The sequence below is a fragment of the Condylostylus longicornis genome, unplaced genomic scaffold, assembly GCF_029603195.1.
Source record: "Condylostylus longicornis isolate FDR11 unplaced genomic scaffold, ASM2960319v2 ptg000215l, whole genome shotgun sequence".
Lineage (NCBI taxonomy): Eukaryota > Metazoa > Arthropoda > Insecta > Diptera > Dolichopodidae > Condylostylus > Condylostylus longicornis.
Genome location: NW_026578182.1, coordinates 150,792 through 216,874, shown reverse-complemented (window position 1 = coordinate 216,874; position 66,083 = coordinate 150,792). Strand labels below are relative to the sequence as shown.

Below are 66,083 nucleotides of genomic sequence, written 5' to 3'. Positions count from 1 at the left end.
AATAAATAATAAATAATAAATAATAAATAATAAATAATAAATAATAAATAATAAATAATAAATAATAAATAATAAATAATAAATAATAATTAATAAATAATAATTAATAAATAATAAATAATAAATAATAAATAATAAATAATAAATAATAAATAATAAATAATAAATAATAAATAATAATTAATAAATAATAAATAATAAATAAGAAATAATAAATAATAAATAAAAAATAATAAATAATAAATAATAAATAATAAATAATAAATAATAAATAATAAATAATAAATAATAAATAATAAATAATAAATAATAAATAATAAATAATAAATAATAAATAATAAATAATAAATAATAAATAATAAATAATGAATAATAAATAATAAATAATAAATAATAAAAAGTAAATAATAAATAATAATTAATAAATCATAAATAATAAATAATAAATAATAAATAATAAATAATAAATGATAAATAATAATTAATAATTAATAAATAATAAATAATAAATAATAAATAATAAATAATAAATAATAAATAATAAATAATAAATAATAAATGATAAATAATAAATAATAAATAATAAATAATAAATAATAAATAATAAATAATAAATAATAATTAATAAATAATAAATAATAAATAATAAATAATAAATAATAAATAATAAATAATAAATAATAAATAAAAAATAATAAATAATAAATAATAAATAATAAATAATAAATAATAAATAATAAATAATAAATAAGAAATAGTAAATAATAAATAATAAATAATAAATAATAAATAATAAATAATAAATAATAAATAATAAATAATGAATAATAAATAATAAATAATAAATAATAAATAATAAATAATAAATAATAAATAATAAATAATAAAAAATAAATAATGAATAATAAATAATAAATAATAAACAAAAAATCATAAATAATAAATAATAAATAATAAATAATAAATAATAAATAATAAATAATAAATAATAAATAATAAATAATAAATAATAAATAATAAATAATAATTAATAAATAATAAATAATAAATAATAAATAATAAATAATAAACAAAAAATCATAAATAATAAATAATAAATAATAAATAATAAATAATAAATAATAAATAATAAATAATAATTAATAAATAATAAATAATAAATAAGAAATAATAAATAATAAATAAAAAATAATAAATAATAAATAATAAATAATTAATAATAAATAATAAATAGTAAATAATAAATAATAAATAATAAATAATAAATAATAAATAATAAATAATAAATGATAAATAATAAATAATAAATAATAAATAATAAATAATAAATAATAAATAATAAATAATAAATAATAAATAATAAATAATAAATAATAAATAATAAATAATAAATAATAAATAATAAATAATAAATAATAAATAATAAATAATAAATAATAAATAATAAATAATAAATAATAAATAGTAAATAATAAATAATAAATAATAAATAATAAATAATAAATAATAAATAATAAATAATAAATAATAAATAATAAATAATAAATAATAAATAATAAACAATAAAAAATAAATAATAATTAATAAATAATAAATAATAAATAATAAATAATAAATAATAAATAATAAATAATAAATAATAAATAATAAATAATAAATAATAAATAATAAATAATAAATAATAAATAATAAATAATAAATAATGAATAATAAATAATAAATAATAAATAATAAATAATGAATAATAAATAATAAATAATAAATAATAAATAATAAATAATAAAAAATTAATAATGAATAATAAATAATAAATAATAAATAATAAACAAAAAATCATAAATAATAAATAATAAATAATAAATAATAAATAATAAATAATAAATAATAAATAATAAATAATAAATAATAAATAATAAATAATAAATAATAATTAATAAATAATAAATAATAAATAATAAATAATAAACAAAAAATCATAAATAATAAATAATAAATAATAAATAATAATTAATAAATAATAAATAATAAATAAGAAATAATAAATAGTAAATAAAAAATAATAAATAATAAATAATAAATAATAAATAATAAATAATAAATAATAAATAATAAATAATAAATAATAAATAATAAATAATAAATAATAAATAATAAATAATAAATAATAAATAATAAATAATAAATAATAAATAATAAATAATAATTAATAAATAATAAATAATAAATAATAAATAATAAATAATAAATAATAAATAATAAATAATAAATAATAAATAATAAATAATAAATAATAAATAATAAATAATAAATAGTAAATAATAAATAATATATAATAAATAATAAATAATAAATAATAAATAATAAATAATAAATAATAAATAATAAATAATAAATAATAAATAATAAATAATAAATAATGAATAATAAATAATAAATAATAAACAATAAAAAATAAATAATAATTAATAAATAATAAATAATAAATAATAAATAATAAATAATAAATAATAAATAATAAATAATAAATAATAAATAATAAATAATAAATAATAAATAATAAATAATAAATAATAAATAATAAATAATAAATAATAAATAATAAATAATAAATAATAAATAATAAATAATAAATAATAAATAATAAATAATAAATAATAAATAATAAATAATAAATAATAAATAATAAATAATAATTAATAAATAATAAATAATAAATAATAAATAATAAATAATAAATAATAAACAAAAAATCATAAATAATAAACAATAAAAAATAAATAATAAATAATAAATAATAAATAATAAATAATAAATAATAAATAATAAATAATAAATAATAAATAATAAATAATAAATAATAAATAATAAATAATAAATAATAAATAATAAATAATAAATAATAAATAATAAATAATAAATAATAAATAATAAATAATAAATAATAAATAATAAATAATAAATAATAAATAATAAATAATAAATAATAATTAATAAATAATAAATAATAAATAATAAATAATAAATAATAAATAATAAATAATAAACAAAAAATCATAAATAATAAATAATAAATAATAAATAATAAATAATAAATAATAATTAATAAATAATAAATAATAAATAATAAATAATAAATAATAAATAATAAATAATAAATAATGAATAATAAATAATAAATAATAAATAATAAATGATAAGTAATAAATAATAAATAATAAATAATAAATAATAAATTATAAATAATAAATAATAAAAAATAAATAATGAATAATAAATAATAAATAATAAATAATAAATAATAAATAATAAATAATAAATAATAAATAATAAATAATAAATAATAAATAATAAATAATAAATAATAAATAACAAATAATTAATAATAAATAATAAATAATAAATAATAAATAATAAATAATATATAATAAATAATAAGTAATAAATGATGAATAATAAATAATAAATAAAAAATAATAAATAATAAATAATAAATAATAAATAATAAATAATAAATAATAAATAACAAATAATAAATAATAATTAATAATTAATAAATAATAAATAATAAATAATAAATAATAAATAATAAATAATAAATATTAAATAATAAATAATAAATAATAAATAATAAATAATAAATAATAAATAATGAATAATAAATAATAAATAATAAATAATAAATAATAAATAATAAATAATAATTAATAAATAATAAATAATAAATAATAAATAATAAATAAGAAATAATAAATAATAAATAAAAAATAATAAATAATAAATAATAAATAATAAATAATAAATAATAAATAATAAATAATAAATAATAAATAATAAATAATAAATAATAAATAATAAACAATAAAAAATAAATAATAATTAATAAATAATAAATAATAAATAATAAATAATAAATAATAAATAATAAATAATAAATAATAAATAATAAATAATAAATAATAAATATAAATAATAAATAATAAATAATAAATAATAAATAATAAATAATAAATAATAAAAAATAAATAATAAATAATAAATAATAAATAATAAATAATAAATAATAAATAATAAATAATAAATAATAAATAATGAATAATAAATAATAAATAATAAATAATAAATAATAAATAATAAATAATAAATAATAAATAATAATTAATAAATAATAAATAATAAATAATAAATAATAAACAAAAAATCATAAATAATAAATAATAAATAATAAATAATAAATAATAAATAATAAATAATAAATAATAAATAATAAATAATAAATAATAAATAATAAATAATAAATAATAAATAATAAATAATAAATAATAAATAATAAATAATAAATAATAAATAATAATTAATAAATAATAAATAATAAATAATAAACAAAAAATCATAAATAATAAATAATAAATAATAAATAATAAATAATAAATAATAAATAATAAATAATAAATAATAAATAATAAATAATAATTAATAAATAATAAATAATAAATATTAAATAATAAATAATAAAAAATAAATAATGAATAATAAATAATAAATAATAAATAATAAATAATAAATAATAAATAATAAATAATAAATAATAAATAATAAATAATAAATAATAAATAATAAATAATAAATAATAAATAATATAAATAATAAATAATAAATAATAAATAATAAATAATAAATAATAAATAATAAATAATAAATAATAAATAATAAATAACAAATAATTAATAATGAATAATAAATAATAAATAATAAATAATAAATAATAAATAATAAATAATAAATAATAAATAATAAATAATAAATAACAAATAATTAATAATAAATAATAAATAATAAATAATAAATAATATATAATAAATAATAAATAATAAGTAATAAATGATGAATAATAAATAATAAATAACAAATAATAAATAATAAATAATAAATAATAAATAATAAACAAAAAATCATAAATAATAAATAATAAATAATAAATAATAAATAATAAATAATAATTAATAAATAATAAATAATAAATAATAAATAAGAAATAATAAATAATAAATAAAAATTAATAAATAATAAATAATAAATAATAAATAATAAATAATAAATAATAAATAATAAATAATAAATAATAAATAATAAATAATAAATAATAAATATAAATAATAAATAGTAAATAATAAATAATAAATAATAAATAATAAATAATAAATAATGAATAATAAATAATAAATAATAAATAATAAGTAATAAATAATAAATAATAAATAATAAATAATAAATTATAAATAATAAATAATAAAAAATAAATAATGAATAATAAATAATAAATAATAAATAACAAATAATAAATAATAATTAATAAATAATAAATAATAAATAATAAATAAGAAATAATAAATAATAAATAAAAAATAATAAATAATAAATAATAAATAATAAGTAATAAATAATGAATAATAAATAATAAATAATAAATAATAAATAATAAATAATAAATAATAAATAATAAATAATAAATAATAAATAATAAATAATAAATAATAAATAATAAATAATAAATAATAAATAATAAATAATAAATAATAAATAATAAATAATAAATAATAAATAATAAATAATAAATAATAAATAATAAATAATAAATAATAAATAATAAATAATAAATAATAAATAATAAATAACAAATAATAAATAAGAAATAATAAATAATAAATAATAAATAATAAACAAAAAATCATAAATAATAAATAATAAATAATAAATAATAAATAATAAATAATAATTAATAAATAATAAATAATAAATAAGAAATAATAAATAATAAATAAAAAATAATAAATAATAAATAATAAATAATAAATAATAAATAATAAATAATAAATAATAAATAATAAATAATAAATAATAAATAATAAATAATAAATAATAAATAATAAATAATAAATAATAAATAATAAATAGTAAATAATAAATAATAAATAATAAATAATAAATAATAAATAATAAATAATAAATAATAAATAATAAATAATGAATAATAAATAATAAATAATAAATAATAAGTAATAAATAATAAATTATAAATAATAAATAATAAATAATAAATAATAAATAATAAATAATAAATAATGAATAATAAATAATAAATAATAAGTAATAAATAATAAATAATAAATAGTAAATAATAAATAATAAATAATAAATAATAAATAATAAATAATAAATAATAAATAATGAATAATAAATAATAAGTAATAAATAATAAGTAATAAATAATAAATAATAAATAATAAATTATAAATAATAAATAATAAAAAATAAATAATGAATAATAAATAATAAATAATAAATAATAAATAATAAATAATAAATAATAAATAATAAATAATAAATAATAAATAATAAATAACAAATAATTAATAATAAATAATAAATAATAAATAATAAATAATAAATAATAAATAATAAATAGTAAATAATAAATAATAAATAATAAATAATAAATAATAAATAATGAATAATAAATAATAAATAATAAATAATAAATAATAAATAATAAATAATAAGTAATAAATAATAAATAATAAATAATAAATAATAAATAATAAATAATAAATAATAAATAATAAATAACAAATAATTAATAATAAATAATAAATAATAAATAATAAATAATAAATATTAAATAATAAATAATAAATAATAAATAATAAATAATAAATAATAAATAATAAATAATAAATAATAAATAACAAATAATTAATAATAAATAATAAATAATAAATAATAAATAATAAATAATAAATAATAAATAATAAATAATAAATAATAAATAATAAATAATAAATAATAAATAATAAATAATAAATAATAAATAGTAAATAATAAATAATAAATAATAAATAATAAATAATAAATAATAAATAATAAATAATGAATAATAAATAATAAATAATAAGTAATAAATAATAAATAATAAATAATAAATAATAAATTATAAATAATAAATAATAAATAATGAATAATAAATAATAAATAATAAATAATAAAAAATAAATAATGAATAATAAATAATAAATAATAATTAATAAATAATAAATAATAAATAATAAATAATAAATACTAAATAATAAATAATAAACAAAAAATCATAAATAATAAATAATAAATAATAAATAATAAATAATAATTAATAAATAATAAATAATAAATAATAAATAATAAATAAGAAATAATAAATAAAAAATAATAAATAATAAATAATAAATAATAAATAATAAATAATAAATAATGAATAATAAATAATAAATAATAAATAATAATTAATAAATAATAAATAATAAATAATAAATAATAAATAATAAACAAAAAATCATAAATAATAAATAATAAATAATAAATAATAATTAATAAATAATAAATAATAAATAATAAATAATAAATAATAAACAAAAAATCATAAATAATAAATAATAAATAATAAATAATAAATAATAAATAATAAATAATAAATAATAAATAATAATTAATAAATAATAAATAATAAATAATAAATAATAAATAATAAATAATAAATAGTAAATAATAAATAACAAATAATTAATAATAAATAATAAATAATAAATAATAAATAATATATAATAAATAATAAATAATAAGTAATAAATGATGAATAATAAATAATAAATAACAAATAATAAGTAATAAATAATAAATAATAAATAATAAATAATAAATAATAAATAATAAATAATAAATAATAAATAATAATTAATAAATAATAAATAATAAATAATAAATAAGAAATAATAAATAATAAATAAAAAATAATAAATAATAAATAATAGATAATAAATAATAAATAATAAATAATAAATAATAAATAATAAATAATAAATAATAAATAATAAATAATAAATAATAATTAATAAATAATAAATAATAAATAAGAAATAATAAATAATAAATAAAAAATAATAAATAATAAATAATAAATAATAAATAATAAATAATAAATAATAAATAATAAATAATAAATAATAAATAATAAATAATAAATATAAATAATAAATAATAAATAGTAAATAATAAATAATAAATAATAAATAATAAATAATAAATAATAAATAATGAATAATAAATAATAAATAATAAATAATAAGTAATGAATAATAAATAATAAATAATAAATAATAAATTATAAATAATAAATAATAAAAAATAAATAATGAATAATAAATAATAAATAATAAATAACAAATAATAAATAATAATTAATAAATAATAAATAATAAATAATAAATAAGAAATAATAAATAATAAATAAAAAATAATAAATAATAAATAATAAATAATAAGTAATAAATAATGAATAATAAATAATAAATAATAAATAATAAATAATAAATAATAAATAATAAATAATAAATAATAAATAACAAATAATAAATAATAAATAATAAATAATAAATAATAAATAATAAATAATAAATAATAAATAATAAACAAAAAATCATAAATAATAAATAATAAATAATAAATAATAAATAATAAATAATAAATAATAAATAATAAATAATAAATAATAAATAAGAAATAATAAATAATAAATAAAAAATAATAAATAATAAATAATAAATAATAAATAATTAATAATAAATCATAAATAATAAATAATAAATAATAAATAGTAAATAATAAATAATAAATAATAAATAATAAATAATAAATAATAAATAATGAATAATAAATAAAAAATAATAAATAATAAGTAATAAATAATAAATTATAAATAATAAATAATAAATTATAAATAATAAATAATAAATAATAAATAATAAATAATAAATAATAAATAATAAATAATAAATAATAAATAATAAATAATAAATAATGAATAATAAATAATAAATAATAAATAATAAGTAATAAATAATAAATAATAAATAATAAATAATAAATAGTAAATAATAAATAATAAATAATAAATAATAAATAATAAATAATAAATAATAAATAATAAATAATAAATAATAAATAATGAATAATAAATAATAAGTAATAAATAATAAGTAATAAATAATAAATAATAAATTATAAATAATAAATAATAAAAAATAAATAATGAATAATAAATAAGAAATAATAAATAATAAATAATAAATAATAAATAATAAATAATAAATAATAAATAATAAATAATAAATAATAAATAATAAATAATAAATAATAAATAATAAATAACAAATAATTAATAATAAATAATAAATAATAAATAATAAATAATAAATAATAAATAATAAATAATAAATAATAAATAATAAATAATAAATAGTAAATAATAAATAATAAATAATAAATAATAAATAATGAATAATAAATAATAAATAATAAATAATAAGTAATAAATAATAAATAATAAATAATAAATAATAAATAATAAATAATAAATAATAATTAATAAATAATAAATAATAAATAATAAATAATAAATAATAAATAACAAATAATAAATAATAAATAATAAATAATAAATAATAAATAATAAATAACAAATAATAAATAATAAATAATAAATAATAAATAATAAACAAAAAATCATAAATAATAAATAATAAATAATAAATAATAAATAATAAATAATAAATAATAATTAATAAATAATAAATAATAAATAATAAATAAGAAATAATAAATAATAAATAAAAAATAATAAATAATAAATAATAAATAATAAATAATAAATAATAAATAATAAATAATAAATAATAAATAATAAATAATAAATAATAAATAGTAAATAATAAATAATAAATAATAAATAATAAATAATAAATAATAAATAATGAATAATAAATAATAAATAATAAATAATAAGTAATAAATAATAAATAATAAATAATAAATTATAAATAATAAATAATAAATAATAAATAATAAATAATAGATAATGAATAATAAATAATAAATAATAAGTAATAAATAATAAATAATAAATAATAAATAGTAAATAATAAATAATAAATAATAAATAATAAATAATAAATAATAAATAATAAATAATAAATAATAAATAATAAATAATAAATAATAAATAATAAATAATAAATAATGAATAATAAATAATAAGTAATAAATAATAAGTAATAAATAATAAATAATAAATAATAAATTATAAATAATAAATAATAAAAAATAAATAATGAATAATAAATAATAAATAATAAATAATAAATAATAAATAATAAATAATAAATAATAAATAATAAATAATAAATAATAAATAATAAATAATAAATAATAAATAATAAATAACAAATAATTAATAATAAATAATAAATAATAAATAATAAATAATAAATAATAAATAGTAAATAATAAATAATAAATAATAAATAATAAATAATAAATAATAAATAATAAACAATGAATAATAAATAATAAATAATAAATAATAAGTAATAAATAATAAATAATAAATAATAAATAATAAATAATAAATAATAAATAATAAATAATAAATAATAAATAATAAATAATAAATAATAAATAATAAATAATAAATAACAAATAATTAATAATAAATAATAAATAATAAATAATAAATAATAAATAATAAATAATAAATAATAAATAATAAATAATAAATAACAAATAATTAATAATAAATAATAAATAATAAATAATAAATAATAAATAATAAATAGTAAATAATAAATAATAAATAATAAATAATAAATAATAAATAATAAATAATGAATAATAAATAATAAATAATAAATAATAAGTAATAAATAATAAATAATAAATAATAAATAATAAATTATAAATAATAAATAATAAAAAATAAATAATGAATAATAAATAATAAATAATAAATAATAAATAATAAAAAATAAATAATGAATAATAAATAATAAATAATAAATAATAAATAATAAATAATAAATAATAAATAATAAATAATAAATAATAAATAATAAATAATAAATAATAAATAATAAATAATAAATAATAAATAATAAATAATAAATAATAAATAATAAATAATAAATAATAAATAATAATTAATAAATAATAAATAATAAATAATAAATAATAAATAATAAACAAAAAATCATAAATAATAAATAATAAATAATAAATAATAAATAATAATTAATAAATAATAAATAATAAATAATAAATAAGAAATAATAAATAATAAATAATAAATAAAAAATAATAAATAATAAATAATAAATAATAAATAATAAATAATAAATAATAAATAACAAATAATGAATAATAAATAATAAATAATAAATAATAAATAATAATTAATAAATAATAAATAATAAATAATAAATAATAAATAATAAACAAAAAATCATAAATAATAAATAATAAATAATAAATAATAAATAATAAATAATAAATAATAAATAATAATTAATAAATAATAAATAATAAATAATAAACAAAAAATCATAAATAATAAATAATAAATAATAAATAATAAATAATAATTAATAAGTAATAAATAATAAATAATAAATAATAAATAAGAAATAATAAATAATAAATAAAAAATAATAGATAATAAATAATAGATAATAAATAATAAATAATAAATAATAAATAATAAATAATAAATAATAAATAATAAATAATAAATAATAAATAATAAATAATAAATAATAAATAATAAATAACAAATAATTAATAATGAATAATAAATAATAAATAATAAATAATAAATAATAAATAATAAATAATAAATAATAAATAATAAATAATAAATAATAAATAATAAATAATAAATAATAAATAATAAATAATAAATAATAAATAATAAATAATAAATAATAAATAATAAATAATAAATAATAAATAATAAATAATAAATAATAAATAATAAATAATAAATAACAAATAATTAATAATAAATAATAAATAATATATAATAAATAATAAGTAATAAATGATGAATAATAAATAATAAATAACAAATAATAAATAATAAATAATAAATAATAAATAATAAATAATAAATAATAAATAATAAACAAAAAATCATAAATAATAAATAATAAATAATAAATAATAATTAATAAATAATAAATAATAAATAATAAATAAGAAATAATAAATAATAAATAAAAAATAATAAATAATAAATAATAAATAATAAATAATAAATAATAAATAATAAATAATAAATAATAAATAATAAATAATAAATATAAATAATAAATAATAAATAGTAAATAATAAATAATAAATAATAAATAATAAATAATAAATAATAAATAATGAATAATAAATAATAAATAATAAATAATAAGTAATAAATAATAAATAATAAATAATAAATAATAAATTATAAATAATAAATAATAAAAAATAAATAATGAATAATAAATAATAAATAATAAATAACAAATAATAAATAATAATTAATAAATAATAAATAATAAATAATAAATAAGAAATAATAAATAATAAATAAAAAATAATAAATAATAAATAATAAATAATAAGTAATAAATAATGAATAATAAATAATAAATAATAAATAATAAATAATAAATAATAAATAATAAATAATAAATAATAAATAACAAATAATAAATAATAAATAATAAATAATAAACAAAAAATCATAAATAATAAATAATAAATAATAAATAATAAATAATAAATAATAAATAATAAATAATAATTAATAAATAATAAATAATAAATAAGAAATAATAAATAATAAGTAAAAAATAATAAATAATAAATAATAAATAATAAATAATAAATAATAAATAATAAATAATAAATAATAAATAATAAATAATAAATAATAAATAGTAAATAATAAATAATAAATAATAAATAATAAATAATGAATAATAAATAATAAATAATAAATAATAAATAATAAGTAATAAATAATAAATAATAAATAATAAATTATAAATAATAAATAATAAATAATAAATAATAAATAATAATTAATAAATAATGAATAATAAATAATAAATAATAAGTAATAAATAATAAATAATAAATAATAAATAGTAAATAATAAATAATAAATAATAAATAATAAATAATAAATAATAAATAATAAATAATAAATAATAAATAATAAATAATGAATAATAAATAATAAGTAATAAATAATAAGTAATAAATAATAAATAATAAATTATAAATAATAAATAATAAAAAATAAATAATGAATAATAAATAATAAATAATAAATAATAAGGAATAAATAATAAATAATAAATAATAAATAATAAATAATAAATAATAAATAACAAATAATTAATAATAAATAATAAATAATAAATAATAAATAATAAATAATAAATAATAAATAATAAATAATAAATAATAAATAATAAATAATAAATAATAAATAATAAATAATAAATAATAAATAATAAATAATAAATAATAAATAATAAATAATAAATAATAAATAACAAATAATTAATAATAAATAATAAATAATAAATAATAAATAATAAATAATAAATAATAAATAATAAATAATAAATAATAAATAATAAATAATAAATAGTAAATAATAAATAAATAATAAATAATAAATAATAAATAATAAATAATAAATAATAAATAATAAATAATAAATAATAAATAATAAATAATAAATAATAAATAATGAATAATAAATAATAAATAATAAATAATAAGTAATAAATAATAAATAATAAATTATAAATAATAAATAATAAAAAATAAATAATGAATAATAAATAATAAATAATAAATAATAAATAATAAAAAATAAATAATGAATAATAAATAATAAATAATAAATAATAAATAATAAATAATAAATAATAAATAATAAATAATAAATAATAAATAATAAATAATAAATAATAAATAATAAATAATAAATAATAAATAATAAATAATAAATAATAAATAATAAATAATAAATAATAAATAATAAATAATAAATAATAAATAATAAATAATAAATAATAAATAATAAATAATAAATAATAAATAATAAATAATAAATAATAATTAATAAATAATAAATAATAAATAATAAATAATAAATAATAAATAATAAATAATAAATAATAAATAATAAATAATAAACAAAAAATCATAAATAATAAATAATAAATAATAAATAATAATTAATAAATAATAAATAATAAATAATAAATAAGAAATAATAAATAATAAATAAAAAATAATAAATAATAAATAATAAATAATAAATAATAAATAATGAATAATAAATAATAAATAATAAATAATAATTAATAAATAATAAATAATAAATAATAAATAATAAACAAAAAATCATAAATAATAAATAATAAATAATAAATAATAAATAATAATTAATAAATAATAAATAATAAATAATAAACAAAAAATCATAAATAATAAATAATAAATAATAAATAATAATTAATAAATAATAAATAATAAATAAGAAATAATAAATAATAAATAAAAAATAATAAATAATAAATAATAGATAATAAATAATAAATAATAAATAATAAATAATAAATAATAAATAATAAATAATAAATAATAAATAGTAAATAATAAATAATAAATAATAAATAATAAATAATAAATAATGAATAATAAATAATAAATAATAAATAATAAGTAATAAATAATAAATAATAAATAATAAATAATAAATTATAAATAATAAATAATAAAAAATAAATAATGAATAATAAATAATAAATAATAAATAATAAATAATAAATAATAAATAATAAATAATAAATAATAAATAATAAATAATAAATAGTAAATAATAAATAATAAATAATAAATAATAAATAATAAATAATAAATAATAAATAATAAATAATAAATAATGAATAATAAATAATAAATAATAAATAATAAGTAATAAATAATAAATAATAAATAATAAATAATAAATTATAAATAATAAATAATAAAAAATAAATAATGAATAATAAATAATAAATAATAAATAATAAATAATAAATAATAAATAATAAATAATAAATAATAAATAATAAATAATAAATAATAAATAATAAATAATAAATAATAAATAATAAATAATAAATAATAAATAATAAATAACAAATAATTAATAATAAATAATAAATAATAAATAAAAAATAATAAATAATAATTAATAAATAACAAATAATTAATAATAAATAATAAATAATAAATAATAAATAATAAATAATAAATAATAATTAATAAATAATAAATAATAAATAATAAACAAAAAATCATAAATAATAAATAATAAATAATAAATAATAAATAATAATTAATAAATAATAAATAATAAATAATAAATAAGAAATAATAAATAATAAATAATAAATAAAAAATAATAAATAATAAATAATAAATAATAAATAATAAATAATAAATAATAAATAACAAATAATGAATAATAAATAATAAATAATAAATAATAAATAATAATTAATAAATAATAAATAATAAATAATAAATAATAAATAATAAACAAAAAATCATAAATAATAAATAATAAATAATAAATAATAAATAATAAATAATAAATAATAATTAATAAATAATAAATAATAAATAATAAACAAAAAATCATAAATAATAAATAATAAATAATAAATAATAAATAATAATTAATAAGTAATAAATAATAAATAATAAATAAGAAATAATAAATAATAAATAAAAAATAATAGATAATAAATAATAGATAATAAATAATAAATAATAAATAATAAATAATAAATAATAAATAATAAATAATAAATAATAAATAATAAATAATAAATAATAAATAATAAATAATAAATAACAAATAATTAATAATGAATAATAAATAATAAATAATAAATAATAAATAATAAATAATAAATAATAAATAATAAATAATAAATAATAAATAATAAATAATAAATAATAAATAATAAATAATAAATAATAAATAATAAATAATAAATAATAAATAATAAATAATAAATAATAAATAATAAATAACAAATAATTAATAATAAATAATAAATAATATATAATAAATAATAAGTAATAAATGATGAATAATAAATAATAAATAACAAATAATAAATAATAAATAATAAATAATAAATAATAAATAATAAATAATAAATAATAAATAATAAACAAAAAATCATAAATAATAAATAATAAATAATAAATAATAATTAATAAATAATAAATAATAAATAATAAATAAGAAATAATAAATAATAAATAAAAAATAATAAATAATAAATAATAAATAATAAATAATAAATAATAAATAATAAATAATAAATAATAAATAATAAATAATAAATAATAAATATAAATAATAAATAATAAATAGTAAATAATAAATAATAAATAATAAATAATAAATAATAAATAATAAATAATAAATAATGAATAATAAATAATAAATAATAAATAATAAGTAATAAATAATAAATAATAAATAATAAATAATAAATTATAAATAATAAATAATAAAAAATAAATAATGAATAATAAATAATAAATAATAAATAACAAATAATAAATAATAATTAATAAATAATAAATAATAAATAATAAATAAGAAATAATAAATAATAAATAAAAAATAATAAATAATAAATAATAAATAATAAGTAATAAATAATGAATAATAAATAATAAATAATAAATAATAAATAATAAATAATAAATAATAAATAATAAATAATAAATAACAAATAATAAATAATAAATAATAAATAATAAATAATAAACAAAAAATCATAAATAATAAATAATAAATAATAAATAATAAATAATAAATAATAAATAATAAATAATAAATAATAATTAATAAATAATAAATAATAAATAAGAAATAATAAATAATAAGTAAAAAATAATAAATAATAAATAATAAATAATAAATAATAAATAATAAATAATAAATAATAAATAATAAATAATAAATAATAAATAATAAATAGTAAATAATAAATAATAAATAATAAATAATAAATAATAAATAATAAATAATGAATAATAAATAATAAATAATAAATAATAAATAATAAGTAATAAATAATAAATAATAAATAATAAATTATAAATAATAAATAATAAATAATAAATAATAATTAATAAATAATGAATAATAAATAATAAATAATAAGTAATAAATAATAAATAATAAATAATAAATAGTAAATAATAAATAATAAATAATAAATAATAAATAATAAATAATAAATAATAAATAATAAATAATAAATAATGAATAATAAATAATAAGTAATAAATAATAAGTAATAAATAATAAATAATAAATTATAAATAATAAATAATAAAAAATAAATAATGAATAATAAATAATAAATAATAAATAATAAGGAATAAATAATAAATAATAAATAATAAATAATAAATAATAAATAATAAATAACAAATAATTAATAATAAATAATAAATAATAAATAATAAATAATAAATAATAAATAATAAATAATAAATAATAAATAATAAATAATAAATAATAAATAATAAATAATAAATAATAAATAATAAATAATAAATAACAAATAATTAATAATAAATAATAAATAATAAATAATAAATAATAAATAATAAATAATAAATAATAAATAATAAATAATAAATAGTAAATAATAAATAAATAATAAATAATAAATAATAAATAATAAATAATAAATAATAAATAATAAATAATAAATAATGAATAATAAATAATAAATAATAAATAATAAGTAATAAATAATAAATAATAAATTATAAATAATAAATAATAAAAAATAAATAATGAATAATAAATAATAAATAATAAATAATAAATAATAAAAAATAAATAATGAATAATAAATAATAAATAATAAATAATAAATAATAAATAATAAATAATAAATAATAAATAATAAATAATAAATAATAAATAATAAATAATAAATAATAAATAATAAATAATAAATAATAAATAATAAATAATAAATAATAAATAATAAATAATAAATAATAAATAATAAATAATAAATAATAAATAATAAATAATAAATAATAAATAATAAATAATAAATAATAAATAATAAATAATAAATAATAAATAATAAATAATAATTAATAAATAATAAATAATAAATAATAAATAATAAATAATAAATAATAAATAATAAATAATAAATAATAAACAAAAAATCATAAATAATAAATAATAAATAATAAATAATAATTAATAAATAATAAATAATAAATAATAAATAAGAAATAATAAATAATAAATAAAAAATAATAAATAATAAATAATAAATAATAAATAATAAATAATGAATAATAAATAATAAATAATAAATAATAATTAATAAATAATAAATAATAAATAATAAATAATAAATAATAAACAAAAAATCATAAATAATAAATAATAAATAATAAATAATAAATAATAATTAATAAATAATAAATAATAAATAATAAACAAAAAATCATAAATAATAAATAATAAATAATAAATAATAAATAATAATTAATAAATAATAAATAATAAATAAGAAATAATAAATAATAAATAAAAAATAATAAATAATAAATAATAGATAATAAATAATAAATAATAAATAATAAATAATAAATAATAAATAATAAATAATAAATAATAAATAGTAAATAATAAATAATAAATAATAAATAATAAATAATAAATAATGAATAATAAATAATAAATAATAAATAATAAGTAATAAATAATAAATAATAAATAATAAATAATAAATAATAAATTATAAATAATAAATAATAAAAAATAAATAATGAATAATAAATAATAAATAATAAATAATAAATAATAAATAATAAATAATAAATAATAAATAATAAATAATAAATAATAAATAGTAAATAATAAATAATAAATAATAAATAATAAATAATAAATAATAAATAATAAATAATAAATAATGAATAATAAATAATAAATAATAAGTAATAAATAATAAATAATAAATAATAAATAATAAATTATAAATAATAAATAATAAAAAATAAATAATGAATAATAAATAATAAATAATAAATAACAAATAATAAATAATAATTAATAAATAATAAATAATAAATAATAAATAAGAAATAATAAATAAGAAATTATAAATAATAAATAATAAAAAATAAATAATGAATAATAAATAATAAATAATAAATAACAAATAATAAATAATAATTAATAAATAATAAATAATAAATAATAAATAAGAAATAATAAATAATAAATAAAAAATAATAAATAATAAATAATAAATAATAAGTAATAAATAATGAATAATAAATAATAAATAATAAATAATAAATAATAAATAATAAATAATAAATAATAAATAATAAATAACAAATAATAAATAATAAATAATAAATAATAAATAATAAACAAAAAATCATAAATAATAAATAATAAATAATAAATAATAAATAATAAATAATAAATAATAAATAATAAATAATAATTAATAAATAATAAATAATAAATAAGAAATAATAAATAATAAGTAAAAAATAATAAATAATAAATAATAAATAATAAATAATAAATAATAAATAATAAATAATAAATAATAAATAATAAATAATAAATAATAAATAGTAAATAATAAATAATAAATAATAAATAATAAATAATAAATAATAAATAATGAATAATAAATAATAAATAATAAATAATAAATAATAAGTAATAAATAATAAATAATAAATAATAAATTATAAATAATAAATAATAAATAATAAATAATAATTAATAAATAATGAATAATAAATAATAAATAATAAGTAATAAATAATAAATAATAAATAATAAATAGTAAATAATAAATAATAAATAATAAATAATAAATAATAAATAATAAATAATAAATAATAAATAATGAATAATAAATAATAAGTAATAAATAATAAGTAATAAATAATAAATAATAAATTATAAATAATAAATAATAAAAAATAAATAATGAATAATAAATAATAAATAATAAATAATAAGGAATAAATAATAAATAATAAATAATAAATAATAAATAATAAATAATAAATAACAAATAATTAATAATAAATAATAAATAATAAATAATAAATAATAAATAATAAATAATAAATAATAAATAATAAATAATAAATAATAAATAATAAATAATAAATAATAAATAATAAATAATAAATAATAAATAACAAATAATTAATAATAAATAATAAATAATAAATAATAAATAATAAATAATAAATAATAAATAATAAATAATAAATAATAAATAATAAATAGTAAATAATAAATAAATAATAAATAATAAATAATAAATAATAAATAATAAATAATAAATAATAAATAATAAATAATAAATAATAAATAATGAATAATAAATAATAAATAATAAATAATAAGTAATAAATAATAAATAATAAATTATAAATAATAAATAATAAAAAATAAATAATGAATAATAAATAATAAATAATAAATAATAAATAATAAAAAATAAATAATGAATAATAAATAATAAATAATAAATAATAAATAATAAATAATAAATAATAAATAATAAATAATAAATAATAAATAATAAATAATAAATAATAAATAATAAATAATAAATAATAAATAATAAATAATAAATAATAAATAATAAATAATAAATAATAAATAATAAATAATAAATAATAAATAATAAATAATAAATAATAAATAATAAATAATAAATAATAAATAATAAATAATAATTAATAAATAATAAATAATAAATAATAAATAATAAATAATAAATAATAAATAATAAATAATAAACAAAAAATCATAAATAATAAATAATAAATAATAAATAATAATTAATAAATAATAAATAATAAATAATAAATAAGAAATAATAAATAATAAATAAAAAATAATAAATAATAAATAATAAATAATAAATAATAAATAATGAATAATAAATAATAAATAATAAATAATAATTAATAAATAATAAATAATAAATAATAAATAATAAATAATAAACAAAAAATCATAAATAATAAATAATAAATAATAAATAATAAATAATAATTAATAAATAATAAATAATAAATAATAAACAAAAAATCATAAATAATAAATAATAAATAATAAATAATAAATAATAATTAATAAATAATAAATAATAAATAAGAAATAATAAATAATAAATAAAAAATAATAAATAATAAATAATAGATAATAAATAATAAATAATAAATAATAAATAATAAATAATAAATAATAAATAATAAATAATAAATAGTAAATAATAAATAATAAATAATAAATAATAAATAATAAATAATGAATAATAAATAATAAATAATAAATAATAAGTAATAAATAATAAATAATAAATAATAAATAATAAATTATAAATAATAAATAATAAAAAATAAATAATGAATAATAAATAATAAATAATAAATAATAAATAATAAATAATAAATAATAAATAATAAATAATAAATAATAAATAATAAATAGTAAATAATAAATAATAAATAATAAATAATAAATAATAAATAATAAATAATAAATAATAAATAATAAATAATGAATAATAAATAATAAATAATAAATAATAAGTAATAAATAATAAATAATAAATAATAAATAATAAATTATAAATAATAAATAATAAAAAATAAATAATGAATAATAAATAATAAATAATAAATAATAAATAATAAATAATAAATAATAAATAATAAATAATAAATAATAAATAATAAATAATAAATAATAAATAACAAATAATTAATAATAAATAATAAATAATAAATAAAAAATAATAAATAATAATTAATAAATAACAAATAATTAATAATAAATAATAAATAATAAATAATAAATAATAAATAATAAATAATAAATAATAAATAATAAATAATAAATAATAAATAATAAATAATAAATAATAAATAATAAATAATAAATAACAAATAATTAATAACAAATAATAAATAATAAATAATAAATAATAAATAATAAATAATAAGTAATAAATAATAAAAAATAAATAATAAATAATAAATAATAAATAATAAATATTAAATAATACATAATAAATAATAAATAATAAATAATAAGTAATAAATAATAAATAATAAATAATAAATAATAAATAATAAATAATAAATAATAAATAATAAATAATAAATAATAAATAATAAATAATAAATAATAAATAATAAATAATAAATAAAAAATAATAAATAATAAATAATAAATAATAAATAATAAATAATAAATAATAAATAATAAATAATAAATAATAAATAATAAATAATAAATAGTAAATAATAAATAATAAATAATAAATAACAAGTAATAAATAATAATTAATAAATAATAAATAATAATAAATAATAAATAATAAATAATAATAAAAAACAAATAATAAATACTAAATAATAAATAATAAATAATAAATAATAAATAATAAATAATAAATAATAAATAATAAATAATAAATAATAAATAATAAATAATAAATAATAAATAATAAATAATAAATAATAAATAGTAAATAATAAATAATAAATAATAAATAATAAATAATAAATAATAAATAATAAATAATAAATAATAAATAATAAATAATAAATAATAAATAAGAAATAATAATTAATAAATAATAAATATTAAATATTAATAATAAATAAGAAATGATAAATAATAAAAAATAAATAACAAATAATAAAAGTTAAATAATAAATATTAATAATAAATAAGAAATGATAAATAATAAATAATTAATAATAAGTAATAAAAAATATATAATAAATAATAAATTATAAATAATAAATAATAAATAATAAATAGTAAATGATAAATAATGAATAATAAATAATAAATAATAAATTATAAATAATAAATAAATAATAATTAATAAATAATAAATAATTAATAAACAATGAATAATTAATAATAAATAATAAATAATAAATAATAAATAATAAATAATGGATAATAAATAATATATAATAAATAATATATATTAAATAATAAATAATAAATAATAAAAAATAAATAAAAAATAACAAATAAAAAATAATAAATTATAAACAATAAATATTGTTTACGCCAGCTAAAATGATTTTAGTTTTAAGAATAAAATATGAATTATGTTTAAAATTGACCGTCATAAAAATTAATAGTTTTTCTAAAAATATGTAGAATTTGAAAATAATATCACAATTTATGTCGCATTTTCGTCGTTGTTTATTTAGGATAATTTTTTACACTTGTTTTTAAGGAATTATTTTAACAATTAGTTGAAGAAACATAAATAAAATTACAAAGAAAAATACAAAAATAGCATAACACATGTTAATCGATCTAGTAAATACATATTTTGAACTACATGTGTTGATAATAAAATGTAACGAAATAACATTTAGGCAATAAATTTTAAATAGCGACAAAGGACGAAATGCAATTATAATTTTCATTTTAATAGTTTTAAAATTTAAAGATGTAAGAGTAGGGATGAGTTGTTTATTTTAATTTTAGTATATAAAAGTTAATTCTTGGTTAATAAAGTTAGAATTAGAAATATTCTCAAGAGACATATATCAAGTTATTTTTATTTTGACTGCTATACAAGTATCATTGAGCGAGCGTTACTCTCGATTACCCTGTTACTTGTATATTTTGTGACAAATAACAATATTGGACAAGTATAATCGAAGTGGAATCTAACTGTGTTTTCAGTTAGACCATTAGTTTATACATTTTTGGTGACCCCGACGTGATCGTTGGGACTTGACTGTACTGTTTGTTATTATACATTACTGTACTACAGACTATATATTACTAATATTAACAAGAGAAGATAATCGTCGTTGGGTGAACGTTTGTAGTAAAAAGAAGCCAAGAAGTGAAGGTGTCATCAATCAAAAAAGAATCAGTACAAAGTCAAACATCACTAAATAAATTTATACAACATTACAAACATGGATGATTTAGCATCAAAACAAGTGCAGTTGGGTAGGCAGTTAAAATCAATAAGTGCTGACTACGACCAGACTGCTGAAGAAAGAAAAAATGAAAAATTTGTGAAAAACAAACTTGAAAAAATTGAAGACATATGGGCAGAGTTTCAAGAAAATCATAAATCAATAGAAGATGGAACACAGGCTGACCATATGTATTTTACGGAAAAAGTGTATGATCAAACTAAAATGATATACACAGATATTATAAAAAAATTAAGAAATAAAATTGCACAATTAAAAATTAACAAAAATAATTCAAAAAAGGAAGAACTTCAATCAGAAAGTTCTGTAGAAAATGAAGAAATTAAAATTTTATTCAGAGAATATCAAAGAAACATAGTAAAGTTGATGAAGATAATGAACAATGTGAAAACAAAAGATCAATCAAGACAATACCATGAAATCAACATACAACATTTACAAACTAAATGGGATGAGATACAAAAAGATGAGCGTGTTATTTCAAGCAGAGCAGAATATCCTGAGAACTATGGTTATGATGTTGAAGAATTTGAAGACACGGAAACGGAGGTGCAAAACCTCATAATTACATTATCTGAAGAACTGGCCAAGCTGTCGGAAAAAAGTAACAAAATAAACAATGATTCAATAAAATTACCAACCATCAATATTCCAAAATTTGATGGTAATTATTTGAAATGGATTCAATTCAAAGATATGTTTCTGCAAATAATAGATAATCAATCGCTTAGAGATGTTGAGAAGATGTATTATTTGAATAGCAATCTTATGGGAGAACCACTGAAGTTAATAGGACATCTGGCAATTTCAGAAGCAAATTACAAAGTAGCATGGAAGATTCTTGAAGACAGATATGATAACGCTCGGTTATTAATTTCAACTGTTTTAGATAAATTCATTAATCAACCGAGTCTAGTTGCCGGCTCAGCAAGGTCATTAAAGTCCATGTTTGACACAACGAAAGAATGTATCCTTCTGCTAAAAAATGTAAAAGTTATAAAAAGTGATTCTTGGGATCCAATTCTTCTGCATATATTGTATAAAAAATTAGATAAAGATACACATACAATATACGAACAAACATTAAAATCTCCTAGACAAATTCAGTCTTTAGATGAATTCATGAAGTTTTTGGAGTTGAGATTCCAGTCATTTGAGGCCTTAGGAGCCAAGTCATACGCAACAAAACAAATTTCCAAAAAAGATAATAATTCCCACTCATTTACTGTCATAGATGGGGCAAAATGTGCAATTTGTGAAGGATACCATACAATATACAATTGCGATAAGCTTTTAAAGATGAATCAAAAAGAAAAAGAGGCAAAAATTAAAGAATTACGATTATGTTTTAATTGTTTAAAAAAAGGCCATAACACAAAAACATGTTATTCCCGAGGTTGCAGAAAATGTAACAAAAAACATAACACCTTATTACATGATGATTATAAGGTAGTTCAAAACAAACCACAAATCAATACAACAGTTAATATGGCAGAAGACAACAGCAACAATTACGTTTTTTTGGGAACAGTGCAAGGCATTGTGTTAGATAAACACAATAAAGAAATTGAATGCAGAATTTTATTAGATTCCGGTTCTCAAATCAATTTCATCAGTGACAGATTAAGAAAAAGATTGCAGCTGGAACCATCAAATCAAGGGCTTTCAATTTACGGTATTGGAAAAACCGAAGTAGAATCCAAAGGCAGAGTAAACTTGACAATAAATTCAAGAATAAATAACTTCTCAACAAATATCGAGGCAAGAGTGATTAAAGAAATAACCAGTTTGCAACCACAGAGATTTATAAATATTTCAACTTGGAATATACCGCAGAAAGTACAGCTACCTGATCCCAATTTTAATAATCCACAAAGGATTGATGTTCTATTAGGTGCGGAAATGTTTAGCGAATTATTAGGGGTAGGGCAGATAAAATTGAACAAACATTTGCCCATGTTTCAAAATACTGTATTTGGCTGGATAGTTATTGGAAAAGTGCACCAAGAAGTTCCATTTGCTGGAGTATCTAACAGTGAATTAGAAAACCAATTGCAAAGATTTTGGAAATTAGAAGATATAGACACAGATGTAAATATGAAGCCAGCTGATGTGAAATGTGAAGAATATTTTGTGAATACATCAGAGCGAGATCAAGAGAGTAGATTTGTAGTGAATCTGCCTATTTTGGGATCCCCAGGGGTGCTGGGGGAATCCAAAAATATTGCGTTTAGAAGATTTCCGAACCTTGAGAAGAAATTAGGAAGGGATGTAAGACTCAAACAACAATATATTGAGTTTTTAGAAGATTACTTGAAGCTAGGACACATGAAAGAAGTAAATGAAGTTGACATTCCGCAAATACACTACTTTATGCCTCATTATGGCGTGTGGAAACCGGATAGCAGTACTACAAAATTAAGGGTTGTATTTGATGCGTCATGTAAAACGACATCTAATCTATCATTAAACGATATCATGTTAAAAGGACCCAAAGTGCAAGATCACATATTTAACATTTTACTTAGATTCCGAACATATAAGTATGTGATTACATCAGATATAAAAAAAATGTATAGGCAAATAAATGTTTTTGAAGAAGATCAAAATTTACAAATGATAATGTGGCGTTCAGATCCTAGAGACAGAATTCACTATTTTAAGCTAACAACAGTAACCTATGGTACGAAGGCAGCACCATATCTGGCTACTAGATGTTTGAAACAGTTATCAGCAGATAAATTTAGTCAGTACCGATTAGCAGCAAAGGCTATCAAAGATTTTTATGTAGACGATGTTATTACGGGATGTAATAGTCTTACAGAAACTACTGAATTGAAAAAGCAGTTAATATTAATGTTAAAAACAGCAAAATTCCATTTGCATAAGTGGTCTTCAAATAATGACAAAATGATGGAAGATGTTGTTGAAGAAGATCGAGAAAAAGAAAAGGTTTTTGAAAAAGAAGAACCCGGTTACATTAAGACTTTAGGCTTGGCGTGGCAACCCACAAATGATCGATTCGCTTTCGAGACATCTGTTTTAGAAGATTCAAACGAATTGACAAAACGAAAGGTGGCATCAGAAGCAGCTCAGCTCTTTGATCCTTTAGGATTGGTGAATCCAGTAATAGTTATAGCCAAAATATTCATTCAAAGGTTGTGGATAATGAAAATCAATTGGGATGAAGAACTCAGTCAAGAAATGCAAAATGAATGGACGAATTTTAAACATGAATTAACTCATTTAAATCAACTGAAAATAAATAGATTTGTTTTTAGTAACAATGCAGTTGTGCGAACCGAGTTACATGGATTTGGAGATGCAAGCAAGAAAGCATATGGAGCGGCTCTGTATGTAAGGTCAATAGATATCCAAGGAAATATTAATATTAAGTTGCTGTGCTCAAAATCAAAGATAGCTCCAGTCAAATTACTAACGATTCCTAGACTGGAACTTTGTGCGGCAATTATGGTGGTAGAATTGGTGTCAAAAATAAAAAAGGCGTTGGAAGTAACTATTGATGAAACTTATTTATGGACAGACTCTCAAATCGTTCTTTCATGGATAAAAGGCGAACCCAGTTCATTTAAAACTTATGTGGCACATAGATTGGTTGTTATACATGAAAAATCAACAATTAATCAATGGAATTATGTGGCCACAAAAAATAATCCAGCAGATATTATTTCCAGAGGTATGTCAGCAAGCCGATTAATTGACTCTGAACTTTGGTTCAAGGACCAAAGTTCTTAACATTACAAGAAGATCAATGGCCATTAAGAAGTCTGTCTATAGTAAGGGTAGTAGAAGAAGAAAAAAATACTGTGTTATTGATAAACAAAATGTCCAGCAATGAGGTTAAACATTTAATAGAATTAATTGATCATCGTAATTCATTTATGTTTCTACAACGATCAATGGCGTATGTTTTACGAGCGATTAACAAAATGAAAAAGATTAAATCTGTACCTCATTCACAATCTTGGTTAACTTCAGATGAGTTAAACAATGCCTTAAGCGAAATCATCAAAGAGACGCAACAAATACATTTTTAGACGAAAAGGAAATAATTAGAGTTGGAGGAAGATTGGAGAATGCTTCAATAGGATATAATGCAAAACATCCCTGGTTGTTACCAGGTAATGATTTTGTATCAAAATTAATATTTGACCATTTACATAAGCAACATTATCATGCCGGACCATTAGCACTCTTGGCTAAAGCTAGACAACGGTTCTGGGTGATCAAAGGAAAATTACTTGCAAGATCAACGGTTAGTAAATGCGTCGCATGTTCTAAGGCAAAACCTCAGTTATTACAACAACAAATGGGTAATCTACCAGACAAACGAGTAATCCCTGCACGTCCATTCTTATATAGTGGAGTAGACTTTTGTGGCCCATTTTGGATACACTATCATCTTAGAGGCAAACGACCAACAAAATGTTATATCGCAGTATTTTGCTGTTTCGTTACCAAAGCAATCCATTTAGAGGTAGTATCTCACCTGACTACTCAAGCATTTATAGGTGCATTGAAAAGATTTATGGCTCGAAGAGGTTTATGTAAGGAAATTTATTGTGACAACGCTACAAATTTTATTGGAGCCAAAAATGAATTAAAAGAGCTGGGAGATCTAATTAACAAACAAAATGTAAAAGATGAAATAATCAACCAGAGTGCTCAGAAAGGTATCCAGTTCAACTTTATAACACCCAGATCTCCTCATTTTGGCGGTCTTTGGGAAGAGGCAGTAAAATCAACAAAGAAAATATTAAGACATGCACTAAAATCCGCTTCCTTGACATTCGAAGAGTTGAGTACAGTAACTGCAGAAGCTGAAGCGGTATTAAATTCTCGTCCTATAACACCTATGTCTTCTGACCCAAATGACTTTACAGCATTAACGCCAGGCCATTTTCTCATCGGTGAACCTTTGACAGCAGTTCCAGAAAATAGAGAATCAGAGCAAAAATTAACGTCATTATCAAGATGGAAATTAGTAACATCTATTAGACAACACTTTTGGAAATTATGGACTGACGAATACTTAAGCAATCTTCAAAAAAGAAATAAACAGAACGCTAAAATATTTATTACCCAAGGAACAAGATGAAAATCTGCAAAAGATGTTTTTAATGTTGTCACAATATGTTTCATTACTTAATAACGAGTTAGAAAAAATACAAGTTACGATTTTGAACATAATTCATGATATTCATCACGACAAATTCAGCACTCTGTTATTGGGGCCAAATCAAGTAGCAGCATATTTAGAAGATTTGGTTCAAATCATTCCGGAAGGATTACAAGCACCATCTCTAACACAGTTATATAAATTGACAACAATAAAGTCCAAAATTACAAAAACATCAGTTATATTCGTGTTATACATCCCATTAATAAAATCAACAGAATTCGAAGTATACAAAATGATTCCTTTTCCTCAACTAATTAACGGCACATTTTGTAGTATTGAAACTAGTAATGAACTATTTTGGACTAATTTGCATAGGGATACAGCATATACGTTATCAGATATAGAATGGAGGGACTGTATTTCTGTCAGTTCTGAGAATTTCTCATGTGAACAATTGCGACCATTATATACTAAAGAAACAAAAGAGGTAGAATGCGAATTTAATTTAATAGCTCAGCAAACAATAGCAGATAAATGCAACATAAAACTAACCAAAAGTAATAAATATTGGGTTCAACTAACAAGAAAGAATTCATGGCCTTATTCATTAGATAAGGAGTATCTTTTTAATACTGTGTGCGATGGTCTCGTTTATCAACAAAGGCTTAAAGGGACTGGATTATTGAATTTTCATGAAATTTGTCTACTGAAGGATAACGGAGTAGTCATACAAACTTTTCAAATATCAAGCAGTGAATACAGGAAAGTCTCACCTTCAATAAATATGCCACAATTACAAAAAGAATTGGAATCTTCATTATTTAGCAGTGTGCATATTAACAGTTTAAATTTAACAGATACATTTTCTGCCAAATATGGCAAAATTAAGCAGCAATTACAAGCCTTGAAGAAGCAGGAAAACAGTTTTCAAGCAATGTCATATCATGATAAACATCAGTATATAGTAAGTTACAGCGCAATTGTAGTCAGTGCTCTGATAATATCAATGTATATTAGTAAGAAATACATATTCAATAAAAATCACAAATTAGTCGAACAACCACAACATATACAACTAAGAACTCAAGACTTCCAGATTTGATGCCAGAGACATCAACGCGTGGAGAATGTTTACGCCAGCTAAAATGATTTTAGTTTTAAGAATAAAATATGAATTATGTTTAAAATTGACCGTCATAAAAATTAATAGTTTTTCTAAAAATATGTAAAATCTTAAATTTGAAAATAATATCACAATTTATGTCGCATTTTCGTCATTATTTATTTAGGATAATTTTTTACACTTGTTTTTAAGGAATTATTTTAACAATTAGTTGAAGAAACATAAATAAAATTACAAAGAAAAATACAAAAATAGCATAACACATGTTAATCAATCTAGTAAATACATATTTTGAACTACATGTGTTGATAATAAAATGTAACGAAATAACATTTAGGCAATAAATTTTAAATAGCGACAAAGGACGAAATGCAATTATAATTTCATTTTAATAGTTTTAAAATTTAAAGTTGTAAGAGTAGGGATGAGTTGTTTATTTTAATTTTAATATATAAGAGTTAATACTTGGTTAATAAAGTTAGAATTAAAAATATTCTCAAGAGACATATATCAAGTTATTTTTATTTTGACTGCTATACAAGTATCATAATATATATATAATAAATATATATATAATAAATATTATATATAATAATTAATATATAAATATTATATATAATAATTAATATATAATAAACATTAAATAATAGATAATAAATAATAAATAATAAGTAATAAATAATATATAACAAATAATAAATAATAAATAACAAAAAATAAATAATAAATAATAAAAAATAAATAATAAATAACAAATAATAAATATTAAAAATAAAAAAGAAATGATAAATAATAAAAAATAAATAACAAATAATAAAAGGTAAATAATAAATATTAATAATAAACAAGAAATGATAAAAAATAAATAATTAATAATAAGTAATAAAAAATAAATAATAAATGATAAATAATAAATTATAAATAATAAATAATAAATGATAAATAATGAATAATAAATAATAAATAATAAATTATAAATAATAAATAACTAATAATTAATAAATAATAAATAATTAATAAACAATGAATAATTAATAATAAATAATAAATAATAAATAATAAATAATGGATAATAAATAATATATAATAAATAATATATATTAAATAATAAATAATAAAAAATAAATAATAAATAACAAATAAAAAAAAATAAATAATAAACAATAAATATTAAATAATAAATAGTAAATAAAAAATAATAAATAGTAAATAATTAATAATAAATAATTAATAACAAATTATAAATAATAAATAATAATTAAGAAATAATAAATATAAAATAATAAATAATAAATAATAAATAACAAATAATAAATAATAAATAATTAATAATAAATATTAAACAATAAATAATAAATAATAAATAATTAATAATAAATAATAATTAAAAAAAATAAATAATAAATAATAAGTAATAAATAATAAGTAATAAATAATGAATAATAAATAATAAATAAAAAATAATAAATAATAAATAATATATAGTAAATAATTAATAATAAATAATTGATAACAAATTATAAATAATAAATAATAATTAAGAAATAATAAATAATAAATAATAAATAATAAATAACAAATAAGAAATAATAAATAATTAATAATAAATATTAAACAATATTTATTTATTTTAATTAATAATATTATATTAATAAATATATTATAACAATAATTATTATTTTAATTAATAATAAATAATAAATATTAAACAATAAATAACAAATAATTAATAATAAATAATAAATAATTAATAGTAAATAATAAATAATATTTAATAAATAATAAATAATAAGTAATAAATAATAAATAATAAATAATAAATAATAAAAAATAAATAATAAATAATAAATAATAAATAATAAATAATAAATATTAAATAATAAATAATAAATAATAAAGAATCAATAATAAATAATAAATAATAAATAATAAATATTAAAAATAAAAAAGAAATGATGAATAATAAAAAATAAATAACAAATAATAAAATGTAATTAATAAATATTAATAATAAATAAGAAATGATAAATAATAAATATTTAATAATAAGTAATAAAAAGTAAATAATAAATGATAAATAATAAATTATAAATAATAAATGATAAATAATGAATAATAAAAAATAAATAATAAATGATAAATAATAAATAAATAATAATTAATAAATAATAAATAATTAATAAACAATGAATAATTAATAATAAATACTAAATAATAAATAATAAATAATGGATAATAAATAAAATATAATAAATAATATATATTAAATAATAAATAATAAAAAATAATAATAAATAACAAATAAAAAAAAATAAATTATAAACAATAAATATTAAATAATAAATAGTAAATAAAAAATAATAAATAATAAATAGTAAATAATTAATAATAAATAATTAATAACAAATTATAAATAATAAATAATAATTAAGAAATAATAAATAATAAATAATAAACAACAAATAATAAATAATAAATAATTAATAATAAATATTAAACAATAAATAATAAATAATTAAAAATAAATAATAAATAATTAATAATAAATAATAAATGATATTGAAAAAAAAAAAAATAATAAATGATAAGTAAAAAATAATAAGTAATAAATAATGAATAATACAAAATAAATAAAAAATAATAAATAATAAATAATAAATAATATATAGTAAATAATTAATAATAAATAATTAATAACAAATTATAAATAATAAATAATAATTAAGAAATAATAAATAATAAATAATAAATAACAAATAATAAATAATAAATATTAATAATAAATATTAAACAATATTTATTTATTTTAATTAATAATATATTAATAAATATATTATAACAATAATTATTACTTTAATTAATAATAAATAATAAATATTAAACAATAAATAATAAATAATTAATAATAGATAATAAATAATTAATAGTAAATAATAAATAATATTTAATAAATAATAAATAAAAAAATAATAAGTAATAAATAATAAATAATAAGTAATAAATAATAAATAATAAATAATAAATAATAAATAATAAATAATAAATAATAAATAATAAATAATAAATAATAAATAATAAAAAATAAATAATAAATAATAAATAATAAATAATAAATAATAAATAATAAATAATAAATAATAAATAATACATAATAAATAATAAATAATAAATAATAAATAATAAATAATAAATAATAAATAATAAATAATAAATAATAAATAATAAATAATAAATAATAAATAATAAATAATTAATAATTAATAATTAATAATAAATAATAAATAATTAATAATAAATAATTATAATAATTAATAAATAATAAATAATAAATGCTAAACAATAAATAAAAAATAATAAATAATAAGTAATAAATAAAAAATAATAAATAATAAATAATAATAAAAAACAAATAATAAATACTAAATAATAAATAATAAATAATAAATAATAAATAATATATAATAAATAAAAAAATAATAAATAATAAATAATAAATAATAAATAATAAATAATAAATAATAAATAACAAATAATAAATAATAAATTATTAATAATAAATATTAAACAATATTTATTTATTTTAATTAATAATATATTAATAAATATATTATAACAATAATCGTTATTTTAATTAATAATAAAAAATAAATAATAAATAATAAATAACAAATAATAAATAATAAATAATAAATAATAAATAATAAATAATAAATAATAAATAATAAATAATAAATAATAAATAATAAATAATAAATAACAAATAATAAATAATGAATAATAAATAATAAATAATAAATAATAAATAATAAATAATAAATAATAAATAATAAATAATAAATAATAAATAATAAATAATAAATAATAAATAATAAATAATAAATAATAAATAATACATAATAAATAAAAAATAATAAATAATAAATAATAAATAATATATAGTAAATAATTAATAATAAATAATTAATAACAAATTATAAATAATAAATAATTATTAAGAAATAATAAATAATAAATAATAAATAACAAATAATAAATAATAAATAATTAATAATAAATATTAAACAATATTTATTTATTTTAATTAATAATATATTAATAAATATATTATAACAATAATTATTATTTTAATTAATAATAAATAAATAGCAACAACATTGACAGCGGTAAATTTGTGGCGTGTATATTTCTGGACTTTCAAAAGGCATTTGACTGTGTAGACCACGAAATCCTTCTGTTAAAAATTAATAATAAATAATAAATAATTAATAGTAAATAATAAATAATATTTAAAAAAATAATAAATAATAAATAATAAGTAATAAATAATAAATAATAAATAATAAATAATAAATAATAAATAATAAATAATAAATAATAAAAAATAAATAATAAATAATAAATAATAAATAATAAATAATAAATAATAAATAATAAATAATAAATAATAAATAATACATAATAAATAATAAATAATAAATAATAAATCATAAATAATAAATAACAAATAATAAATAATAAATAATAAATAATAAGTAATAAATAATAAATAATAAATAATAAATAATAAATAATAAATAATATATAATAAATAATAAATAACAAATAATAAATAATAAATAATAAATAATAAATATCAAATAAAAAATAATAAATAATAAATAATAAATAATTAATAATTAATAATAAATAATAAATAATTAATAATAAATAATTATAATAATTAATAAATAATAAATAATAAATGCTAAACAATAAATAAAAAATAATAAATAATAAGTAATAAATAAAAAATAATAAATAATAACTAAAAACAAATAATAAATACTAAATAATAAATAATAAATAATAAATAATAAATAATAAATAATAAATAATAAATAATAAATAATAAATAATAAATAATAAATAATATATAATATATAAAAAAATAATAAATAATAAATAATAAATAATAATAAATAAATAATAAAAAACAAATAATAAATAATTAATAATAAATATTAAACAATATTTATTTATTTTAATTAATAATATATTAATAAATATATTATAACAATAATTATTATTTTAATTAATAATAAATAATAAATATTAAACAATAAATAATAAATAATAAATAATAAATAATAAATAATAAATAATAAATAATAAATAATAAATAATAAATAATAAATAATAAATAATAAATAATAAATAATAAATAATATATAATAAATAATAAATAATAAATAATAAATAATAAATAATAAATAATAAATAATAAATAATAAATAATAAATAATAAATAATAAATAATAAATTATAAATAATAAATAATAAATAATAAATAATAAATAATAAATAATAAATAATAAATAATATATAATAAATAATAAATAATAAATAATAAATAATAAATAATAAATAATAAATAATAAATAATAAATAATAAATAATAAATAATAAATAATAAATAATAAATAATAAATAATAAATAATAAATAATAAATAATAAATAATAAATAATAAATAATAAATAATAAATAATAAATAATAAATAATAAATAATAAATAATAAATAATAAATAATAAATAATAAATAATAAATAATAAATAATAAATAATAAATAATAAATAATAAATAATACATAATAAATAATAAATAATAAATAATAAATAATAAATAATAAATAATAAATAATAAATAATAAATAATAAATAATAAATAATAAATAATAAATAATAAATAATAAATAATAAATAATAAATAATAAATAATAAATAATAAATAATAAATAATAAATAATAAATAATAAATAATAAATAATAAATAATAAATAATAAATAATAAATAATAAATAATAAATAATAAATAATAAATAATAAATAATAAATAATAAATAATAAATAATAAATAATAAATAATAAATAATAAATAATAAATAATAAATAATAAATAATAAATAATAAATAATAAATAATAAATAATAAATAATAAATAATTAATAATAAATAGTAAATAATAAATATTAATAATAAATAAGAAATGATAAATAATAAATAATAAATAATAAATAATAAATAATAAATAATAAATAATAAATAATAAATAATAAATAATAAATAATAAATAATAAATAATAAATAATAAATAATAAATACTAAATAATAAATAATAAATAATAAATAATAAATAATAAATAATAAATAATAAATAATAAATAATAAATAATAAATAATAAATAATAAATCTTCTTCTTCTTCTTCTTCTTCTGCCTATTCGATTTCGAATGTTGGCGATCTACTTGACTTATGCAATGTTGTTTATTATTCCTTTAAACGTTGTTCTGTCTTTTGCTGATGTCATCAATTCCGTTATATTTCTTAAGCCCGTCCAATTTCTAATATTTCTGAGCCACGATATTTGTTTTCTACCAATTCCTCTTTTTCCATGGATTTTGCCCTGTATTATCAGTTGTAGTTGGTGATACTTCTCATTTCTCATAATATGTCCCAAGTATGCTGTTTTTCGGCGCTTGATGGTTGTAAGTAATTCACGCTTTCTGTTGACTCTTCTCAGCACTTCAACATTGGGCACTTTATCTGTCCAAGGAATTTTCAGAATTCTTCGGTATAACCACATCTCGAAAGCTTCAATTCTATTCATATCATCCACTTTCAGAGTCCATACTTCCATTGCATACAACAACACTGACCATATGTAACATTTTATGAATCTGACTTTCAGTGTTAAATTGAGGTCATGGTTGCAAAGCACTTTTTTGTATTTAAAGAACATGGCTCTAGCAACTTCAATCCTGCATCTAATTTCATCTGAAGAGCCCCAATTTTCGTTAAGCCAGCATCCAAGATATTTGAACTTGGCCACTCTTTCTAATGTCTTGTTTTCTATAGTAAGATTTGTATTGTTGAATGTGTTTTTCCTACTCACTATCATATATTTTGTTTTGTCGATGTTGATGAGTAGACCGAATTGCTTACTGTGGTGGTTTACTTTATTTATCAACGTTTGCAAACCCTCTAAGCTTCCTGCTATCAAAGTTGTATCATCAGCGTATCTTATGTTGTTAATATTGATACCGTTTACTTTGATACCCTCATCTACATCGTTGAGTGCTTCCTTAAATATGTGCTCTGAATAGATATTAAAAAGTAGTGGTGATAGAATGCAGCCCTGTCTTACGCCTCTAAGAATTTCTACCTCTTTTGTTGTTTCAGTTTCAACTTTGACCTCAGCAGTTTGTTTCCAATATAAGTTTCGGATACAGTTAATTTCTTTTTGATCGATGTCAATGGTTTGCAAGATTTCGATCAATTTATCGTGCTGTACCCTGTCAAAGGCCTTTTCAAAGTCTATGAAGCAAATAAATACATCCTTTTGCACATCTTTACAATTTTCTACCAAAACTTTTGTACAAAATAAAGCTTCACGTGTGCCCATTCCTGCTCTGAAACCAAATTGAGACTCTCCCATGGCTGTTTCACATTTTTTATATATTCTGTTCTGGATGACTTTAAGAAATATTTTCAGGGTATGGCTCATTAGACTGATAAGCCTGTATTCTGCACACTTTTTCGCGTTGGTTTTCTTTGGCAAGGTGATGAAGGTCGATTTTAGCCAATCATTGGGGTATACTCCTGTGTCATATATTTTATTGAACAACTTTACTAATATTCCCAAGTTTTCTTCATTTATTAGTTTTATTATTTCAGCTGGGACTTCATCAGGGCCCGTAGATTTATTATCTTTGGCCAACTTGATGGCTTGTTCAATTTCCCTTTTCATGATTGGTTGACCTGTTAGATTTTCTGTTGTTATATCAGGTAAAATTGATCTGTTGCTGTCTGAAAATAGATTTTTGATGTATTCCTCCCAAACTTGCTTTTTTGCGTCCATTTCATGAACCATCTTGTTTTCGTTGTTCACTAGGAGAGATGGAGTTTTCTTCCTGTAGATACCAGATGCCTCTTTTAGTTTTTTATGAAGGTTGAAGTCGTCATGGGCTTGTTGCAGTCTTTCCATTTCATCACACTGCTGGTTGAGCCAGTCTTTCTTGGCATTCCTGATTTTTTTTTGGATGACTGCATTTAACTGTTTATATTTTTCTGGATTGATATTTCTATACTTTCGTCTCTCTTCCATCAATTCTATTATTTCGCCTGTCATCCAGTTGTTATTTGAGACGTGTTGTTTTACACCCAGCTTTGATTTTGCAACTTGATTCAAAACCATTTTGGTTTCTGTCCAGATGCTGTTTATATCATCTGTTTCCAAATCGATTTCACTGAGCCTTCGATTGATTTCAACGGATGTTATATTATTTGTCGAGTCATCTTTCAATCCAGCTACATTAAGTTTCTGTCTCTGTGGGGTTTTTCGAAAGACCGCTAGCTTTGTTTTAATATTAGCTAGTAAAAGGTTGTGATCTGCCGTCAAATCGGCACCCGGGTAAGTGCAGACCCTCGAAACGAAGGAACTAAATCTTTTGTTAACTATTATGAAATCTATTTGGTTTCGGACAATATATGGTTTACTATCTTGTGGCGACTTCCATGCATATAGCCTTCTTGGGGGTAATCTAAACCACGTGTTGGTGACTTTCATATTGTATTCTTGGCAGAATTGAACCAGTCTGTCTCCTCTTTCGTTTCTTTCACCCAAACCAAAAGGGCCAATGACTCCCTCTACTTTAGTAGAGCCAACCTTGGCGTTAAAGTCACCCAATACGACATTAAGTTCGTGTGGCTTAGTTATTTTCAGCAGTTCATCTATGTTGTTGTAGAATTCTTCAATATCTTCATCACTTTTGTCAGCTGTTGGTGCATATACCTGAATTAGATTGATGTTAACAGGTCTTGCATTGATTTTGAGTAGCATCGCTCTGTCAGACTTAGGAATAAATAGTGAAACACATTTCGCGGCGGGTACCTCTTACAATTATACCCACTCCATTCCTATGGTTTTTATTCTGATTACCAGAATAGTAAATTGTTGCATCACCCTTTCGGAACTCTCCAGCACCTGGCCACCACGTTTCACTAATACCGAGTACATCGATGTTCAGCCTCATCATTTCTAGCATTGCATTATCAATCTTACCAGCCTCATACAAGCTTTGAACATTCCATGTTCCGATGTTTAATTTTTTAGTTTTACCTCCGGGGATTCTTAGCACCCTCGATTCGCCGGAGACTGAGGGCCGTTGATTTTCTTGTATTGTCATTTAAGATTTTCTTGGGAAATTGATACTTCAGTGGTATCCCGTTGCCTTCTGAAGCCCATGCCGTTGACAAACTTTTTACAAAAATATGTTCATCCGCCTTTAGAATTAACTGCTTAATTCAAGGACAAGTGAGTGCCCCATAAGTCGTCACATTTATATAGCGAGCCGCTTGCTCCAAGACAGACACCCGCTCGTAGCCGCCAATTCTTGGTCAGACGCTACTAAGTTAAACATCTAGTTTTTAATTTCGATATTTAACCCGCCAATCTCGTTTGTTGTCGACCCCTACTACACCACTTGGGTTGGCTACCAAATCTTTCGTAAGGGTTGCTCGACCCAACAGGCTGGACCACGTGAAGGTGAGATTTGGCGTTGAGTAGTAGAGGCTGGATCGATGTAACTGGTTACCCATCGATTGTGTTCGCATACTACCCCATTTCCAACCCAAAATAATAAATAATAAATAATAAATAATAAATAATAAATAATAAATAATAAATAATAAATAATAAATAATAAATAATAAATATTAAATAATAAATAATAAATAATAAATAATAAATAATAAATAATAAATAATAAATAATAAATAATAAATAATAAATAATAAATAATAAATAATAAATAATAAATAATAAATAATAAATAATAAATAATAAATAATAAATAATAAATAATAAATAATAAATAATAAATAATAAATAATAAATAATAAATAATAAATAATAAATAATAAATAATAAATAATAAATAATAAATAATAAATAATAAATAATAAATAATAAATAATAAATAATAAATAATAAATAATAAATAATAAATAATAAATAATAAATAATAAATAATAAATAATAAATAATAAATAATGAATAATAAATAATAAATAATAAATAATAAATAATAAATAATAAATAATTAATAATAAATAGTAAATAATAAATATTAATAATAAATAAGAAATGATAAATAATAAATAATAAATAATAAATAATAAATAATAAATAATAAATAATAAATAATAAATAATAAATAATAAATAATAAATAATAAATAATAAATAATAAATAATAAATAATAAATAATAAATAATAAATACTAAATAATAAATAATAAATAATAAATAATAAATAATAAATAATAAATAATAAATAATAAATAATAAATAATAAATAATAAATAATAAATAATAAATAATAAATAACAAATAATAAATAATAAATAATAAATAATAAATAATAAATAATAAATAATAAATAATAAATAATATATAATAAATAATAAATAATAAATAATAAATATTAAATAATAAATAATAAATAATAAATAATAAATAATAAATAATAAATAATAAATAGTAAATAATAAATATTAATAATAAATAAGAAATGATAAATAATAAAAAATAAATAACAAATAATAAAAGGTAAATAATAAATATTATTAATAAATAAGAAATGATAAATAATAAATAATTAATAATAAGTAATAAAAAATAAATAATAAATGATAAATAATAAATTATAAATAATAAATAATAAATGATAAATAATGAATAATAAATAATAAATGATAAATAATAAATTATAAATAATAAATAAATAATAATTAATAAATAATAAATAATTAATAAACAATGAATAATTAATAATAAATAATAAATAATAAATAATAAATAATAAATAATAAATAATAAATAATAAATAATAAATAATAAATAATAAATAATAAATAATAAATAATATATAATAAATAATATATAATAAATAATAAGTAATAAATAATAAATAATAAATAATAAATAATAAATAATAAATAATAAATAATAAATAATATATAATATATAATAAATAATAAATAATAAATAATAAATAATAAATAATAAATAATAAATAATAAATAATAAATAATAAATAATAAATAATAAATAATAAATAATAAATAATAAATAATAAATAATAAATAATAAATAATAAATAATAAATAATAAATAATAAATAATAAATAATAAATAATAAATAATAAATAATAAATAATAAATAATAAATAATAAATAATAAATAATAAATAATAAATAATAAATAATAAATAATAAATAATAAATAATAAATAATAAATAATAAATAATAAATAATAAATAATAAATAATAAATAATAAATAATAAATAATAAATAATAAATAATAAATAATAAATAATAAATAATAAATAATAAATAATTAATAATAAATAGTAAATAATAAATAATAAATAATAAATAATAAATAATAAATAATAAATAATAAATAATAAATAATAAATAATAAATAATAAATAATAAATAATAAATAATAAATAATAAATAATAAATAATAAATAATAAATAATAAATAATAAATAATAAATAATAAATAATAAATAATAAATAATAAATAATAAATAATAAATAATAAATAATAAATAATAAATAATAAATAATAAATAATAAATAATAAATAATAAATAATAAATAATAAATAATAAATAATAAATAATAAATAATAAATAATAAATAATAAATATTAAATAATAAATAATAAATAATAAATAATAAATAATAAATAATAAATAATAAATAATAAATAATAAACAATAAATAATAAATAATAAATAATAAATAATAAATAATAAATAATAAATAATAAATAATAAATAATAAATAATAAATAATAAATAATAAATAATAAATAATAAATAATAAATAATAAATAATAAATAATAAATAATAAATAATAAATAATAAATAATAAATAATAAATAATAAATAATAAATAATAAATAATAAATAATAAATAATAAATAATAAATAATAAATAATAAATAATAAATAGTAAATAATAAATATTAATAATAAATAAGAAATGATAAATAATAAAAAATAAATAACAAATAATAAAAGGTAAATAATAAATATTATTAATAAATAAGAAATGATAAATAATAAATAATTAATAATAAGTAATAAAAAATAAATAATAAATGATAAATAATAAATTATAAATAATAAATAATAAATGATAAATAATGAATAATAAATAATAAATGATAAATAATAAATTATAAATAATAAATAAATAATAATTAATAAATAATAAATAATTAATAAACAATGAATAATTAATAATAAATAATAAATAATAAATAATGGATAATAAATAATATATAATAGATAATATATATTAAATAATAAATAATAAAAAATAAATAATAAATAACAAATAAAAAATAATAAATAATAAACAATAAATATTAAATAATAAATAGTAAACAAAATATAATAAATAATAATAAAAATGTAGTAAATTAAAAAAATAATAAATAATACACACTAAATAATAAATAATAAATAATAAATAATAAATAATAAATAGTAAATAATAAATATTAATAATAAATAAGAAATGATAAATAATAAAAAATAAATAACAAATAATAAAAGGTAAACAATAAATATTATTAATAAATAAGAAATGATAAATAATAAATAATTAATAATAAGTAATAAAAAATAAATAATAAATGATAAATAATAAATTATAAATAATAAATAATAAATGATAAATAATGAATAATAAATAATAAATGATAAATAATAAATTATAAATAATAAATAAATAATAATTAATAAATAATAAATAATTAATAAACAATGAATAATTAATAATAAATAATAAATAATAAATAATGGATAATAAATAATATATAATAGATAATATATATTAAATAATAAATAATAAAAAATAAATAATAAATAACAAATAAAAAATAATAAATAATAAACAATAAATATTAAATAATAAATAGTAAACAAAATATAATAAATAATAATAAAAATGTAGTAAATTAAAAAAATAATAAATAATACACACTAAATAATAAATAATACATAGTAAATAATATATAATAAATAATAAAATATAAATAATTGATAACAAATAATAAATAACAAATAATGAATTACAAATAATAACTAATAAATAACAAATAATACATAATAAATAATGAATAATAAATAATAAATAATGAATAATAAATGATAAATAATAAAATATAAATAATAAATAATAAATAATAAATAATAAATAATAAATAATAAATAATAAATAATAAAGAATAAATAATAAATAATAAATAATAATAAATAAATAATAAAAAACAAATAATAAATAATTAATAATATATATTAAACAATATTTATTTATTTTAATTAATAATATATTAATAAATATATTATAACAATAATTATTATTTTAATTAATAATAAATAATAAATATTAAACAATAAATAATAAATAATTAATAATAAATAATAAATAATTAATAGTAAATAATAAATAATATTTAATAAATAATAAATAATAAATAATAAATAATAAATAATAAATAATAAATAATAAATAATAAATAATAAATAATAAATAGTAAATAATAAATATTAATAATAAATAAGAAATGATAAATAATAAAAAATAAATAACAAATAATAAAAGGTAAATAATAAATATTATTAATAAATAAGAAATGATAAATAATAAATAATTAATAATAAGTAATAAAAAATAAATAATAAATGATAAATAATAAATTATAAATAATAAATAATAAATGATAAATAATGAATAATAAATAATAAATGATAAATAATAAATTATAAATAATAAATAAATAATAATTAATAAATAATAAATAATTAATAAACAATGAATAATTAATAATAAATAATAAATAATAAATAATGGATAATAAATAATATATAATAGATAATATATATTAAATAATAAATAATAAAAAATAAATAATAAATAACAAATAAAAAATAATAAATAATAAACAATAAATATTAAATAATAAATAGTAAACAAAATATAATAAATAATAATAAAAATGTAGTAAATTAAAAAAATAATAAATAATACACACTAAATAATAAATAATAAATAATAAATAATAAATAATAAATAGTAAATAATAAATATTAATAATAAATAAGAAATGATAAATAATAAAAAATAAATAACAAATAATAAAAGGTAAACAATAAATATTATTAATAAATAAGAAATGATAAATAATAAATAATTAATAATAAGTAATAAAAAATAAATAATAAATGATAAATAATAAATTATAAATAATAAATAATAAATGATAAATAATGAATAATAAATAATAAATGATAAATAATAAATTATAAATAATAAATAAATAATAATTAATAAATAATAAATAATTAATAAACAATGAATAATTAATAATAAATAATAAATAATAAATAATGGATAATAAATAATATATAATAGATAATATATATTGAATAATAAATAATAAAAAATAAATAATAAATAACAAATAAAAAATAATAAATAATAAACAATAAATATTAAATAATAAATAGTAAACAAAATATAATAAATAATAATAAAAATGTAGTAAATTAAAAAAATAATAAATAATACACACTAAATAATAAATAATACATAGTAAATAATATATAATAAATAATAAAATATAAATAATTGATAACAAATAATAAATAACAAATAATGAATTACAAATAATAACTAATAAATAACAAATAATACATAATAAATAATGAATAATAAATAATAAATAATGAATAATAAATGATAAATAATAAAATATAAATAATAAATAATAAATAATAAATAATAAATAATAAATAATAAATAATAAATAATAAATAATAAATAATAAAGAATAAATAATAAATAATAAATAATAATAAATAAATAATAAAAAACAAATAATAAATAATTAATAATATATATTAAACAATATTTATTTATTTTAATTAATAATATATTAATAAATATATTATAACAATAATTATTATTTTAAAAAATAATAAATAATAAATATTAAACAATAAATAATAAATAATTAATAATAAATAATAAATAATTAATAGTAAATAATAAATAATATTTAATAAATAATAAATAATAAGTAATAAATAATAAATAATAAATAATAAATAATAAATAAAAAATAATAAATAATAAATAATAAATAATAAATATTAAATAATAGATAATAAATAATAAATAATAAGTAATAAATAATAAATAACAAATAATAAATAATAAATAATAAATAATAAAAAATAAATAATAAATAACAAATAATAAATAATAAATAATAAATATTAAAAATAAAAAAGAAATGATAAATAATAAAAAATAAATAACAAATAATAGAAGGTAAATAATAAATATTAATAATAAATAAGAAATGATAAATAATAAATAATAAATAATAAATAATAAATAATAAATAATAAATAATAAATAATAAATAATAAATAATAAATAATAAATAATAAATAACAAATAATAAATAATAAATAATAAATAATAAATAATAAATAATAAATAATAAATAATAAATAATAAATAATAAATAATAAATAATAAATAACAAATAATAAATAATAAATAATAAATAATAAATATCAAATAAAAAGTAATAAATAATAAATAATATATTATAAATAATAAATAATTAATAATTAATAATAAATAATAAATAATTAATAATAAATAATGATAATAATTAATAAATAATAAATAATAAATGCTAAACAATAAATAAAAAATAATAAATAATAAGTAATAAATAATAAATAATAAATAATAAATAATAAATAATAAATAATAAATAATAAATAATAAATAATAAATAATAAATAATAAATAATAAATAATAAATAATAAATAATAAATAATAAATAATAAATAATAAATAATAAATAATAAATAATAAATAATAAAAAATAAATAATAAATAATAAATAACAAATAATAAATAATAAATAATAAATAATAAATAATAAATAATAAATAATAAATAATAAATAATAAATAATGAATAATAAATAATAAATAATTAATAATAAATAATAGATAATAAATAATAAATAATAAATAATAAATAATAAATAATAAATAATAAATAATAAATAATAAATAATAAATAATAAATAATAAATAATAAATAATAAATAATAAATAATAAATAATAAATAATAAATAATAAATAATAAATAATAAATAATAAATAATAAATAATAAATAATAAATAATAAATAATAAATAATAAATAATAAATAATAAATAATAAATAATAAATAATAAATAATAAATAATAAATAATAAATAATAAATAATAAATAATAAATAATACATAATAAATAATAAATAATAAATAATAAATAATAAATAATAAATAATAAATAATAAATAATAAATAATAAATAATAAATAATAAATAATAAATAATAAATAATAAATAATAAATAATAAATAATAAATAATAAATAATAAATAATAAATAATAAATAATAAATAATAAATAATAAATAATAAATAATAAATAATAAATAATAAATAATAAATAATAAATAATAAATAATAAATAATAAATAATAAATAATAAATAATACATAATAAATAATAAATAATAAATAATAAATAATAAATAATAAATAATAAATAATAAATAATAAATAATAAATAATAAATAATAAATAATAAATAATAAATAATAAATAATAAATAATAAATAATAAATAATAAATAATAAATAATAAATAATAAATCTTCTTCTTCTTCTTCTTCTTCTGCCTATTCGATTTCGAATGTTGGCGATCTACTTGACTTATGCAATGTTGTTTATTATTCCTTTAAACGTTGTTCTGTCTTTTGCTGATGTCATCAATTCCGTTATATTTCTTAAGCCCGTCCAATTTCTAATATTTCTGAGCCACGATATTTGTTTTCTACCAATTCCTCTTTTTCCATGGATTTTGCCCTGTATTATCAGTTGTAGTTGGTGATACTTCTCATTTCTCATAATATGTCCCAAGTATGCTGTTTTTCGGCGCTTGATGGTTGTAAGTAATTCACGCTTTCTGTTGACTCTTCTCAGCACTTCAACATTGGGCACTTTATCTGTCCAAGGAATTTTCAGAATTCTTCGGTATAACCACATCTCGAAAGCTTCAATTCTATTCATATCATCCACTTTCAGAGTCCATACTTCCATTGCATACAACAACACTGACCATATGTAACATTTTATGAATCTGACTTTCAGTGTTAAATTGAGGTCATGGTTGCAAAGCACTTTTTTGTATTTAAAGAACATGGCTCTAGCAACTTCAATCCTGCATCTAATTTCATCTGAAGAGCCCCAATTTTCGTTAAGCCAGCATCCAAGATATTTGAACTTGGCCACTCTTTCTAATGTCTTGTTTTCTATAGTAAGATTTGTATTGTTGAATGTGTTTTTCCTACTCACTATCATATATTTTGTTTTGTCGATGTTGATGAGTAGACCGAATTGCTTACTGTGGTGGTTTACTTTATTTATCAACGTTTGCAAACCCTCTAAGCTTCCTGCTATCAAAGTTGTATCATCAGCGTATCTTATGTTGTTAATATTGATACCGTTTACTTTGATACCCTCATCTACATCGTTGAGTGCTTCCTTAAATATGTGCTCTGAATAGATATTAAAAAGTAGTGGTGATAGAATGCAGCCCTGTCTTACGCCTCTAAGAATTTCTACCTCTTTTGTTGTTTCAGTTTCAACTTTGACCTCAGCAGTTTGTTTCCAATATAAGTTTCGGATACAGTTAATTTCTTTTTGATCGATGTCAATGGTTTGCAAGATTTCGATCAATTTATCGTGCTGTACCCTGTCAAAGGCCTTTTCAAAGTCTATGAAGCAAATAAATACATCCTTTTGCACATCTTTACAATTTTCTACCAAAACTTTTGTACAAAATAAAGCTTCACGTGTGCCCATTCCTGCTCTGAAACCAAATTGAGACTCTCCCATGGCTGTTTCACATTTTTTATATATTCTGTTCTGGATGACTTTAAGAAATATTTTCAGGGTATGGCTCATTAGACTGATAAGCCTGTATTCTGCACACTTTTTCGCGTTGGTTTTCTTTGGCAAGGTGATGAAGGTCGATTTTAGCCAATCATTGGGGTATACTCCTGTGTCATATATTTTATTGAACAACTTTACTAATATTCCCAAGTTTTCTTCATTTATTAGTTTTATTATTTCAGCTGGGACTTCATCAGGGCCCGTAGATTTATTATCTTTGGCCAACTTGATGGCTTGTTCAATTTCCCTTTTCATGATTGGTTGACCTGTTAGATTTTCTGTTGTTATATCAGGTAAAATTGATCTGTTGCTGTCTGAAAATAGATTTTTGATGTATTCCTCCCAAACTTGCTTTTTTGCGTCCATTTCATGAACCATCTTGTTTTCGTTGTTCACTAGGAGAGATGGAGTTTTCTTCCTGTAGATACCAGATGCCTCTTTTAGTTTTTTATGAAGGTTGAAGTCGTCATGGGCTTGTTGCAGTCTTTCCATTTCATCACACTGCTGGTTGAGCCAGTCTTTCTTGGCATTCCTGATTTTTTTTTGGATGACTGCATTTAACTGTTTATATTTTTCTGGATTGATATTTCTATACTTTCGTCTCTCTTCCATCAATTCTATTATTTCGCCTGTCATCCAGTTGTTATTTGAGACGTGTTGTTTTACACCCAGCTTTGATTTTGCAACTTGATTCAAAACCATTTTGGTTTCTGTCCAGATGCTGTTTATATCATCTGTTTCCAAATCGATTTCACTGAGCCTTCGATTGATTTCAACGGATGTTATATTATTTGTCGAGTCATCTTTCAATCCAGCTACATTAAGTTTCTGTCTCTGTGGGGTTTTTCGAAAGACCGCTAGCTTTGTTTTAATATTAGCTAGTAAAAGGTTGTGATCTGCCGTCAAATCGGCACCCGGGTAAGTGCAGACCCTCGAAACGAAGGAACTAAATCTTTTGTTAACTATTATGAAATCTATTTGGTTTCGGACAATATATGGTTTACTATCTTGTGGCGACTTCCATGTATATAGCCTTCTTGGGGGTAATCTAAACCACGTGTTGGTGACTTTCATATTGTATTCTTGGCAGAATTGAACCAGTCTGTCTCCTCTTTCGTTTCTTTCACCCAAACCAAAAGGGCCAATGACTCCCTCTACTTTAGTAGAGCCAACCTTGGCGTTAAAGTCACCCAATACGACATTAAGTTCGTGTGGCTTAGTTATTTTCAGCAGTTCATCTATGTTGTTGTAGAATTCTTCAATATCTTCATCACTTTTGTCAGCTGTTGGTGCATATACCTGAATTAGATTGATGTTAACAGGTCTTGCATTGATTTTGAGTAGCATCGCTCTGTCAGACTTAGGAATAAATAGTGAAACACATTTCGCGGCGGTACCTCTTACAATTATACCCACTCCATTCCTATGGTTTTTATTCTGATTACCAGAATAGTAAATTGTTGCATCACCCTTTCGGAACTCTCCAGCACCTGGCCACCACGTTTCACTAATACCGAGTACATCGATGTTCAGCCTCATCATTTCTAGCATTGCATTATCAATCTTACCAGCCTCATACAAGCTTTGAACATTCCATGTTCCGATGTTTAATTTTTTAGTTTTACCTCCGGGGATTCTTAGCACCCTCGATTCGCCGGAGACTGAGGGCCGTTGATTTTCTTGTATTGTCATTTAAGATTTTCTTGGGAAATTGATACTTCAGTGGTATCCCGTTGCCTTCTGAAGCCCATGCCGTTGACAAACTTTTTACAAAAATATGTTCATCCGCCTTTAGAATTAACTGCTTAATTCAAGGACAAGTGAGTGCCCCATAAGTCGTCACATTTATATAGCGAGCCGCTTGCTCCAAGACAGACACCCGCTCGTAGCCGCCAATTCTTGGTCAGACGCTACTAAGTTAAACATCTAGTTTTTAATTTCGATATTTAACCCGCCAATCTCGTTTGTTGTCGACCCCTACTACACCACTTGGGTTGGCTACCAAATCTTTCGTAAGGGTTGCTCGACCCAACAGGCTGGACCACGTGAAGGTGAGATTTGGCGTTGAGTAGTAGAGGCTGGATCGATGTAACTGGTTACCCATCGATTGTGTTCGCATACTACCCCATTTCCAACCCAAAATAATAAATAATAAATAATAAATAATAAATAATAAATAATAAATAATAAATAATAAATAATAAATAATAAATAATAAATAATAAATATTAAATAATAAATAATAAATAATAAATAATAAATAATAAATAATAAATAATAAATAATAAATAATAAATAATAAATAATAAATAATAAATAATAAATAATAAATAATAAATAATAAATAATAAATAATAAATAATAAATAATAAATAATAAATAATAAATAATAAATAATAAATAATAAATAATAAATAATAAATAATAAATAATAAATAATAAATAATAAATAATAAATAATAAATAATAAATAATAAATAATAAATAATAAATAATAAATAATAAATAATAAATAATAAATAATAAATAATAAATAATGAATAATAAATAATAAATAATAAATAATAAATAATAAATAATAAATAATTAATAATAAATAGTAAATAATAAATATTAATAATAAATAAGAAATGATAAATAATAAATAATAAATAATAAATAATAAATAATAAATAATAAATAATAAATAATAAATAATAAATAATAAATAATAAATAATAAATAATAAATAATAAATAATAAATAATAAATAATAAATACTAAATAATAAATAATAAATAATAAATAATAAATAATAAATAATAAATAATAAATAATAAATAATAAATAATAAATAATAAATAATAAATAATAAATAATAAATAACAAATAATAAATAATAAATAATAAATAATAAATAATAAATAATAAATAATAAATAATAAATAATATATAATAAATAATAAATAATAAATAATAAATATTAAATAATAAATAATAAATAATAAATAATAAATAATAAATAATAAATAATAAATAGTAAATAATAAATATTAATAATAAATAAGAAATGATAAATAATAAAAAATAAATAACAAATAATAAAAGGTAAATAATAAATATTATTAATAAATAAGAAATGATAAATAATAAATAATTAATAATAAGTAATAAAAAATAAATAATAAATGATAAATAATAAATTATAAATAATAAATAATAAATGATAAATAATGAATAATAAATAATAAATGATAAATAATAAATTATAAATAATAAATAAATAATAATTAATAAATAATAAATAATTAATAAACAATGAATAATTAATAATAAATAATAAATAATAAATAATAAATAATAAATAATAAATAATAAATAATAAATAATAAATAATAAATAATAAATAATAAATAATAAATAATATATAATAAATAATATATAATAAATAATAAGTAATAAATAATAAATAATAAATAATAAATAATAAATAATAAATAATAAATAATAAATAATATATAATATATAATAAATAATAAATAATAAATAATAAATAATAAATAATAAATAATAAATAATAAATAATAAATAATAAATAATAAATAATAAATAATAAATAATAAATAATAAATAATAAATAATAAATAATAAATAATAAATAATAAATAATAAATAATAAATAATAAATAATAAATAATAAATAATAAATAATAAATAATAAATAATAAATAATAAATAATAAATAATAAATAATAAATAATAAATAATAAATAATAAATAATAAATAATAAATAATAAATAATAAATAATAAATAATAAATAATAAATAATAAATAATAAATAATAAATAATAAATAATAAATAATAAATAATAAATAATAAATAATAAATAATTAATAATAAATAGTAAATAATAAATAATAAATAATAAATAATAAATAATAAATAATAAATAATAAATAATAAATAATAAATAATAAATAATAAATAATAAATAATAAATAATAAATAATAAATAATAAATAATAAATAATAAATAATAAATAATAAATAATAAATAATAAATAATAAATAATAAATAATAAATAATAAATAATAAATAATAAATAATAAATAATAAATAATAAATATTAAATAATAAATAATAAATAATAAATAATAAATAATAAATAATAAATAATAAATAATAAATAATAAACAATAAATAATAAATAATAAATAATAAATAATAAATAATAAATAATAAATAATAAATAATAAATAATAAATAATAAATAATAAATAATAAATAATAAATAATAAATAATAAATAATAAATAATAAATAATAAATAATAAATAATAAATAATAAATAATAAATAATAAATAATAAATAATAAATAATAAATAATAAATAATAAATAATAAATAATAAATAATAAATAATAAATAATAAATAATAAATAGTAAATAATAAATATTAATAATAAATAAGAAATGATAAATAATAAAAAATAAATAACAAATAATAAAAGGTAAATAATAAATATTATTAATAAATAAGAAATGATAAATAATAAATAATTAATAATAAGTAATAAAAAATAAATAATAAATGATAAATAATAAATTATAAATAATAAATAATAAATGATAAATAATGAATAATAAATAATAAATGATAAATAATAAATTATAAATAATAAATAAATAATAATTAATAAATAATAAATAATTAATAAACAATGAATAATTAATAATAAATAATAAATAATGGATAATAAATAATATATAATAGATAATATATATTAAATAATAAATAATAAAAAATAAATAATAAATAACAAATAAAAAATAATAAATAATAAACAATAAATATTAAATAATAAATAGTAAACAAAATATAATAAATAATAATAAAAATGTAGTAAATTAAAAAAATAATAAATAATACACACTAAATAATAAATAATAAATAATAAATAATAAATAGTAAATAATAAATATTAATAATAAATAAGAAATGATAAATAATAAAAAATAAATAACAAATAATAAAAGGTAAACAATAAATATTATTAATAAATAAGAAATGATAAATAATAAATAATTAATAATAAGTAATAAAAAATAAATAATAAATGATAAATAATAAATTATAAATAATAAATAATAAATGATAAATAATGAATAATAAATAATAAATGATAAATAATAAATTATAAATAATAAATAAATAATAATTAATAAATAATAAATAATTAATAAACAATGAATAATTAATAATAAATAATAAATAATAAATAATGGATAATAAATAATATATAATAGATAATATATATTAAATAATAAATAATAAAAAATAAATAATAAATAACAAATAAAAAATAATAAATAATAAACAATAAATATTAAATAATAAATAGTAAACAAAATATAATAAATAATAATAAAAATGTAGTAAATTAAAAAAATAATAAATAATACACACTAAATAATAAATAATACATAGTAAATAATATATAATAAATAATAAAATATAAATAATTGATAACAAATAATAAATAACAAATAATGAATTACAAATAATAACTAATAAATAACAAATAATACATAATAAATAATGAATAATAAATAATAAATAATGAATAATAAATGATAAATAATAAAATATAAATAATAAATAATAAATAATAAATAATAAATAATAAATAATAAATAATAAATAATAAATAATAAAGAATAAATAATAAATAATAAATAATAATAAATAAATAATAAAAAACAAATAATAAATAATTAATAATATATATTAAACAATATTTATTTATTTTAATTAATAATATATTAATAAATATATTATAACAATAATTATTATTTTAATTAATAATAAATAATAAATATTAAACAATAAATAATAAATAATTAATAATAAATAATAAATAATTAATAGTAAATAATAAATAATATTTAATAAATAATAAATAATAAATAATAAATAATAAATAATAAATAATAAATAATAAATAATAAATAATAAATAATAAATAGTAAATAATAAATATTAATAATAAATAAGAAATGATAAATAATAAAAAATAAATAACAAATAATAAAAGGTAAATAATAAATATTATTAATAAATAAGAAATGATAAATAATAAATAATTAATAATAAGTAATAAAAAATAAATAATAAATGATAAATAATAAATTATAAATAATAAATAATAAATGATAAATAATGAATAATAAATAATAAATGATAAATAATAAATTATAAATAATAAATAAATAATAATTAATAAATAATAAATAATTAATAAACAATGAATAATTAATAATAAATAATAAATAATAAATAATGGATAATAAATAATATATAATAGATAATATATATTAAATAATAAATAATAAAAAATAAATAATAAATAACAAATAAAAAATAATAAATAATAAACAATAAATATTAAATAATAAATAGTAAACAAAATATAATAAATAATAATAAAAATGTAGTAAATTAAAAAAATAATAAATAATACACACTAAATAATAAATAATAAATAATAAATAATAAATAATAAATAGTAAATAATAAATATTAATAATAAATAAGAAATGATAAATAATAAAAAATAAATAACAAATAATAAAAGGTAAACAATAAATATTATTAATAAATAAGAAATGATAAATAATAAATAATTAATAATAAGTAATAAAAAATAAATAATAAATGATAAATAATAAATTATAAATAATAAATAATAAATGATAAATAATGAATAATAAATAATAAATGATAAATAATAAATTATAAATAATAAATAAATAATAATTAATAAATAATAAATAATTAATAAACAATGAATAATTAATAATAAATAATAAATAATAAATAATGGATAATAAATAATATATAATAGATAATATATATTGAATAATAAATAATAAAAAATAAATAATAAATAACAAATAAAAAATAATAAATAATAAACAATAAATATTAAATAATAAATAGTAAACAAAATATAATAAATAATAATAAAAATGTAGTAAATTAAAAAAATAATAAATAATACACACTAAATAATAAATAATACATAGTAAATAATATATAATAAATAATAAAATATAAATAATTGATAACAAATAATAAATAACAAATAATGAATTACAAATAATAACTAATAAATAACAAATAATACATAATAAATAATGAATAATAAATAATAAATAATGAATAATAAATGATAAATAATAAAATATAAATAATAAATAATAAATAATAAATAATAAATAATAAATAATAAATAATAAATAATAAATAATAAATAATAAAGAATAAATAATAAATAATAAATAATAATAAATAAATAATAAAAAACAAATAATAAATAATTAATAATATATATTAAACAATATTTATTTATTTTAATTAATAATATATTAATAAATATATTATAACAATAATTATTATTTTAATTAATAATAAATAATAAATATTAAACAATAAATAATAAATAATTAATAATAAATAATAAATAATTAATAGTAAATAATAAATAATATTTAATAAATAATAAATAATAAGTAATAAATAATAAATAATAAATAATAAATAATAAATAAAAAATAATAAATAATAAATAATAAATAATAAATATTAAATAATAGATAATAAATAATAAATAATAAGTAATAAATAATAAATAACAAATAATAAATAATAAATAATAAATAATAAAAAATAAATAATAAATAACAAATAATAAATAATAAATAATAAATATTAAAAATAAAAAAGAAATGATAAATAATAAAAAATAAATAACAAATAATAGAAGGTAAATAATAAATATTAATAATAAATAAGAAATGATAAATAATAAATAATAAATAATAAATAATAAATAATAAATAATAAATAATAAATAATAAATAATAAATAACAAATAATAAATAATAAATAATAAATAATAAATAATAAATAATTAATAATTAATAATAAATAATAAATAATTAATAATAAATAATGATAATAATTAATAAATAATAAATAATAAATGCTAAACAATAAATAAAAAATAATAAATAATAAGTAATAAATAAAAAATAATAAATAATAAATAATAATAAAAAACAAATAATAAATACTAAATAATAAATAATAAATAATAAATAATAAATAATAAATAATAAATAATAAATAATAAATAATAAATAATAAATAATAAATAATAAATAATAAATAATAAAAAATAAATAATAAATAATAAATAACAAATAATAAATAATAAATAATAAATAATAAATAATAAATAATAAATAATAAATAATAAATAATAAATAATGAATAATAAATAATAAATAATTAATAATAAATAATAGATAATAAATAATAAGTAATAAATAATAAATAACAAATAATAAATAATAAATAATAAAAAATAAATAACAAATAAAAAATAATGAATAATAAATATTAAATAATAAACAGTAAATAATAAAAATTAAATAATAAGTAATAAATTAAAAAATAATAAATAATACACACTAAATAATAAATAATATATAATAAATAATAAGTAATAAAAAATAAATAATAGATAACAAATAATAAATAACAAATAATGAATTATAAATAATAACTAATAAATAATAAATAATAAATAATAAATAATAAATAATAAATAATAAATAATAAATAATAAATAATAAATAATAAATAATAAATAATAAATAATAAATAATAAATAATAAATAATAAATAATTGTTAAAAATTAATTCCTTAATTTGCTACTTGGGTATCAAAGCACTTTATCGTATGATTAAATTAACATTACTTTTAATTGTATTAATACATTATTTGATATTGTTATTGGTTTCACTTTAACATATTGTTTTATGCAGGTATATTGATAATAATTATGCCTATAATATTTTTTTCTAATTAAAAACCTTAACTTAAACTTGAATAATATGTTGTTAGTTCTTAAGAAGAATTGAATGAATAAAGACTAAAATTTAACAGGTTGTGGGCCCAGATAAGGCCACCGCGTGGTACTCGAAATAATTGTTCTTTTTTATTGTAATAGAAATATATACTATCGGGTATTTGTTTAATAAAGCGGATTTAAATATATATAAAATAGAATGAACTCCAGTGCGAATATAGAAAAGTTAGATGACCATAACTATGAATCGTGGGCATTGCAAATGCGCAGCGTATTAATATATAATGATTTATGGAGTTATGTGAGTGGAAGTGAAATACGTCCTATTCTAGAAAAAGGTGAAAGTTCATCTGGAAGCAATTTTCGTGACATTCAAACGTGGGATAAATATGATGAAAAGGCATTGGCTTTAATTGTATTGGCATTAAAAGAAAATCAATTGCAGTATGTGAAAAAGGCAAAAACTTCGAACGAAGCTTGGGTTATGTTAGAGCAGGTTCATCGTTCAAAAGGGCCATCACGAAAAATCATGTTATACAAAAAGCTGTTTCAAATGAAAAAGAAATCAGATCAAACAATGACAGAGCTTTTAAGGGATTTTCAAAGTAGCGTGGACCAAATGGAGGAGGTTGGTGTGGAGCTTCCTTCTGAATTAATTACTATTATGTTATTAAATACCTTACCAGAAGAATATGAAAATTTTTGTATTGCGATTGAAAGTCGAGACGTGCTACCGAAATTAGACGTGCTGAAAATCAAATTAATTGACGAAGAAAATAGAAGGGAGGACTGTGCTGGTGAAAAATATGAAAGTAATCAAAATGCATTTTATTCAAATGTGCATAGAAACAAAATTTCAGGTAACAAAAATGTGTTTAGCAAAAATAATGAAGGCCAAAATAATTCTGATAAAATCAAATTTAATGGTAACTGTTTTTACTGTAAAAAGCATGGCCATAAGAGTAGTGAATGTAAAAAGAAGAAAAATAGAAATCATTCAAAAGGAATAGCAATGAGTGCAGTTATACATGATAATACGAGCGTTACTAATACAAACGATTGGTATGTAGATAGCGGAGCGAGTGCACACATGTGCAACAACAAAAATTTATTTGTAAGTTGGACTTCATATGAACGTCGTTTGATACATATTGCCGATAACAATACAATGGAAGCTTATGGGACAGGTACAGTTGAATTTAAGGTAATGGGAAATGCTGACAAAATTATTTTACATAATGTAATTTATTCACCAAAATTACGTCATAATCTTATATCTGTTTCCAAGGCTGTCAGTTATGGTGTAAAAATTATTTTTCAAGATACATATGCTACATTTAAAAATAAATATAATACTTCTGTACTAGTTGCAAATAAAATTAATAATTTATACGTTGTAGAAGCAGAAAAAATAAGTTCAATGTTTGCACATGAATCCTTAAATGATGATTTGGTTAAGTGGCATCAAAGAATGGGTCATTTAAATTTTAAAGACATAATTAAAGTTAAAAATATGGTAAAAGGTATCGATGAAAATTTGAAATTAAATAAACTGAGATGTGTAATATGCGAAAAGGCGAAAATTTCCCAATTACCATTTAAAAATTCAAGCAAATGTGAAAGTGAATTATTGGGAATCATACATTCCGACATATGTGGTCCCTTTAGCGTACGATCATTAGGCGGAGCACGTTACTTTGCAACTTTTATCGATGAAAAATCACGTTATGTTGATGTGGCTTTCTTGAAGAATCGAAGTGATATTTTCGAAGCATTTAAAAAGTTTCAAAAATCTGTAGAACGAAAAACTGGCAAGAAAATTAAAATTCTTCGCACAGACAATGCTCGAGAATACCTATCAAAGAATTTTAACGATTATTTAAGCAGCCAAGGAATTTCAAGACAGTTATCAGTAGAATATACACCACAACAGAATGGCATTGCTGAACGTGCAAATCGGACTTTATTAGATATGTCAAGATGTATGTTGTTGCAGTCAAATTTACCAAAAAGTCTATGGGCGGAAGCTATAAATACAGCAGCTTTTATTCGAAATCGCAGCCCTTGTAGTCCGTTACCTGGAAAAACTCCAACTGAAATGTTATTTGGTAAGGTACCTGATATTAATTTTTTAAGATCTTTTGGTTGTAGGGTGGTTGCACTGGAAAAAGGTCCGAATAAGTCAAAATTAAATGCGAAAGGTCAAATTTACACATTTGTTGGTTACTGCCCTGAAACAAAAGGTTATCGTCTATGGGATGGTTGCAAGTCTATTATTAAAAGGCGTGATATACGATTTTTTGAAATATTTAATCCAAATAATTACATATGTGAAGTAGATTTTAAATTAAAAAATATTTCTGAAATAAAAAAAAAACCTGATAGACCCTCTGGATGTTGGTAATGACAAAAGTGAAATTCTTCAAAAAGGAACTTGTGACAAGCAAAACAATGTTAATACTGATGATGAACACGACATAGATGAAAATATAGATGAGGAATTTTTATCCCCGAATTCTGAACCAGATATTGAAGTATTCGAAAAATTTGAATCACCGAAAAGTATAAAAAAGTTGAATTCTGTTGAAAATAGAAGAAAATGTGGCAGACCGAAAATAATAAGAACGGGCCAAAGGGGCAGGCCCCGGAAACTTTATGAAGAAGTAAACTATGCATTAGCAGTTACTTTGAATATTACATCCTTCGATAGTGTAATGAAATCTGACGATAAAGATTTATGGATTGAAGCTATGGATTCTGAACTCAATTCACTACAGAAAAATAAAACTTGGCGTATAGTTGAACGTCCTAAAAATAGAAAAATACTTGGTAATCGATGGGTTTATTGTGTGAAAAAGAATGCAGATGGCTCGCCGAAATATAAAGCGCGTCTAGTTGTCAGAGGTTGTGAGCAAATAATGGGAATTGATTATAACGAGGTATACTCACCCGTTGCAAGATATGAAACAATTCGGACCGTATTTGCATTGTGTGCTGAGCTGGAACTTTATTTGCATCAGATGGATGTGGTTACCGCTTATGTTCAAGGTGATCTTGATGATGAAATTTATATGGAGTTACCACAGATACCAAATATTCAGCGAGATATTTCAAAAGTGTGTAGACTACAAAAACCACTATATGGACTAAAGCAAGCCGCAAGACTATGGCACAAGAAATTAAGTACCTTTTTACTTTCGTTAAATATGTTGCAAACTAGTGCTGATCAATGCTTGTTTATAAAATACGATGGCAATTCTATTATTCTTGTTTTGATTTATGTAGATGATTTGTTAGTAGCATCTAACAGTTTAGAAAAAGTAAATGAGATGAAAAAACTTTTATCATTAAAATTCGAAATGAAAGATATGGGAGAAACAAATAATATTCTTGGTATTACAATTGAGCGTAAAAATGAAACAGGAAATATTATAATTCATCAAAAGTCATACATAGAGAAAATTCTGGAAAAATTCGGTATGCAAGATGCAAATTCTGTAACAACACCGCTAGATACAAGCTTAAATCACGTAATGCAATCAAAATCTACAAACAAGGAATTGATTGAAAAGCCCTATCGTGAATTAATTGGGGCATTATCGTATCTATCAAATACAGTACGACCAGATATAGCTTATGCAGTTAATTTGCTCAGTCGATTTACAAGTAATCCGTCATTAATTCATTGGAATGCTGCCAAATGTGTTTTGCGCTATCTTAAAGGTACTCCTGATTATTCAATAAAATATAGTAAAACCGGAGAAGATCTGAAATGTTATGTAGACTCAGATTGGGCAGGCGACGTTTGTGATCGAAAATCGTGTTATGGGTATGTTGTCATATTTGGTGGCGCTCCAATTTGCTGGAAATCGAGAAAGCAACAGTGTGAATATGTAGGTTTATCCGAGGCTGCTAAAGAAGTTATGTATCAAAGAAAATTATTTAGCGATTTAAAACTTCCGTTTTGTAAAGACAAAACAATTATATTCTGTGACAACCAAAGCGCAATAAGTCTCTCGAAAAATCCAACTCATCATAACAGATCGAAACACATTGATATAAAATACCATTATTGTAAACAAATGCAAGATGAGAAACTTATCGAAATCAAATACGTACCAACTCATGAGATGATTGCAGATGTTTTAACAAAAGGACTGAACAGACTTAAACATGAAAATTGTGTTAAAATGATGAATTTGTAAAGTGCGTTGATAGGAGGAGGGTTAAAAATTAATTCCTTAATTTGCTACTTGGGTATCAAAGCACTTTATCGTATGATTAAATTAACATTACTTTTAATTGTATTAATACATTATTTGATATTGTTATTGGTTTCACTTTAACATATTGTTTTATGCAGGTATATTGATAATAATTATGCCTATAATATTTTTTTCTAATTAAAAACCTTAACTTAAACTTGATTAATATGTTGTTAGTTCTTAAGAAGAATTGAATGAATAAAGACTAAAATTTAACAATAATAAATAATAAAAAATAAATAATAAATAATAAATAATAAATAATAAATAATAAATAATAAATAATAAATAATAAATAATAAACAATAAATAATAAATAATAAATAGTAAATAATTAATAATAAATAATTAATAACAAATTATAAATAATAAATAATAATTAGGAAATAATAAATAATAAATAATAAATAATAAATAATATATAACAAATAACAAATAACAAATAATAAATAATTAATAATAAATAATAAAAAATAAATAATAAATAATAAATATTAATAATAAATGAGAAATGATAAATAATAAATAGTAAATAATAAATAATAAATAATTTATAATAAATATTAAACAATAAATAATAAATAATAAATAATAAGTAATAAATAATAAATAACAAATAATAAATAATAAATAATAAAAAATAAATAATAAATAACAAATAAAAAATAATAAATAATAAATATTAAATAATAAACAGTATATAATAAAAATTAAGTAATATGTAATAAATTAAAAAATAATAAATAATACACACTAAATAATAAATAATATATAATAAATAATAAGTAATAAATAATAAAAAATAAATAATAGATAACAAATAATAAATAACAAATAATGAATTGTAAATAATAACTAATAAATAATAAATAATACATAATAAATAATAAATAATAAATAATAAATAATAAATAATAAATAATAAATAATAAATAATAAATAATAAATAATAAATAATAAATAATAAATAATAAATAATAAATAATAAATAATAAATAATAAATAATAAATAATAAATAATAAATAATAAATAATAAATAATAAATAATAAATAATAAATAATAAATAATAAATAATAAATAATAAATAATAAATAATAAATAATAAATAATAAACAATAAATAATAAATAATAAATAATAAATAATAAATAATAAATAATAAATAATAAATAATAAATAATAAATAATAATAATAAATAATAAATAATAAATAATAAATAATAAACAATAAATAATAAATAATAAATAATAAATAATAAATAATAAATAATAAATAATAAATAATAAATAATAAATAATAAATATCAATAATAAATAAGAAATGATAAATAATAAAAAATAAATAACAAATAATAAAAGGTAAATAATAAATATTATTAATAAATAAGAAATGATAAATAATTAATAATAAGTAATAAAAAATAAATAATAAATGATAAATAAAAAATAATAAATAAAAAACAATAAATATTAAATAATAAATAGTAAACAAAATATAATAAATAATAATAAAAATGTAATAAATTAAAAAAATAATAAATAATACACACTAAAAAATAAATAATATATAGTAAATAATATATAATAAATAGTAAATAATAAAAAATAAATAATTGATAACAAATAATAAATAACAAATAATGAATTATAAATAATAACTAATAAATAACAAATAATACATAATAAATAATGAATAATAAATAATAAATAATGAATAATAAATGATAAATAATAAAATATAAATAATAAATAATAAATAATTAATAATAAATAATAAATAACAAACAATAAGTAATAAATATAAATAATACATAATAAATAATAAATATTAATAATAAATAAGAAATGATAAATAATAAATAGTAAATAATAAATAATAAGTTATAAATAATAAATAATAAATAATAAATAATAAATAATAAATAATAAATAACAAATAATAAATAATAAAATATAAATTATAAATAATAAATAATAAATAATAAATAATAAATAATAAATCTTAATAATAAATACGAAATGATAAATAATAAATAGTAAATAATAAATAATAAGTTATAAATAATAAATAATAAATAATAAATAATGAATAATAAATAACAAATAATAAATAATAAATAATGAAAAATAAATTATAAATAATAAATAATAAAAAATAAATAATAAATAATAAATATTAATAATAAATAAGAAATGATAAATAATAAATAGTAAATAATAAATAATAAGTTATGAATAATAAATTAATTAATAAATTAATTAATAATTAAGAAATAATAAATAATAAATAACAAATAATAAATAATAAATAATTAATAATAAATATTAAACAATAAATAATAATAAATAAATAATAAATAATAAATAATAAATTATAAATAATAAAGAGTAAATAATAAATAATAAATAATAAATAGTAAATAATTAATAATAAATAATGAATAACAAATTATAAATAATAAATAATTATTAAGAAATAATAAATAATAAATAACAAATAACAAATAATAAATAACTAATAATAAATATTAAACAATAAATAATAAATAATAAATAATAAATAATAAATAATAAATAATAAATAATAAATAATAAATAGTAAATAATAAATAATAAATAATAAATAATAAATAATAGATAATAAATATTAAATAATAGATAATAAATAATAAATAATAAATAATAAGTAATAAATAATAAATAACAAATAATAAATAATAAATAATAAATAATAAATAACAAATAAAAAATATTAAATAATAAATATTAAATAATAAACAGTAAATAATAAAAATTAAACAATATGTAATAAATTAAAAAAATAATAAATAATACACACTAAATAATAAATAATATATAATAAATAATATATAATAAATAATAAGTAATAAATAATAAAAAATAAATAATAGATAACAAATAATAAATAACAAATAATGAATTATATATAATAATTAATAAATAATAAATAATAAATAATAAATAATAAATAATAAATAATAAATAATAAATAATAAATAATAAATAATAAATAATAAATAATAAATAATAAAAAATAAATAATAAATAATAAATAATAAATAATAAATAATAAATAATAAATAATAAATAATAAATAATAAATAATAAATAATAAATAATAAATAATAAATATTAAATAATAAATAATAAAAAATAAATAATAAATAATAAATAATAAATAATAAATAATAAATAATAAATAATAAATAATAAATAATAAATAATACATAATAAATAATAAATAATAAATAATAAATAATAAATAATAAATAATAAATAATAAATATAAAATAATAAATAATTAATAATAATTAGTAAATAATAAATAATAAAAAATAAATAACAAATAATAAATAATGAATAATAAATTATAAATAGTAAATAATAAATAATAAATAATAAATAGTAAAAAATAAATGACAAATAATAAAAAATAAATAATAAATATTAATAATAAATAAGAAATAATAAATAATAAATAATAAATAATATATATTAAATAATAAAAAATAAATAATAAATAGCAAATAATAAATAATGCATAATAAATTATAAATAGTAAATAATAAATAATAAATAATAAATAATAAATAATAAATAATAAAAAATAAATGACAAATAATAAAAAGTAAATATTAAATATTAATAATAAATCAGAAATGGTAAATAATAAATAATTAATAGTAAGTAAAAAAATAAATAATAAATGATAAATAATAAATTATTAATAATAAATAATAAATGATAAATAATAAATAATAAATAATAAATAATTAATAAACAATGAATAATTAATAATAAATAATAAATAATGGATAATAAATAATATATAATAAATAATATATATTAAATAATAAATAATAAATGATAAAAAATAAATAATAAAAAATTAATAATAACTAACAAATAAAAAATAATAAATAATAAACAAAAAATATTAAATAATAAATAAGAAATACCAAATATTAAATAATAATAAAAAGGTAATAAATTAAAAAAATAATAAATAAGACACACTAAATAATAAATAATATATAATAAATAATAAAAAATAAATAATAGATAACAAATAATAAATAACAAATAATGAATTATAAATAATAACTAATAAATAATAAATAATACATAATAAATAATAAGTAATGAATAATTAATGATAAATAATAAAAAATAAATAATAAATAATAATTAATAAAAATTAATAATAAATAAGAAATGATAAATAATAAAAAATAAATGACAAATAATAAAAAATAAATAATAAATATTAATAATAAATAAGAAATAATAAATAATAAATGATAAATAATAAATAATATATATTAAATAATAAAAAATAAATAATAAATAACAAATAATAAATAATGAATAATAAAATATAAATAATAAATAATAATCAATAAATAATAAATAAAAAATAATAAATAATAAATAATTAATAATAAATA

The 66,083-nt window shown here is 11.6% G+C and overlaps 3 protein-coding genes across 3 annotated transcripts; all 3 read left to right on the top strand.

Moving 5' to 3' along the window:
• Positions 1-24,381: 24,381 nt before the first annotated feature.
• LOC129616467 (uncharacterized) lies at positions 24,382-27,762 on the top strand. The gene is made up of 4 exons (XM_055532107.1): positions 24,382-24,610; positions 24,722-25,261; positions 25,373-26,449; positions 26,609-27,762. The coding sequence occupies exons 1-4, from the start codon at positions 24,382-24,384 to the stop codon at positions 27,760-27,762; spliced, it is 3,000 nt and encodes a 999-aa protein (XP_055388082.1).
• An 89-nt stretch (positions 27,763-27,851) lies between these two features.
• On the top strand, positions 27,852-29,125 carry LOC129616466 (uncharacterized). The gene is made up of 2 exons (XM_055532106.1): positions 27,852-27,974; positions 28,028-29,125. Exons 1-2 carry the CDS (start codon positions 27,852-27,854, stop codon positions 29,123-29,125), a joined length of 1,221 nt encoding a protein of 406 aa, XP_055388081.1.
• Position 29,126: 1 nt separating this feature from the next.
• LOC129616464 (uncharacterized) lies at positions 29,127-30,838 on the top strand. The gene has a single exon (XM_055532102.1). The coding sequence runs from the start codon at positions 29,139-29,141 to the stop codon at positions 30,249-30,251; it is 1,113 nt and encodes a 370-aa protein (XP_055388077.1). The 5' UTR covers positions 29,127-29,138; the 3' UTR covers positions 30,252-30,838.
• Positions 30,839-66,083: the final 35,245 nt, after the last annotated feature.

Bases quoted from the DNA above. Each gene is read 5' to 3' on its own strand.
- LOC129616466 (XM_055532106.1), top strand. From the start codon at position 27,852: ATGTCCAGCAATGAGGTTAAACATTTAATAGAATTAATTGATCATCGT. The intron at 27,975-28,027 runs GTACCTCATTCA...CAATGCCTTAAG, and splicing joins AAATGAAAAAGATTAAATCT to CGAAATCATCAAAGAGACGC.
- LOC129616464 (XM_055532102.1), top strand. From the start codon at position 29,139: ATGTTTTTAATGTTGTCACAATATGTTTCATTACTTAATAACGAGTTA.
- LOC129616467 (XM_055532107.1), top strand. From the start codon at position 24,382: ATGAACAATGTGAAAACAAAAGATCAATCAAGACAATACCATGAAATC. The intron at 24,611-24,721 runs GTAACAAAATAA...TGCAAATAATAG, and splicing joins GGCCAAGCTGTCGGAAAAAA to ATAATCAATCGCTTAGAGAT. The intron at 25,262-25,372 runs GTGAAGGATACC...GTTTAAAAAAAG, and splicing joins TGGGGCAAAATGTGCAATTT to GCCATAACACAAAAACATGT.